Source organism: Coregonus clupeaformis, chromosome 39 (genome assembly GCF_020615455.1).
Source record: "Coregonus clupeaformis isolate EN_2021a chromosome 39, ASM2061545v1, whole genome shotgun sequence".
Lineage (NCBI taxonomy): Eukaryota > Metazoa > Chordata > Actinopteri > Salmoniformes > Salmonidae > Coregonus > Coregonus clupeaformis.
The window spans coordinates 6,420,111-6,484,258 of NC_059230.1; the positions used below are offsets into that span (position 1 = coordinate 6,420,111).

At 42.4% G+C, this 64,148-nt stretch overlaps 2 protein-coding genes, 3 long non-coding RNA genes and 4 other non-coding genes across 10 annotated transcripts in view; 2 read left to right on the forward strand and 7 right to left on the reverse strand.

Moving 5' to 3' along the window:
• Window positions 1-3,611: 3,611 nt before the first annotated feature.
• On the reverse strand, window positions 3,612-3,718 carry LOC121554804. Its single transcript, XR_005997813.1, has one exon. It is a non-coding gene; the product is annotated as a U6 spliceosomal RNA (small nuclear RNA).
• Window positions 3,719-8,661: 4,943 nt separating this feature from the next.
• LOC121554668 lies at window positions 8,662-12,805 on the forward strand. Its single transcript, XR_005997746.1, has 3 exons — window positions 8,662-8,853; window positions 12,045-12,238; window positions 12,519-12,805. It is a non-coding gene; the product is annotated as an uncharacterized LOC121554668 (long non-coding RNA).
• LOC121554758 lies at window positions 9,315-9,421 on the forward strand. The gene has a single exon (XR_005997771.1). It is a non-coding gene; the product is annotated as a U6 spliceosomal RNA (small nuclear RNA).
• Window positions 12,806-14,273: 1,468 nt separating the features above from the next.
• On the reverse strand, window positions 14,274-14,380 carry LOC121554792. Its single transcript, XR_005997802.1, has one exon. It is a non-coding gene; the product is annotated as a U6 spliceosomal RNA (small nuclear RNA).
• A 2,355-nt stretch (window positions 14,381-16,735) lies between these two features.
• LOC121554781 lies at window positions 16,736-16,842 on the reverse strand. Its single transcript, XR_005997791.1, has one exon. It is a non-coding gene; the product is annotated as a U6 spliceosomal RNA (small nuclear RNA).
• LOC121554685 lies at window positions 16,737-17,720 on the reverse strand. The gene is made up of 2 exons (XR_005997753.1): window positions 17,680-17,720; window positions 16,737-17,480 (listed from the first exon to the last, which is right to left on the reverse strand). It is a non-coding gene; the product is annotated as an uncharacterized LOC121554685 (long non-coding RNA).
• A 2,341-nt stretch (window positions 17,721-20,061) lies between these two features.
• LOC121554658 lies at window positions 20,062-21,325 on the reverse strand. The gene is made up of 2 exons (XR_005997743.1): window positions 21,007-21,325; window positions 20,062-20,968 (listed from the first exon to the last, which is right to left on the reverse strand). It is a non-coding gene; the product is annotated as an uncharacterized LOC121554658 (long non-coding RNA).
• A 5,559-nt stretch (window positions 21,326-26,884) lies between these two features.
• Window positions 26,885-57,794, reverse strand: LOC121554213 (transmembrane protein 151B). The gene is made up of 7 exons (XM_041867691.2): window positions 56,997-57,794; window positions 32,912-33,129; window positions 29,899-30,025; window positions 29,301-29,432; window positions 28,249-28,388; window positions 27,109-28,052; window positions 26,885-26,952 (listed from the first exon to the last, which is right to left on the reverse strand). Exons 1-7 carry the CDS (start codon window positions 57,069-57,071, stop codon window positions 26,885-26,887), a joined length of 1,704 nt encoding a protein of 567 aa, XP_041723625.2. The 5' UTR covers window positions 57,072-57,794.
• A 4,668-nt stretch (window positions 57,795-62,462) lies between these two features.
• The window catches only part of mus81 (MUS81 structure-specific endonuclease subunit), a 33,976-nt gene continuing 32,290 nt past the window's right edge, over window positions 62,463-64,148 (reverse strand). For both annotated transcript variants that reach the window (XM_045211768.1, XM_045211767.1), the window contains 2 exons: window positions 62,872-62,955; window positions 62,463-62,764 (listed from right to left, as the gene is read on the reverse strand). In XM_045211768.1, the coding sequence (XP_045067703.1) occupies window positions 62,698-62,764; window positions 62,872-62,955 (151 nt within the window). In that variant the 3' untranslated portion in view covers window positions 62,463-62,697. The remainder of the gene's footprint in view (window positions 62,765-62,871; window positions 62,956-64,148) is intronic.

Here is a 64,148-nt window from a genome sequence, read left to right on the forward strand (position 1 = left end):
AGACAGAATAACAACAAAAAAATCCAGAAAAACGCATGTCAAAAATGTTATTTACATTTCATTCATTTAGCAGACGCTCTTACCCAGAGCGACTTACATGAGCAATTAGGGTTAAGTGCCTTACTTAAGGGCACATCGACAGAGTCAGCTCAGGGATTAGAACCAGCAACCTTTCGGTTACTGGCACAACGCTCTTAACCACTAAGCTACCTGCCGCCCGTTATAAATTGATTTGCATTTTAATGAGGGAAATAAGTATTTGACCCCTCTGCAAAACATGACTTAGTACTTGGTGGCAAAATCAGAGGTCAGACGTTTCTTGTAGTTGGCCACCAGGTTTGCACACATCTCTGGAGGGATTTTGTCCCACTCCTCTTTGCAGATCTTCTCCAAGTCATTAAGGTTTCGAGGCTGACGTTTGGCAACTCGAACCTTCAGCTCCCTCCACAGATTTTCTATGGGATTAAGGTCTGGAGACTGGCTAGGCCACTCCAGGACCTTAATGTGCTTCTTCTTGAGCTACTCCTTTGTTGCCTTGGCCGTGTGTTTTGGGTCATTTTCATGCTGGAATACCCATCCACGACCCATTTTCAATGCCCTGGCTGAGGGAAGGAGGTTCTCACCCAAGATTTGACGGTACATGGCCCAGTCCATCATCCCTTTGATGCGGTGAAGTTGTCCTGTCCCCTTAGCAGAAAAACACCCCCAAAGCATAATGTTTCCACCTCCATGTTTGACGGTGGGGATGGTTTTTCTTGGGGTCATAGGCATCATTCGTCCTCCTCCAAACAGAGCGAGTTGAGTTGATGCCAAAGGTAGCTTAGTGGTTAAGAGTGTAGTGCCAGTAACCGAAAGGTTGCTGGTTCTAATCCCCGAGCTGACTAGGTGAAAAATCTGTCGATGTGCCCTTGAGTAAGGCACTTAACCGTAATTGCTATGGATAAGAGCGTCTGCTAAAACAACTTTTTTTTTTTATGAACGCATCAGTTGCCATCTTTAGTCTAAAAAAAACCTCCAAAAATTGTTTTCTACAATTGTCATTAACTGGCTCGCAAGTTCACCAATTCATGATTTTAAAAAATTACAAACTGTCTGGTTCATCACAATTGACAAATTGCTGACTTTACGATTAGTTAGTTTAGTTGTTCATCTCTTAACAGTTGATAAGCAGGACGACACGGAGAGAGAGAAAAACAAAAGGCGGCCATGACACTTTCGTGTATTTTATTATTTTCACAATTAAAATGAATAGTAGTTGTTGTTTTTATTCTTCTTCTTAGTAGTAGTAGTACAGTTGAGTACACTAAATGTCCCTCACCCTTTTCTCACTGCCCCTCTCTCCAGGCGTTCCTGTGACCTGGCACAGGTTCCTTTGCGCCTTCTGGAGCGCATTCTTCTCTGTCTCAATTGTCTCAATAAATAAACTTCCATTTCACAAAGTTATTCCCTATTCCTCTGGAACATTTTCTCCCAATTTGTCCGCAATTTATTCAGAAGATTTTATTTTATTTGCTTTGTCGCAAGGTGTTATGGGATAACCTCCCCAGCGAAGGATACATCGATGCAGCCTTCAAAATCAAACAAATGAAGGCACCTTAGAAGGCAGCATGTTAAGTTACATTGGGATTGAGACACGCCAATTTTGACATCTTGCCTTGAAATGCTGTCATCCTTGTCGATTGGGACACAATAGCTGTGTTCGAATACTCATCCTAACCGTACTATTTCTGACGTAAATTGAGTATATAGTATGCTTATTGGTCATAGTATGGATATAGTTAGTATGCCAAAAGTTCCCGGATGTCGTACTAAATTCGCCAAAATACGAAGTATACATGAAGTGGACACTATTTCCGTACTTTTAGGGCCCATGATGCAATTCTTCAGAAAATAGGAGGAAAATATGCAGCCGAAGTCCGACGAGAGCAGATACAAATTCATTGCTTTAACATGACAAATGTTAAGCAATGTAATAAAGTAATGACTTTTGTTGGGATCTATTTTCTTATAATTAGATGTGATGCCTAGCTTAAAAAGAATACATTAATGATTAAACATAATAGGTTTGTGCTGTGCTGATATAGATTGTTTAACATAACAAGCTGTGATTAATGTGAGGAACCGTTAGGGGGGTAGGCTGAGATAGACTTGTGACTCACACACACACACACACTGCCTCTTTGTTAAACCACTCAAGGACATGTGTACTGCAACAGAAAGAACTAACACCTGGCAACAGCGAAGCGCCAAGGGGTTGGGACCAGCCTGTGCGCCATCGATAGGTTGGGTAAGTTTAAACCACACCCAGCCTCTACTCTGACAGGCCCAGCAGGGAGCAGGAACTATCTCTGTCAGAGTATTAAAGAAGAACCTTGGGTTGAAAAAGTTAGTTCTCTGACTGCCCTGCGTGGTGTTTCAGTGGGCCCGTATATACGAACATCATATTTACCATTCAAGTGTTTGCATTAATTAAAATACTAGTCTATTTTAGAAGACATTTATTGACCTCTTTTTGTTCCTATACCAGATTTGAATTGACGCAACTTGACACTTTTCAAATAAGTTACTTTAAACGTTATGTTGGCTGACAATTTGTTAGCTACGCTATCCTTACAGCAGTATGTAACGGTATGTTAGCTAGTTACCTAACGTTAGTTGGCTACTAATACATCGAACTTGCCAGGCAGTAGATTAACTATCTGCTATCTAACTAACTACCCAACGTTTATTGACTTGATTATTCACATCATTCTTAGCTAAGGGGTATAGTCGTTGTGCGTTTCAATGGACATTGTTAATTCTGGCTATCTAGTCCGATTTCAGAGCACTTTTCGCGCAGAATAACTGATGAATTTACGAACACTCAACACCCGTTGAATATGGCCCGGTGTCAGTAAACGTCAGCAAAAAAATGCGTAATTAAATTGTTGCCAGCAGCACAGTTACAGTCACCAACCCTCTGGATAACATGAAAACAGCCTAACCAGCTCTGATAGGGCGAGTAAAATGGTCAGAGTGAGGTGTTCTCTCATTTGTGTCTGGAAGTAGCTAGCCAACGTTATCCAGTTAGCTTGGGTGCTTGACTGCCGTTGAACGCTCGGATCAACCCTACTCCTCGGCCAGAGCGTCCAGTGCCAGTGTACGCTCTGGATTTACGACCGGACAATCTGACAACGCGCTGGATTTACGAGCGCTCAGCTGGCACTCCAGATTGAATTTACGAACACACCCGAAATCGTAAAACGTCTAGCTAGTCATTTGTTATGCTAACAAGCTAGCAAGAGGTTGCATAGCAACAGCATCAACTTCCGGTAGACAGGCGAAGCGCTAGTACGCTCAACTGAAACGAAACCGTTCGTTTACAGTATACTAAAATGAACTTATAGTATGTAGTATATACTCATTAAGTATGTAGTATACAGTATGATAGTTTGGGTACTCGAACACCGCTATTGTCTGACTTGATTTGGGTTTTGTCCAGCCGTCTTGTGCACTTACCCAACATGACCACTAGAGGGTAGCGAACATCCACCACACAGTGAATACAGTAAACAAAGTTTTAGGTCTAAAAAAAGGCAAAATTACCCCCGGGGGGGAAGGGAAACAAGGGGCAAAATAAGGAACGCTTCACGAATTTGCGTGTCATCCTTGCGCAGGGGCCATGCTAATCTTCTCTGTATCGTTCCAATTTTAGTATATGTGCTGCCGAAGCGAGCACAAACAAACACACTTCACAGATATTACTTATAGGACCAGTCTAGATTAGCAGTCTCATTGACGGTTATTTTCTGGAAGCACCCTGATAAGACTCATATGCTTCAAACACACAGTCAACACACCTCTATACACACAGCGCTCTCTGAGGTACTATCTAAAAGCTTTAACAGTTGCCTTCTACCGAGCAGCAGGGCAGGCTGGGGTTTATGTAGAGTAGTAGGACCTTGCTGGGGCTGTGATTGGTGTCGTTTCCCCCCCTCCCTTCCCTCCCTCATAACAGTCTTTCCTAGGCTAGTAGAAACTAAACGGATCCTAAATCTATCTAGTAAAAGCTTTTACTCAGAGCTGAGAGGACTCAGTCTTAGTGTGTGCTTTGAACCCTTTCACATTTGTAAAGCAGCAGAAACTCTTACCAACAAGGAGAGGGGAAAATAAACAAAGACATTTGTGCTGAACACTCACAAGTAGCCAGCCGGTCCCCTTTCACGTCCGCTGGTGCAGTGCTGCTTTTGTCCTCCAGATGGAGCTCCATCCACAGCAAATAAGACTTGGGCGCGCAGAGAGCTGATGAGTGCTGTTCCACCAAACCTACGAAACACCTTGCCAGAAAGAAAGTCAACATCTGTGGCAACGGATAGAAATGTTATGCAGTTCTCACGTTTGGCATCAACACATTTCTGCAATTTAGAACAAATGACAAGCCATGTTCAAATACTGCAACAGAAGTGATAGGCCGTCTGCGCTCTTTAAATGTCCTTCATACCTAAATAGTGTCTGTTCCAAGTGTGTATGTATCAAAATGAGAATACTGGAAGAGATGGAGCGCACACTGTCGAAAAGGAAGAATACATGGTATAGTGCTATTTGGGATCCTTGGGATGTCCCTACCCTAAACCCAAACCTTAACCTCAGACATCAACATTGAAGAATCATACTTAAAATATTGATGTCAACCAATTTTCAACATAGATTACAAATATTGTAGAATATGCCTTTGGAGAGTGTTGAACTCCTTCGACTGTTGAAAAAACATTCCAGGTGAAGCTGGTTGAGAGAATGCCAAGAGTATGCAAAGCTGTCATCAAGGCAAGGGGTGGCTATGTGAAGAATCTCAAATATAAAATATATTTTGATTTGTTTAACACTTTTTTGGTTAATACATGATTCCATATGTGTTATTTCATAGTTGTGATGTCTTCACTATTATTCTACAATGTAGAAAATAGTAAAAATAAAGAAAAATCCTTGAATGAGTAGGTGTGTCCAAACTTTTGACTGGTATTGTATATGTATATTGCATAGTTATAACCCTTAAACTATTACTGTTTACATGTGCACCAAATCTGAACCAAACATAGACGTCTATAATTGGTTCAGATTTGGACCGGACCAAAAACCAATGTCCGTGGATGTGGAAATCAAGACCGGTCCGGAACTGCATCAAAAAAAGATTGCATTGGCTTTATTAGTCCTGATTTCTTGTGACAATTGTAATCAATTTGGCTAATTAAGCTCTGAATATCAGCTACCCAACTTTATCAGGAGTTATTGCGAGCCTATTTGCAATGTTTATTACACAGCGGGAAATGCAGAAGTATTTTATTTTTACTGTGATCAGCTTGTCAAAAAATTGGATACAAACTTGAAACCATTGATCATGACAGTGGGGTGAAACTCCTGGACAACAGTTGTGATTGTCCATTCCATATTGTCAATTTTACTTTGACCTGTCCTGTTTTTAGGATATGTTTGTTTACATGACAGCTCAGTTTCTATTGGATTGGGCGCCATTTAGGTTAGGCTATTTGATCGGAGAAACCTGCAGGATGTAAACAGTGTCCGTCTCATTACATCGTCATACATTTCATCTCCAGCCTGTAGACTACAGAAAAGGCCACATACTCTTTCTACCAAATCCTACATCTGCAACATGATTTATGTTAGATCTTTTTTTTTTGACGGAACGTTGGTGGAGCGCTCCAGAGATGCGTTTCTCCAACATCACCCTGGAGAGGTGCTGGGAATGGACAAGCAAAATATTTTGCGCCCCTTGCTTTTGACAAAGTGGGCACTGCTTATCAAAGGGCAGATTTAAGCTCTCACCTAAAAAGCACATATGCCACTGGTTAAGATAAATTGTCATAGTTTTTTGGGGCAGAATTATGTGAGGTTTTATGTGTTGTTGTTGGTCAGTTTAGCTCCAGAAATGCTTTCCCTAGTCAATCTGCTACCCTAGGCGGCCGCTTGATCCTGCCACAAGGGGGACACATTTTGGGTTTTGCCCTAACACTACACAGCTGATTCAAATGATCAAAGCTTGATGATTAGTTGATTATTTGAATCAGCTTTAGTTCTAGGGCCAAAACCTAAACGTGCACCCCTTGGGGTCCCGAGGACCGATGTAAAAACTATTTGGTCGCTAAATCCGGAGAAATTATGGAACATGTAAAAAAAACTGTCACTAAATCCATCTAGAAGGACCATGTAAAAACGGTTGGCTGGTATGCCCTCACCCATCGGCGGTGAATGCCCTCACCCTCTATATCATGGTTGCGCAACCCTGTTCCTGGAGAGCTACCCTCCTGTAGGTTTTCGCTCCAACCCCAAGTTCTCATCTTATCAACCTGCTAATTATTAGAATCAGGTGTGCTAGATTAGGGTTGGAGCAAAAACCTACAGGACGGTAGCTCTCCAGGAACAGGGTTGGGCAGTCCTGCTCTATATACTTATAACTGGTCGGTTTGGTTCTGTCCTCTATAGTGCTGTCCGGTCAGAACATGATGTCCAGGCCCATCACTGTACTCTTGATAGTCACCACCACACACACACACACACACACACACACACATACACATTCACATACACAGCTGTTTCCTTTTGAAGATGTTTATATGATTTTGGTCATCCCAATGACTTGGAATCTTATTGTGTGTGCTCAACTCACCAAATAAAAAATATCAGAGGGATAACACACAAACAAAAATAAAGCCTAGTACTCTCTAATGAGGAGACGGACACCGGACTGCACTCTGGTCATAGAGTGATAACAGACACAGAAGCCCAGTCTAGGAGTTTTAATGATGAACCAGAGTATCCATGTGGTCTGTGTACAGAGGACAACAGGACAACAGAAAGAGAAAATTACTACAATGTAAATCCAATAAACATTATTACATTAAATAATATTGTCAGCAATCTTTATACACAATTTACAATGATCGAAAAATAACACCATAATTCCTCTCAGGGGAATTAACGTTACAACAGCAACTAGACTAATCCCATAATAGTAATACATGGTAGGAGAACTGGTGAAGAAAGTTGCCCCTCTACATACAAATTACTTGTATTTACATATAACAATATTAACAGGAATATTATAAAAGTGAAATAAGTATTTGTTCTGACTTACATTTGGTCAAAAACTTACAAATATCGCTGCAAAGGAAAAACGGTCTGGTCTCCACAAAAGCCAACTGAAAACGGAGAAATAACCATTCTGTTTTTATACTAACAATTGGTTGCCATGATTAATAATCCAATAATAATTGGTAGGACACATGAAAGTAAACATAATTTACCCGAATCGCTCAATTCAAAATACTGGCAGATCAATAAAATGTCCTTGTAAATCTAATAAAATTTAGCAGGATTCTAAATTCACATTTTAGCAGACGCTCATATCCAGAGCGACTTACAGTTAGTGAGTGCATACATTTTATTTCTTAGATATATTTTTTTCATACTGCCCCCCCGTGGGAATTCGAACCCACAACCCTGGCGTTGCAAACGCCATGCTCTACCAACTGAGCTACAAATCTAAGACTTTTACACAAAATGGGTGCTAGAATATGTTGAATTTTACAAATTCAACATATTCTACAATATTTGTAATCTATGTTGAAAATTGGTTGACATCAATATTTTAAGAATGATTCTTCAATGTTGATGTCTGAGGTTAAGGTTAGGGTTTAGGGTAGGGACATCCCAAGGATCCCAGATAGCACTATACCGTTGTTTTTGCACGTTGCCACTGGAAAGTATGGGCGCACTGATATGAGAAACATGTCACTAGACCAATTACTGTGACTAGCTACTCAAAACTTTCTTCAAACCACATATATTGGTTCTCAAACATACCTGGAGTAACAACCACCTGATGTATTGTGTGTGTAGACCTACTATCTAGTGTGTTAGTACATGTATATCTGCATGAATACAGGCTCTATTTCTTTCAACCGTCAGGTGTATGTAGACAATGTGCGTTGATTAACTGTCGTTGAGCCGTTAGAAGAAAGCGCGTCTGGGTCCACTGTGACCTGGCGACTAAACGAGCTAGCAGCTTCCAGAACCAGACCCGGAAAGTTATATACTTGCTAAAGTTAAGTTATTCAGGCCTTATAACATACCTGTGTGTTATAGCTACTGCTGTCGAAAAAGCCATAATTAGTTATGCTATGGCCATGCATCTCCCTTCAGTGTGTGTGAGTTGCTAGCTTTAACTTGTTAGCTACCATATGTCATTACCACCACTTTATTCCGTGCTGCTGTAATGTAAAGTGCAACCTCTATTTTGGAGTTGGTTAGTTTGTCTGCTTTCAACTTTGTCTTCTAATATACTAGTCTGGGAAAACATTATTGTTTTATTTGTTGGAAAAGATGGAGAACCCCGCAGTGTCGAAAAAGAGTCAATCCAAAACGGAGGCTTAAATGTAAATCTCAGTTTGGGATTTGTTCCTCCTTTTCGACAGTGTGCGGGTCTCCATCTCTTCCAGTATTCTCATTTTGATACATACGCACTTGGAACAGACACTATTTAGGTATAAAGGATATTTAAAGAGCGCAGACGGCCTATCACTTCTGTTGCAGTATTTGAACATGGCTTGTCATTTGTTCTAAATTGCAGAAATGTGTTGATGCCAAACGTGAGAAATTCATAACATTTCTATCTGTTGTCCACAGATGTTGACTTTCGGGCAAGGTGTTTCGTAGGTTCGGTGGAACAGCACTTATCAGTTCTCTGCGCGCCCAAGTCTTATTTGCTGTGGATGGAGCTCCATCTGGAGGACAAAAGCAGTACTGCACCAGCGGACGTGAAAGGGGACCGGCTTTAAAAAAAATCAAAGATGGCTACTTGTGAGTGTTCAGCACAAATGTCTTTGTTTATTTTCCCCTCTCCTTGTTGGTAAGAGTTTCTGCTGCTTTACAAATGTGAAAGGGTTCAAAGCACACACTAAGCCTGAGTCCTCTCAGCTCTGGGTAAAAGCTTTTACTAGATAGATTTAGGATCCGTTTAGTTTCTACTAGCCTAGGAAAGACTGTTATGAGGGAGGGAAGGGAGGGGGGGAAACGACACCAATCACAGCCCCAGCACGGTCCTACTACTCTACATAAACCCCAGCCTGCCCTGCTGCTCGGTAGAAGGCAACTGTTAAAGCTTTTAGATAGTACCTCAGAGAGCGCTGTGTGTATAGAGGTGTGTTGACTGTGTGTTTGAAGAATATGAGTCTTATCAGGGTGCTTCCAGAGAATAACCGTCAATGAGACTGCTAATCTAGAGTGGTCCTATAAATGATGTCTGTGAAGGATGTATATTTGTGCTCGCTTCGGCAGCACATATACTAAAATTGGAACGATACAGAGAAGATTAGCATGGCCCCTGCGCAAGGATGACACGCAAATTCGTGAAGCGTTCCTTATTTTGCCTCCTTGGTGATAGTTTCCTTTCCCCCGGGGATAATTTGGGCTTTTTTAGACCTAAAACTTTGTATACTGTATTCACTGTGGTGGAGAAAGCAGGTACTCCTGTGGATGTTCGCTACACTCTAGTGGTCATGTTGGGTAAGTGCAATAGGACGGCTGGACAAAACCCAATTTAAGTCAGACAATAGCGGTGTTCGAGTACCCATCCTAACATACTGTATACTACATACTATTAGTGATAATAGTGTATATATAATGATAAATGTAGAACATTATCGAATTTTCGATAATTGAGACTGGCTAGATATCGGATTGGCCGACAGTCATTTCAGTCATTTCAGTTAATTGAGACAATTGAGACAGAGAAGAATGCGCTCAAAAAAAAAAAAAAGAGGACCCATGACGAACTTCTAGGTTGGCTCCTGGGGGCTCCACAGGGCCTGTGGAGCTCCTTACCAGATATTACAGGGCCCCCAAAGATGATTCAAATCAACTTTATGTAAAAATTTTAAGATATTTAATTAATTCTGTAATATTCATGTAAAAAACATCTTAAATAGGCACACTAGCCCTTTAAGAAACTTGTAACAGAGTAGGTGTGGCTACAGGTATATGTTAAGTAGCCATGCCCTCCCAAAATTGAAAAACTGAATAACTAATGAGCTATTAGACACGTCATAGTTTTAGGCTCTCAAGTTCTACTTTATTTATGCAACCAAGAAAACAGATAAAACAAATACTTAATTGAACTATTTACATTTTCAAACATATTAAACATAACTATTCAATTTCTCAAACATATTACACACTCCAAACAGCCTACCCGACTGCTCGGAGGCGTCCGCATGGTCCTAAAGCACACCTTTGCCTCCTTTTGTATCACATTTTAGTCATTTTAGCAGACGCTCTTATCCAGAGCGACTTACAGTTAGTGAGTGTATACATAATTTTTTTATTTTTCATACTGGCCCCCCGTGGGTTTTCGAACCCACAACCCTGGCGTTGCAAATGCCATGCTCTACCAACTGAGCTACATCCCTGCTGGCCATTCCCTCCCCAACCCTGGACGACGCTGGGCCAATTGTGCGCCGCCCCATGGGTATCACATTCCAATGATAAAACTGGGCGGGACAAAAATGCCATTTCAGAATGTGGGGAGGACATCCCCAGTGAAAGTTACACCCCTGACTATTTACGTCCCTCCAACTCCTTCCTGGCAGAGGCCCAGGCCCTCTCTTCTCATCCAGACACTCCACAGCAGTTTTTCTGCTGCCTCACAGAGGTACTGTCCCCTGTACTGGCTGTGGCCAAATTATTTTCTTTTATGCTTGCCACATATCCTGCAGGGGAAAGCAACATGTAACCTCCGCTTCCTCAAAGGTCCATGACCAGCCTTTGCAATTCTCCTCCTCAAATCTCTGTGGACCTGGTCAAAGGGAGGCCTTTTACAAGGGTGGAAGCAGCAGCAACTCTAGCGTTAGTGGGGTTTGCTTGTGGGCGGGCGCTCCTTAGCGGTCCTCCGGGCCCCCCCTCATTGCTTCTGGATGGAGCTTGGCTTCAGGTTCTTGTCTACAGAGGGACAAACAGGCATTAGTTTCTTATTGAACACACCACACAATATATTGCTATATTTAAATATGATTGTTTCATGTTATTTGAACTAACGCGTTTCTTTTGATTAACTTAAGTTGTATTGAAATTGTGGAATAACAAAATAAATTGACCTTTTTACATATAAGAACTCACCTTCGGGGAACCGCCTGTTCAGAACTGGAGGCCACCATGGACGGCTACATTTCAGGTGTGGAGGTCCTTGTATTTTCCAGCACACCACTGTGCTCTCGCCTCTCTTTCCCTCTCTCCTCTCTTTCCCTCGGCTGCATTTTTATTCTGTCACACTCCAGCTAGGCCTTTTGGGCCTCCCTCCTCTGCTGATCCTTTTTCCAAACATAGTGTTGGACAGCACGCATTCTTGTCCCAGGCAAGGTGTTGAGCTGCCTTATCCAGCCTATGTAGCTGTGATAACCAAAATAAAGAATTAGCCGTTACACAAAAAAAATGTGGATAACAAATATTCAGACACATAAAAATGTGTTAATATAAACAAATATTTTCAAACAAGTTACCTTCTTTGTTTACAGTCTGTACAGTTATAGACCGCATTGATCACAATCCCAAAGCCAGCCCTCTGTATAGCTCTATCTATCTTGAGTAGTAGATCTTGGGAAACTGAGACTATCCCCGAGACTGTCCCAAACGTCAACAAGTTAAGGTGTGCAGCAACCAATCAGAGATCAGTGGGCGTAACCTCTAGTATCTGCTGGTTCTCTTGAGTAGAAACTAACAAGTTTTTTTTTTTTTTCATTTAGCAGACGCTCTTATCCAGAGCGACTTACAGTTAGTGAGTGCATACATTTTTCATATTTGTGTTTTAACTCTGTAAAACAGTGTGTCTTTATTGACTGAGTAGAAAATTATGACTGATTTACATGTATTTTGTATTTGTTCAACTTTATAAAAGGGTGTATGAAAATAAATCAGAATGAATTTCAAGGGGGAAAAAGTGCTTTTATAAAAAAAAAAATGTATACAATTAACTTGCATTCGATTATTGATTGTCACAGGGAATGTCATGTGACCCCAACACAGAATGATGACCCCTACACAGAATGATGACCCCCAACACAGAATGATGACCCCTACACAGAATGATGACCCCTACACAGAATGATGACCCCCAACACAGAATGATGACCCCTACACAGAATGATGACCCCTACACAGAATGATGACCCCTACACCTACTGTACAAGTTAAGGTGATTGAAAATAATTGTAAAGTAGTTAAAAAAATAAAAATACATGTTATTTCTTGTAAAACATTTTTTAAATGACAAACACAATGTACACACCAGTCAGTCAGTCAGTGTTTACTGGCTCTGGCTAACACCATGCTGGGACCTCATCAGTGCCAGCCACTCCTCCACAGGTAGCAGCACAGAATCACACAGTTCCATACACACTGTGTCCAAATTCACAAGTTTTGTGCTTGCCACATTTAGAACATACGGCTTTTGTGCGCCCTGACTTTATTTCCAGACTTCCAGACCTTGGGTCCACCAGCAGGAGGGGGCAGAGGAGTGCAGGTCCAGGTCTTGGGAGACTGGGAAAAATAGGGAGGGAGATGGTAAGCAGACCGGCTGGCAGTGGGCTGATTAGTGGCTGCTCTGCCACACTGTGTAGCATGCCCTGTTCTGTCCTCTGGAAGCTGGTAGGTGTTGATGGGGCTGGCAGCGGTGGCGTGGAAGGGGCCTGAATCCTCCCTCTCTGCAGTCATGCTGTCCCGGGTCTGGTGAAGGGTCTCTCTCTCCTAAGAAGACATCCGATTGTTGCACCTGTGTGAAAAAATGTGAAATATGTCAATTGTTATCAGTAACACTGTGTCTTAGTAGTAGTAGTACAGTTGAGTACACTAAATGTCCCTCACCCTTTTCTCACTGCCCCTCTCTCCAGGCGTTCCTGTGACCTGGCACAGGTTCCTTTGCACCTTCTGGAGCGCATTCTTCTCTGTCTCAATTGTCTCAATAAATAAACTTGCATTTCACAAAGTTATTCCCTATTCCTCTGGAACATTTTCTCCCAAGCGGGGACTTCTGTCCGCAATTTATTCAGAAGATTTTATTTTATTTGCTTTGTCGCAAGGTGTTATGGGATAACCTCCCCAGCGAAGGATACATCGATGCAGCCTTCAAAATCAACCAAATGAAGGCACCTTAGAAGGCAACATTTTAAGTTTCATTGGGATTGAGACACGCCAATTTTGACATCAAAAGCCAGCATCCTTGTCGATTGGGACACAATAGCAAACGGGAATTGAGTATATAGCATGCTTATTGGTCATAGTATGGATATAGTTAGTATGCCAAAAGTTCCCGAAGGTCGTACTAAATTCGCCAAAATACGAAGTATACATGCAGTGGACACTATTTCCGTATTTTTAGGCCCCATAATGCAATTCTTCAGAAAATGTGCGTGGCTTCACAACGTTTTCAGATTTGAAGAAAATATGCAGCCGAAGTCCGACGAGAGCAGATACAAATTAATTGCTTTAACTAATTATGACAAATGTTAAGCAATGTAATAAATAATGACTTTTCAAATAAGTTACTTTAAACGTTATGTTGGCTGACAATTTGTTAGCTACGCTATCCTTACAGCAGTATGTACCGGTATGTTAGCTAGTTACTTAACATTAGTTGGCTACTAATACATTGAACTTGCCAGGCAGTATATTAACTATCTGCTATCTAACTAACTAGCTTGGATGCTTGACTGTCGTTGAACGCTCGGATCAACCCTACTCCTCGGCCAGAGCGTCCAGTGGCAGTGTACGCTCTGGATTTACGACCGGACAATCTGACAACGCGCTGGATTTACGAGCGCTCAGCTGGCACTCCAGATTGAATTTACGAACACACCCGAACTCGTAAAATGTCTAGCTAGTAATTTGTTACGCTAACAAGCTAGCAAGAGGTTGCATAGCAACAGCATCAACTTCTGGTAGACAGGCGAAGCTAGTACGCTCAACTGAAACGATACTGTTTGTTTACAGTATACTAAAATGAACTAATAGTATATAGTATATACTCATTAAGTATGTAGTATACAGTATGGGTACTCGAACACCGCTATTGTCTGACTTGATTTGGGTTTTGTACAGCCGTCCTATTGCACTTACCCAACATGACCACTAGAGGGTAGCTAGCGAACATCCACAGGAGTGCCTGCTTTCTCCACCACAGTGAATACAGTAAACAAAGTTTTAGGGGGGAAAGGAAACTATCCCCAGAGGGGTAAAATAAGGAACGCTTCACGAATTTGCGTGTCATCCTTGCGCAGGGGCCATGCTAATCTTCTCTGTATCGTTCCAATTTTAGTATATGTGCTGCCGAAGCGAGCACAAATAGTCACTCTTCACAGACATTACTTATAGGACCAGTCTAGATTAGCAGTCTCATTGACGGTTATTCTCTGGAAGCACCCTGATAAGACTCATATGCTTCAAACACACAGTCAACACACCTCTATACACACAGCGCTCTCTGAGGTACTATCTAAAAGCTTTAACAGTTGCCTTCTACCGAGCAGCAGGGCAGGCTGGGGTTTATGTAGAGTAGTAGGACCGTGCTGGGGCTGTGATTGGTGTCGTTTCCCCCCCTCCCTTCCCTCCCTCATAACATTCTTTGCTAGGCTAGTAGAAACTAAACGGATCCTAAATTACATTGGGATTGAGACACGCCAATTTTCACATCTTGCATTGAAATGCTGCCTCAAAAGCCAGCATCCTTGTCGATTGGGACACAATAGCTGTGTTCGAATACTCATACTAACCACACTAACCGTACTATTTGTGACGTAAATTGAGTTTATAGCATGCTTATTGGTCATAGTATGGATATGGTTAGTATGCTAAAAGTTCTTCAGAAAATAGGCGTGGCTTCACAATGTTTTCAGATTTGAAGAAAATGGCGGAAAATATGTAGCCGAAGTACGACGAGCAGATACAAATTCATTGCTTTAACTAATTATGACAAATGTTGAGCAATGTAATAATGTAATGACTTTTCAAATAAGTTACTTTAAACGTTATGTTGGCTGACAATTTGTTAGATACTGTTGATAAAACAAGTTTACTGGAGAACTGAGACCAAGTAGAGACTTTGGACAGGGTGGATATGGTATAATAAAGGCAGTTTATTCAGAGGTAAAGATATCTGGAATCGCGTGCACGGACCCGTTCGTCAATCTCGTAGGGAGATATCTGAGAGAGCCCCGAAACATTGTGTGCTGACATTTTATACAATAAAATGAAGTAGGTTGAATCTAGTAGTTCTGATCTTCTGATTGGTCCTGATGAGTTGGGCGAGGTCCCCTCCAGGTTAGTATCACTGTTGCATTGGCTCTGAGTCGGGTTCTCTGTCTTCAGATGTTCAGCCTAAGAGAAGGGGATTTTTGTGTGTGTGTGTGTGTGTGTGTGTGTTTAACAGTGATGATGTGTGTGTGTGTGTGTGTGTGTTATCAGTGATGATGTGTGTGTGTGTGTGTGTTTATCAGTGATGATGTGTGTGTGTGTGTGTGTGTGTGTGTGTATGTGTGTGGGTGTGTGTGTGTGTGTCCTCAGAGCAAGAACTCGTGAGTTGGAAGAACTGAGAGACCTATGGCGTGGGTGTTGTCCTTAGCCACCTGCTGACAAGGCTGACAAGATAGGACTCTTTTGTCCATTGTATTGAATACAAAGGCCCAACACAAAATGGGTCATGCACAAGATTTTAGTCAGACCAAGCTATAACATTATATATTTACTACGACAATACGCTATCCTTACAGCAGTATGTAACGGTATGTTAGCTAGTTACCTAACGTTAGTTGGCTACTAATACATCGAACTTGCCAGGCAGTAGATTAACTATCTGCTATCTAACTAACTACCCTACGTTTATTGACTTGATTATTCACATCATTCGTAGTTTCAATAGCCACGAGAAGGAATTCTGGCTATCTAGTCCGATTTCAGAGCACTTTTCGCGCAGAATAACTGATGAATTTACGAACGCTCAACACCCGTTGAATATGGCCGGTGTCAGTAAACGTCAGCAAAAAAATGCGTAATTAAATTGTTGCCAGCAGCACAGTTACATTCACCAATGCTCTGGATAACATGAAAACAGCCTAACCAGCTCTGCTAGGGCGAGTAAAATGGACAGAGTGAGGTGTTCTCTCAATTGTGTCTGGAAGTAGCTAGCCAACGTTATCCAGTTAGCTTGGGTGCTTGACTGCCGTTGAACGCTCGGATCAACCCTACTCCTCGGCCAGAGCGTCCAGTGGCAGTGTACGCTCTGAATTTACGAAAGGACAATCTGACAACGCGCTGGATTTACGAACGCTCAGCTGGCGCTCCAGATTGATTTTATGAACACACCCGAACTCGTAAAATGTCTAGCTAGTCATTTGTTATGCTAACAAGCTAGCAAGAGGTTGCATAGCAACAGCATCAACTTCTGGTAGACAGGCGAAGCTAGTACGCTCAACTGAAACGATACTGTTTGTTTACAGTATACTAGTATACAGTATGTTAGTATGGGTACTCGAACACCGCTATTGTCTGACTTGATTTGGGTTTTGTCCAGCCGTCCTATTGCACTTACCCAACACGACCACTAGAGGGTAGCGAACATCCACAGGAGTGCCTGCTTTCTCCACCACAGTGAATACAGTAAACAAAGTTTTAGGGGGGAAGGAAACTATCCCCAGAGGGGTAAAATAAGGAACGCTTCACGAATTTGCGTGTCATCCTTGCGCAGGGGCCATGCTAATCTTCTCTGTATCGTTCCAATTTTAGTATATGTGCTGCCGAAGCGAGCACAAACAAACACTCTTCACAGACATTACTTATAGGACCAGTCTAGATTAGCAGTCTCATTGACGGTTATTCTCTGGAAGCACCCTGATAAGACTCATATGCTTCAAACACACAGTCAACACACCTCTATACACACAGCTCTCTCGGAGGTACTATCTAAAAGCTTTAACAGTTGCCTTCTACCGAGCAGCAGGGCAGGCTGGGGTTTATGTAGAGTAGTAGGACCGTGCTGGGGCTGTGATTGGTGTAGTTTCCCCCCCTCCCTTCCCTCCCTCATAACAATCTTTGCTAGGCTAGTAGAAACTAAACGGATCCTAAATCTGTATCTAGTAAAAGCTTTTACTCAGAGCTGAGAGGACTCAGGCTTAGTGTGTGCTTTGAACCCTTTCACATTTGTAAAGCAGCAGAAACTCTTACCAACAAGGAGAGGGGAAAATAAACAAAGACATTTGTGCTGAACACTCACAAGTAGCCATCTTGGATTTTATTTTAAAGCCGGTCCCCTTTCACGTCCGCTGGTGCAGTACTGCTTTTGTCCTCCAGAAGGAGCTCCATCCACAGCAAATAAGACTTGGGCGCGCAGAGAACTGATAAGTGCTGTTCCACCGAACCTACGAAACACCTTGCCCGAAAGTCAACATCTGTGGACAACAGATAGAAATGTTATACATTTCTCACGTTTGGCAAAAACACATTTCTGCAATTTAGAACAAATGACAAGCCCTGTTCAAATACTGCAACAGAAGTGATAGGCCGTCTGCGCTCTTTAAATTTAAATGTACATTTACGTCATTTAGCAGGCGCTCTTATCCAGAGCGACTTACAAATTGGTGCATTCACCTTATAGCCAGTGGGACAACCACTTAACAATGTTGTTGTTTTTTGGGGGGGGGTTTCAAATGTCCCCGGAAGGTGGTGAGTGACTCCGCTGTCCTGGCGTCGTGAGGGAGCTTGTTCCACCATTGGGGTGCCAGAGCAGCGAACAGTTTTGACCGGGCTGAGCGGGAACTATGCTTCCGCAGAGGTAGGGGGGCCAGCAGGCCAGAGGTGGATGCCCTTTATACCTAAATAGTGTCTGTATCAAAATGAGAATACTGGAAGAGATGGAGACCCGCACACTGTCGAAAAGGAGGAACAAATCCAAAACTGAGATTTACATTTAAGCCTCCGTTTTGGATTAACTCTTTTTCGACACTGCGGGGTTCTCCCATCTTTTCCAACAAATAAAACAATAATGTTTTCCCAGACTAGTATATTAGAAGACAAAGTTGAAAGCAGACAAACTAACCAACTCCAAAATAGAGGTTGCACTTTACATTACAGCAGCACGGAATAAAGTGGTGGTAATGACATATGGTAGCTAACAAGTTAAAGCTAGCAACTCACACACACTGAAGGGAGATGCATGGCCATAGCATAACTAATTATGGCTTTTTCGACAGCAGTAGCTATAACACACAGGTATGTTATAAGGCCTGAATAACTTAACTTTAGCAAGTATATAACTTTCCGGGTCTGGTTCTGGAAGCTGCTAGCTCGTTTAGTCGCCAGGTCACAGTGGACCCAGACGCGCTTTCTTCTAACGGCTCAACGACAGTTAATCAACGCACATTGTCTACATACACCTGACGGTTGAAAGAAATAGAGCCTGTATTCATGCAGATATACATGTACTAACACACTAGATAGTAGGTCTACACACACAATACATCAGGTGGTTGTTACTCCAGGTATGTTTGAGAACCGATATATGTGGTTTGAAGAAAGTTTTGAGTAGCTAGTCACAGTAATTGGTCTAGTGACATGTTTCTCATATCAGTGCGCCGTACTATCTTCTACGATTTCCAGAATGGCATCGTGCAAAAAACAAATGGTTAGTGCTCTGTGGGATCCTTGGGACGTCCCTCCCAAACATGCTGACCAAACCGGCCGTGTTGCAAAAATAAATGGATCCTTGGGACGTCCCTCCCAAACATGCTGACCAAACCGGCCGTGTTGAAAAATAAATGGATCCTTGGGACGTCCCTCCCAAACATGCTGACCAAACCGGCCGTGTTGAAAAATAAATGGATCCTTGGGACGTCCCTCCCAAACATGCTGACCAAACCGGCCGTGTTGCAAAATAAATGTACACATACATGTTATTCCATAATTTCATCCAAACTGCTTGTGCGCGTCAACGAGCGTCTGTGTAGCCAGCCACTAAAATAGAACTTGGTTCTTTTTTTAAAGTTTGACACGCTGCAGGTCGTGCCTCTCCTATCTCCTCACTGGTTTTTAGGAGCATATATCCACATCAGTGATTGAAAGATGAACAAGGTCCACACTCCAGTCCAGTTGGTTCCAGTAATGCACTTTAAAAAGTTGGTTGCCAAAGCATATAAAATCCACAGAAGAAGAAGACTGAACTAGACGAGATTATTAGAAACTAACTATGTTTCCCATTTTATCTGTGGATTAGTTATCGGAAGTAGAGAACAAACGATTTTGTGTGACTCAAAATGGGTCGATATTCTACAGAGATCCAGCAAAAAAAAAGGACGTTGTACATTTCAGGTAAAATAACAACCCACTGTGCATTTCCCAGTAGTAATTAGCTAGCAACAGTAAACTAGCTAGCTAAATGTCCATGAATGTTTCATGTGTTTTGACCTGTTTCCAAATTAATATAGTTGGTTCAGAGTTATTTTTGATATTTCAACCAGCATGTCATGATCGCGTTTGGTGTGGATGGAGAAAATCAACATGCACGTGACCCTGATGTAGTCAGCATGTAAACCCTAACCTTAACTTCAGGGATCAACATCGAAGGATGTCATGATGTGAACAATATCATAGAACATGTTGAATTTGTACATCTGAAAAACGGCAGGTCTTCAGCTAACGTTTACTATCAGAAAAAGCAACACACTGTGCAGCAGCCCCTGTTGGCAAATTAATCTATAGTACAATCTAAACCCTATCCTGTCCTGCATATATAGAGAGGAGAGGACAGCGAGAAAGAGGTAGAGCGAAGAAAACATTTGCTTGCCTTCCTGTATTATGGACCATGGGCTAAAAATAAAAACATTTATAGAGTAGGATATACAAAAACTACTTAAATACATTTTGATCGTTGAGCCACAAGAAAATAACAAAGTTGTAGCACACACACACACACACACACACACACACACACTGAAGCCAGCAGGATGTGTGAATCACCACAAGGTAAAGCATTTATATCCTGGTATATCAAGCAGGTTGACTTTATTATTGGTAACATTCACCATCAGTACCACCAACACCGTCATCATCACCAGCAGAGGTATTGTAGCATATTCATTCAATTACATTAATTATCAGAAACACATAGAAGACCTTTCCTTTAGTTTGCGTGAATATAAAGCTGTGTTGATACCAGTGGCTAGTAAACTAAACACTGTGTTGCAGTTTTGGCTCATTCATTCATTCCATAGGAAAAGCTGCTGCTGGCGATTTTCATCTGAGATTCCAGTGATGTCAGCCATTTTATGTCACTTAGATGTTACCTAGTCACTTAGTAACCGGATGTCTCGTGAGTCGTGACAGACATTTACCCCAACCGACTAGCTGGCCAGCACACACGAGATTTGGTTCTTGGTTCGGAGATGAGTGGAAACCAACCAGGTCAAAAATAATCTGTGATTTTAAAATACAGATGATAATCCAGACTGTCTGTCTGTCCGCTGTATACCGTGATGGTACTGACCAGTAGTAGTAATAACAGTACAATCATTAATAGTATCCTATTTAAAGCAGAGCAGTATAATAACAGGTTGAAATATCAGGAGGACAGTTTTTGTTTTGGAGGTTTTTGGGGTCTGACACGGTGCCTGTTAAAAGCTTGAAAATCTTAAACCAAGTTGGCCAAACTCTTTAGGCTAACTCTGGCCCCTCATTCTCCCCTCAGAACTGAGACACCTATGTTTCATCCATTCTCCCCTCAGAACTGAGACACCTATGTTTCATCCATTCTTCCCTCAGGACTGAGACACCTATGTTTCATCCATTCTTCCCTCAGGACTGAGACACCTCATGTTTCAGCCATTCTCCCCTCAGAACTGAGACACCTCATGTTTCATCCATTCTCCCCTCAGAACTGAGACACCTCATGTTTCATCCATTCTCCCCTCAGAACTGAGACACCTCATGTGTAGTCAAATAGTAATGTGGACAGCACAGGACTGTTACAATGAATGGAGAGTGTTACTGGATACACTGTCATAGACCTTACAAAGGCTAGGTCTTAAATAATACCCTATTCCCTATGTAGTCCACTACTTTTGGCCCTAGATGAGGAATACAGATGTGTAGGATCTTAATTTGAGCCAGTTTCCTAAAGCAGGAAAATAATCCTGCAGCAATAGGAAATGTTAATTGTTATGTGGATTCTAATGAAGGGACATTTTTGTAGGGGTTTATATTTTTTGTAAGGGAAAAGTCTGAAAAAAAGTATTCAGAAGCCTTTTTAAACCTTAAATACACTACACGTTTTAAATTTCCTGCATTGCAGGAAAGTTCTCCTGCCATAGCGTGATCAAATTAAGATCCTACACCTGTAGAGAATAGGGTGTGATTCAAGATTGGCTTTATTGTAGTAATAATATAACGATCATTATCAGCCTGTAAACATTCGTGCCGCAACACAAAGACATTCCAACAGCTTAGCGATGACTTTACAGCGACAAAATGTAGCCAACGTCTACAGAACGTTGTTCCATAGCAGTTGGCTGTACACGCACGTGGCGACCAGTGTGCTCGGTCGTGTTGTGATCTCGTGGGAATGCACGTGTGTGTGTGTGTGTTTCTCTTGGCACTCTACGCGCTCAGAAAGAGACATAGGCTGCATGTGAACATAACGTTACGAAAAGTAACCAAAATCAGGTGAAGGCTCAGTCAGGAAAGTGTGTGTGAGAGCAAGGGCTACACAATCAAAACCAGGTCATCTGTTTTCTGGTCTAGATTCATTCTGGAAGGTTCTTGTCATTTAGTAGAATAAAATACTACCATCTCTCACTCCCTTTGTGTCTCTCGCTCTCTCTCGGCTGGATGTCCTTGGTCAACTGGCAAACCTATGTTTTCAGTGTGCAGTATGTTCTTGGAGACATAGATCCATAATGAGGAGGCCGTCCGTGAAAGCCAACCCAGGGGCTTGAATCGCAGCCTGTTCCCCCTGGACCACCTCAGACCTCCATAGAACCACGACAGGAGGTTGGAGAGAGAAGGGGGGCGCTGCTTTTAACTCAAGCCCCTCACCTCAAACCCTGGGTGGATGCAGACAGCGTAGAAGGCAGAAGTGACAGTAAAATAGGAATAAAATAAATATATATTTTTTGTTGTTGTTCAAAGGCAGTCAGTTGAGATCAGAGTGAGGATACTACGTCTGACCAGTCGCATACAGTATGAGGGGCTGTCCCATAAAAGTAGTGCACTACATAGGGAATAGGGTACAATGTGAGAGCAGGAAGCAGGCAGATAATGATAAGGAGCAGTGGAGGCTGGTGAGGGGGGAGGACGGCTCATAATAATGGCCGGAACGGAGCAAATGGAATGGCATCAAACACCTGGAAACCAATGTCTTTGATACCATTCCACTCCTTCCGCTCCAGTCATTACCGCAAGCCCGTTCTCTCCAATTAAGGTGCCACCAGCCTCCATTTTGTTTTGCTGTGCTGGGTCATTGGCTGTAGAGGTGACTGTGAACCCACACAAGTGCAGGCGCGTAGGCAAACATACCCACACACGCAGGGAGTTTTTGTCCACGATTTTTGGAAGAACTGGTTCATGATGGCACTCAGACGTTTGGATTCTCGGTGTCCATGTTTATCCATATAGCATGTTGACCTGCTTCTGAGTGTTAAATTCAGTTGAAACTACATTAATACAATGTTCCCACTAGTCCTCTCCTTCAGTTGAAGGAGAATAGAATGTTCCCACTAGTCCTCTCCTTCAGTTGAAGGAGAATAGAATGTTCCCTCTAGTCCTCTCCTTCAGTTGAAGGAGAATATAATGTTCCCTCTAGTCCTCTCCTTCAGTTGAAGGAGAATAGAATGTTCCCTCTAGTCCTCTCCTTCAGTTGAAGGAGAATATAATGTTCCCTCTAGTCCTCTCCTTCAGTTGAAGGAGAACAGAATGTTCCCTCTAGTCCTCTCCTTCAGTTGAAGGAGAATAGAATGTTCCCTCTAGTTCTCTCCTTCAGTTGAAGGAGAATAGAATGTTCCCACTAGTCCTCTCCTTCAGTTGAAGGAGAATATAATGTTCCCACTAGTCCTCTCCTTCAGTTGAAGGAGAATAGAATGTTCCCTCTAGTTCTCTCCTTCAGTTGAAGGAGAATAGAATGTTCCCACTAGTCCTCTCCTTCAGTTGAAGGAGAATAGAATGTTCCCTGTAGTCCTCTCCTTCAGTTGAAGGAGAATAGAATGTTCCCTGTAGTCCTCTCCTTCAGTTGAAGGAGAATAGAATGTTCCCTGTAGTCCTCTCCTTCAGTTGAAGGAGAATAGAATGTTCCCTGTAGTCCTCTCCTTCAGTTGAAGGAGAATAGAATGTTCCCTGTAGTCCTCTCCTTCAGTTGAAGGAGAATTGAATGTTCCCTGTAGTCCTCTCCTTCAGTTGAAGGAGAATAGAATGTTCCCTGTAGTCCTCTCCTTCAGTTGAAGGAGAATAGAATGTTCCCTCTAGTCCTCTCCTTCAGTTGAAGGAGAATATAATGTTCCCTCTAGTTCCCTCCTTCAGTTGAAGGAGAATAGAATGTTCCCTCTAGTCCTCTCCTTCAGTTGAAGGAGAATAGAATGTTCCCTCTAGTTCCCTCCTTCAGTTGAAGGAAAATAGAATGTTCCCTCTAGTCCTCTCCTTCAGTTGAAGGAGAATAGAATGTTCCCTCTAGTCCTCTCCTTCAGTTGAAGGAGAATAGAATGTTCCCTCTAGTCCTCACCTTCAGTTGAAGGAGAATATAATGTTCCCTCTAGTCCTCTCCTTCAGTTGAAGGAGAATAGAATGTTCCCTCTAGTCCTCTCCTTCAGTTGAAGGAGAATATAATGTTCCCTCTAGTCCTCTCCTTCAGTTGAAGGAGAATAGAACTCTCCTCCCTCTGTTGCATGGAAGACAAAATAAAAGGAGTGCAGATTCTCTGTTTTGTCTTTCATCTCCAGCATCTTATCTCCCCCCTCCTCTCATCCTTCTCTCCTCGGACTTAAAACAGCAGATCCTAAATGGTGGCGTCCAATGTCTGTGCTCGGCCGTCTCTCCTCTTCCCTTATTCCCACGCATCCGTTCTTCTAGGCTTTGTCCCAAATGGCACCCCTGTTCCCTATATATCCCTATATAGTGGTCAGCCTCTTCGCTCCGGGAGACCGGTAATGTTACACACTGATCTCCCGAACCCCGGAAAACAGATCCGGTAATGTTACACACTGATCTCCCGTACCCCGGAAAACAGATCCGGTAATGTTACACACTGATCTCCCGTACCCCGGAAAACAGATTTACCAGCCCTCTAGTTGACCTATGTAAAATGTGTGAAAAGAAACATTTATATCCAACTTTTCCTGAGTTGACCGAAATCACACCATATCTCCCTAAAAAGGTGCTCTGCTGCCATCTGGGATCACGTGGTAATCTATACTGAACTAAAATATTACAGTTCAGTTACAGTTCATATAAGGAAATCAGTCAATTGAATCAAATTCATTACGACCTAATCTATGGATTTCACGAACTGGGAAAACAGATCTGCATCTGTTGGTCACAGATGCCTTAAACAAAAGGTAGGGGCGTGGATCAGAAAACCAGTCAGTATCTGGTGTTACCGCCATTTGCCTCTCCTTCGCATAGAGTTGATCAGGCTGTTAATTGTGGACTGTGGAATGTTGTCCCACTCCTCTTCAATGGCAGTGTGAAGTTGCTGGATATTGGCGGGAACTGGAACATGCTGTCGTACACGTCGATCCAGAGCATTCCAAACATGCTCAATGGGTGACATGTCTGATGAGTATGCAGGCCATGTAATAACTGGGACTTTTTCAGCTTCCAGGAATTGTGTACAGATCCTTGTGACATGGGGCCGTGCATTATCATGCTGAAACATGAGGTGATGGCGGCGGATGAATGGCATGACAATGGGCCTCAAGATCTCGTCACGGTATCTCTGTGCATTCAAATTGTCATTGATAAAATGCAATTGTGTTCGTTGTCCGTATCTTATGCCTGCCCATACCATAACCCCACCGCCACCATGGGGCACTCTGTTCACAACGTTGACATCCGCAAACCGCTCACCCACACAACACCATACACGCTGTCTGCCATCTGCCCGGTACAGTTGAAACCGGAATTCATCCGTGAAGAGCACACTTCTCTAGCGTGCCAGTGGCCATCGAAGGTGAGCATTTGCCCACTGAAGTCGGTTACGACGCTGAACTGCAGTCAGGTCAAGACCCTGGTGAGGACGACGAGCACGCAGATGAGCTTCCCTGATAGTTTGTGCAGAAATTATTCGGTTGTACAAACCCACAGTTTTATCAGCTGTCCGGGTGGCTGGTCTCAGATGATCCCGCAGGTGAAGAAGCCGGATGTGGTTACACGTGGTCTGCGGTTGTGTGGCCGGTTGGACGTACTGCCAAACTTGAGGCATTTGTTTTTGTGGCATTGTGTTGTATGACAAAACTGCACATTTTAGAGTGGCCTTTTATTGTCCCCAGCACAAGGTGCACCTGTGTAATGATCATGCTGTTTAATCAGCTTCTTGATATGCCACACCTGTCAGGTGGATGGATTATCTTGGCAAAGAAGAATTGTTCACTAACAGGGATGTAACCACATTTGTGTACACCATTTGAGAGAAATACGTTTTTTTTTTGGCGTATGGAACATTACTGGGATCTTTTATTTCAGCTCATGAAACATGGGACCAACACTTTCCATGTTGCGTTTATATTTTTGTTCAGTGTAGCGTCGGAAAGTTTACATGTAAACGTTTATTTTGACCATAGCTCACACATTGTATAGCGACTGGTATTCCGGATTCTAGATTTGCCTTCGGTGACGGGAAAAGTTTCATGGAAATAGGTCAACCAGAGGTCTGGTAAATATGTTTTCGGGGTACGGGATGTCGCCTTCAGCAACGGGAGGTCTCCCGGAGAGAAGAGGCTATATAGTACTTTTGAGCAGAGCCCTATTAGTGCACTAAATAGGCAATAGGGTGAATCCATCCTTCTATCGAGCCTCCTACAGTATCCTACAGCATCCTTGCATAGATATCTGGAAAACAACATTGTGCAGTCTACTACCCTCCGTTTAAGACTACTCTCTCACTCCAAGCCGCTCTCTCTCTCTCTTTCACTCCAAGCCACACTCTCTCTCTCTCTCTCTCTCTCCAAGCCACTCTCTTTCTCTCTCTCTCTCTCACTCCAAGCTGCTCTCTCTCTCTCTCTCTCTCTCTCTCTCACTCCAAGCCTCTCTCTCTCTCTCTCTCTCTCTCTCTCACACCAAGCCACTCTCTCTTTCTCTCTCTCTCTCTCTCTCACTCCAAGCTGCTCCTCTCTCTCTCTCTCTCTCTCTCTCTCTCCAAGCTTCTCTCTCTCTCTCTCACTCCAAGCTTCTCTCTCTCTCTAAGCCACTCTCTCTTTCTCTCTCTCTCTCTCTCACTCCAAGCCGCTCTCTCTTTCTCTCTCTCTCTCTCTCTCTCTCTCACTCCAAGTCACTCTCTCTTTCTCTCTCTCTCTCTCACTCCAAGCTGCTCTCTCTCTCTCTCTCTCTCTCACTCACTCCAAGCCGCTCTCTTTCTCTCTCTCTCACTCTCACTCCAAGCTTCTCTCTCTCTCTCTCTCTCTCTCTCTCTCTCTCTCTCTCTCTCTCTCTCCAAGCCTCTCTCTCACTCCAAGCTTCTCTCTCTCTCTCTCTCCCTCCCTCCCTCCCTCCCTCGCCCCATCTTCCTACATCCCTATCTCTCTGTCGCTCCAACCGTCTTTTCCACTGTCTCTCAGACTATGGCAACCACTCTTCCTCCATTTAATTCCTTTATTTTCTGTTAGTTTATTATTCTGTCCATCACGTCATCTCCACCGTGGCAGCTCTCCTCTCCGTGTACGATTAACACTGGGAAGAAAAAGGCATCGTGATAAGACGGAGGTCTATCCCTCATCCCCTCATCCACCTCTCCTCCTCCCTCCTGTTCTGCTTCCTCATCCCTCTCTCCCTCCTCCTCCACCTCCACCTCTTCTTCATCCCCCTCTCCTTCCAGCACTCCTCTACTCTCCTCATCATCCTGACCCTGCCGGGACCCTAACCTCAGAAACCCCCCCCCTCCTCCGTCCTCCCCCCGTCCTCCTCCCCCCATACTACGAGAGTGAAATAGACTCGCCGGTCTCGGCCGTGTCCCTAGAGAGAACCCACTACGACTCAACACTAACCTCCCACCTCCTCCTCCCCCAACCCCTACGCCGTTCGCCCTCATCCCAGCCACGGTGCCGTTCAGCAGTGCTTGATTCCCCGTCGGGGCCCTTAGCCTGGCGGGCAGGCTGGAGCTTGACCTAGTTCTCCGGCACCGGGGACAGCTCTGGAGGAGGTAAGCCGTGGAGAAGGCCACTGGGTGGGCCATGCCGGCTGGGAAGCCCCCCTGGATGGGGTCTGAGCCTGGAGCTCCGGGTGTGGAGGAGGTGGTGGTGTTAGTTCCTCCTGTTCCACTAACTCCTCCATTACTCTCTCTCTCCAAGTCCATGAGAAGAGCTTCGGAATATGAAGGAACCATTTGTTGATTACAGTGAATATGCCACTCCAGCTCAGTCATGTCCACGGTGTTCACCCGCGATATCGCTCTGTAGCTCGACCCGCCGCTGACACTCCTCTCTCCTGTCATTCCTCCGTTCTCCGTCACTCCATCCCCTCCTCCGTCCTCTCGGATCGTCTCCTCTCCGAAGAGCTTCTCCACATGGTAGTGTACATACGCCGTGCGGTACTCAGACACGACCCGGAGCGGCCAGGATAGGAGGAACGCTGAGGCTAGCCAGAAGACCCGGTGTCGGGAATACCACGGTTGCCGGGTCTGGTCTGGGAACGCCAGAATATGCTCCTTGAAATCGACGTTCTTTAGGTGCATCCCCTCCCGTGCTTCCATGTAATCGTCCAGACCCTCGTTGTCTCCAAAGAAGCGTGCTCGCTGGGTGAGGTATGCAGCCTCCGCACGGGCACTGGCGAAACTGAAACCGAGGAACAATTGATTAATATTTTGATTAATTTACTGATTCGATTTATATATAGCGCTTTTACAGTAAAATATTTTTATTTCTGGATTTTCAACAATACTTTGTAACTGAACATCTAGAATTCCAAATGTGTGTGTGTGTGTGTGTGTGTGTGTGTGTGTGTGTGTGTGTGTGTGTGTGTGTGTGGAACCTGAAACACTTGGTGAAGCGTAGCCTGACAGCCGGGTGCTCTTGAAGTCCCTGGAGCAACTTGGAGATATCTTTAACCCCGTGGCGACCGTAGTCGAACTCGGAGCTGGAGGCGTGGGTGTTCACCCTCTCATGGTAGACCTGTGGGTGGGAGTGGGGGTGGGGGGGTTGTATTGTTTATTGTTTTATAGTAATGCTGTAGCATTTTAATACAGAGAAACTATAAGGACATTTTCTTTTTACAAATAAGGAATTTTTTACTTCGTGGCAATATGTAACATTTTGGACGACCCGACCAAATCCACATAGAAATGTGGTTATAGATCTGTCATCTACTTGAAAGCAAGTCTAAGAAGCGGTAGATCTGTTCTATGTGCGCTATTTCTATGCTTCCCGTTATTAAGTTTAATTTTTGCGTCTTTTACTTTCGGTTTTGTACACCAGCTTCAAACAGCTGAAAATATAATATTTTTGGTTATGGAAAATATATTTCACAGCAGTTTAGATGGTACAATGATTCTCTACACTATGCTAGCTTGTTTTGTCACATAAACTGAAATTAGGTAAACTATTAGAGTTTTTGCAACCAGGAAATGATTGATTTCTATATAGTGCAACTTAAAAATGTTAAGCTGAAATTGCAACTGAGTTGCAATATTGTCGTAACATTTTGCCCTCTACTTTTAGGGCCCTGCCTCAAGTTTCTTTCTTGCTCACCTGTGTGTGTGTGTGTGTGTGTGTCCTCACCTGTGTGTGTGTGTGTGTGTCCTCACCTGTGTGTGTGTGTGTGTCCTCACCTGTGTGTGTGTGTGTGTGTGTCCTCACCTGTGTGTGTGTGTGTGTGTGTCCTCACCTGTGTGTGTGTGTGTGTGTCCTCACCTGTGTGTGTGTGTGTCCTCACCTGTGTGTGTGTGTGTGTGTCCTCACCTGTGTGTGTGTGTGTGTGTGTCCTCACCTGTGTGTGTGTCCTCACCTGTGTGTGTGTGTGTGTGTGTCCTCACCTGTGTGTGTGTGTGTGTGTGTCCTCACCTGTGTGTGTGTGTGTGTCCTCACCTGTGTAGTGGTATAAGCGTCTCCGTTGCGATACCTGGTCACCTGTCTGGTCCGTCTGACGTAGTGATAACTGATGGCCTTCCACCAGATACAGGGGGTAGCCTGCTGGAGCCTTGTGACCCGTTCATACACCTGGACACACACGATCAAAGTCTACCCAACTCACTCTACTTGTTCTCTTCATCAAAGACAAGTAGATCCCCCCCAAATAAAGACAGATAGAACAACGACAGACAGAACAACGACAGACAGAACAACGACAGACAGAACAACGACAGACAGAACAACGACAGACAGAACAACGACAGACAGAACAATGACAGACAGAACAGCGACAGACAGAACAACGACAGACAGAACAACGACAGACAGAACAGCGACAGACAGAACAACGACAGACAGAACAACGACAGACAGAACAACGACAGACAGAACAGCGACAGACAGAACAACGACAGACAGAACAACGACAGACAGAACAGCGACAGACAGAACAACGACAGACAGAACAGCGACAGACAGAACAGCGACAGACAGAACAACGACAGACAGGGACTCACAATAAGAGTCCCAACCAAAACAGAAGTCAGTTGCATACCTCTGCCGTCTCTGCGTGAGCCAAAATGGCGGTCTTGGAGTAACAGTACCAGCATTCCACCAGATACACCATGTACAGCATAGATAGGAAGGCTAGAGGGATATACACAGAACCACTGGAACATGGGCTGTTAGGGGGGAGAGGAGAGAAGAGGAGGGGGGAGGAGAGAAGAGGAGGGGGGAGGGAGAGAGGAGGGGAGGAGGGAGAGAGAGGAGGGAGGAGGGGGAGAGAGGGAGGAGGAGGGAGAGGAGGGGAGGGAGGGGGAGGGAGAGGAGGGGGGGAGGGGGAGGGAGAGGAGGAGGGAGGGGGGGAGAGAAGAGGAGGGGGAGGGAGAGAGAAGGGGAAGAGAAGAGGGGAGAGGAGAGAGAGGGAGGGGAGGAGAGAAGGAGGAGGGGGAGGTGGGAGAGAGGAGGGGGGAGGGGGAGGAGAGAGAGGAGGGGGGGAGAGAGAGGAGGAGGAGGGAGAGAGAGGGGGGAGGAGGGGGAGAGGAGGGAGAGAGGGAGGGGAGAGGGGGGGGGAGGGGGAGGGAGAGGAGAGAAGAGGAGGGGGGAGGAGAGAAGAGGAGGGGGGGAGGGAGAGAGAGGAGGGGGAGGAGGGAGAGAGGAGGGGGAGAGGAGGGAGAGAGGGAGGGGGAGGAGGGGGAGAGGGAGGGGGAGGGGGAGGGAGAGGGGGAGGTGGGAGAGAGGAGGGGGGGAAGAGAGGAGGGGGGGAGATAGGAGAGAGGAGGGGGGGAGAGAGGGGAGGGAGAAGAAAGGAGGAGAAGAGAGAGAAAGGTGATGTTCATACAAACACAGTCAAACTTTATTTAAACACTTGGGTTAGGGATGTACAGAGCCACTGGAACACAAGCTGGCTGGGAGGGAGATACAAACACAGTCAAACTTTATTTAACCTTATTTAAAGTGCATGTAACCTTATTTAAAGTGCATTTAACCTTATTTAAAGTGCATGTAACCTTATTTAAAGTGCATGTAACCTTATTTAAAGTAAGTTCATTTAACCTTATTTAAAGTGCATTTAACCTTATTTAAAGTGCATTTAACCTTATTTAAAGTGCATGTAACCTTATTTAAAGTGCATGTAACCTTATTTAAAGTGCATGTAACCTTATTTAAAGTGCATTTAACCTTATTTAAAGTGCATGTAACCTTATTTAAAGTGCATGTAACCTTATTTAAAGTGCATTTAACCTTATTTAAAGTGCATTTAACCTTATTTAAAGTGCATGTAACCTTATTTAAAGTGCATGTAACCTTATTTAAAGTGCATGTAACCTTATTTAAAGTGCATGTAACCTTATTTAAAGTGCATGTAACTTTATTTAAAGTGCATGTAACCTTATTTAAAGTGCATGTAACCTTATTTAAAGTGCATGTAACCCGTGCATTTAACCTTATTTAAAGTGCATTTAACCTTATTTAAAGTGCATTTAAAATCCCATCAACACTTACTTACAGCAGTAGAAACAACAATAAAAGCTATCAAACAAACAAGAAGAATAAATGAACATAGAAAACCTAAAAGGAGGTGTAAAACTAGAAAAGGAAGATTCCCTGAAGAAATGTTGTGTGCTTAAGCTGTATGACAGTATGTTTAAGGTAGTGGGAGAGGTTAAGGGCAGTGGGAGAGGTTTAGGGTAGTGGGAGAGGTTTAGGGTAGTGGGAGAGGTTAAGGGTAGTGGGAGAGGTTAAGGGTAGTGGGAGAGGTTTAGGGTAGTGGGAGAGGTTAAGGGTAGTGGGAGAGGTTAAGGGTAGTGGGAGAGGTTTAGGGTAGTGGGAGAGGTTAAGGGTAGTGGGAGAGGTTAAGGGTAGTGGGAGAGGTTTAGGGTAGTGGGAGAGGTTAAGGGTAGTGGGAGAGGTAGTGGGAGAGGTTAAGGGTAGTGGGAGAGGTTAAGGGTAGTGGGAGAGGTTTAGGGTAGTGGGAGAGGTTAAGGGTAGTGGGAGAGGTTTAGGGTAGTGGGAGAGGTTAAGGGTAGTGGGAGAGGTTAAGGGTAGTGGGAGAGGTTTAGGGTAGTGGGAGAGGTTAAGGGTAGTGGGAGAGGTTTAGGGTAGTGGGAGAGGTTAAGGGTAGTGGGAGAGGTAGTGGGAGAGGTTAAGGGTAGTGGGAGAGGTTTAGGGTAGTGGGAGAGGTTTAGGGTAGTGGGAGAGGTTAAGGGTAGTGGGAGAGGTTAAGGGTAGTGGGAGAGGTAGTGGGAGAGGTTAAGGGTAGTGGGAGAGGTTAAGGGTAGTGGGAGAGGTTAAGGGTAGTGGGAGAGGTTTAGGGTAGTGGGAGAGGTTTAGGGTAGTGGGAGAGGTTAAGGGTAGTGGGAGAGGTTAAGGGTAGTGGGAGAGGTTAAGGGGTAGTGGGAGAGGTTAAGGGTAGTGGGAGAGGTTTAAGGTAGTGGGAGAGGTTAAGGGTAGTGGGAGAGGTAGTGGGAGAGGTTAAGGGTAGTGGGAGAGGTTTAAGGTAGTGGGAGAGGTTTAGGGTAGTGGGAGAGGTTAAGGGTAGTGGGAGAGGTTAAGGGTAGTGGGAGAGGTTAAGGGTAGTGGGAGAGGTTTATGGTAGTGGGAGAGGTTTAGGGTAGTGGGAGAGGTTTAGGGTAGTGGGAGAGGTTAAGGGTAGTGGGAGAGGTTTAGGGTAGTGGGAGAGGTTTAAGGTAGTGGGAGAGGTTAAGGGTAGTGGGAGAGGTTTAGGGTAGTGGGAGAGGTTTAGGGTAGTGGGAGAGGTTTAGGGTAGTGAGAGAGAGAGAGGTTTAGGGTAGTGGGAGAGGTTTAGGGTAGTGGGAGAGGTTTAGGGTAGTGGGAGAGGTTTAAGGTAGTGGGAGAGGTTAAGGGTAGTGGGAGAGGTTAAGGGTAGTGGGAGAGGTTAAGGGTAGTGGGAGAGGTTTAGGGTAGTGAGAGAGAGAGAGGTTTAGGGTAGTGGGAGAGGTTTAGGGTAGTGGGAGAGGTTAAGGGTAGTGGGAGAGGTTTAGGGTAGTGGGAGAGGTTTAGGGTAGCGGGAGAGAGAGGCCAATGTCATACACACACTAACTAACCTGTCGTGCTGGAGGTGCAGTTGAGGTAAGTCAGGGAAGGTGCCGGAGGACGTAGCCGAGAAAACAACGTGTTCCCCGGAGGCCAGAACTGGGATCCGGCAGACGGCACACCAACCCAGCGTGGTGAAACACCCGTACATGGGAAGAGTGAGGAGGAGGCACTTCCAGTAAGACTCACGACACAGAGAGGCAGCCAGGGACTGCTGCAGGGGACGTTGCTATTAGGATAGAGGGAGACACAGACAGACAGACAGACAGACAGACAGACAGACAGACAGACAGACAGACAGAGTTCATGTTGAGGAGAGTTATGAGCAGGCACTGTTGGAGGGAGAGAGGAAGGAAGGAGGATGAAGAAGCTACACAATGATAATGTTGTAATAATTGTATATACACACTACCATAGGGAATCATGTAGTAGCCAAAAAAAAAAGTGTTAAATGAAAATATATTTTATAATTCAGATTCTTCAAATAGCCTCTCTCCCTCTCTCCTCCTAGATGTGCCAGCAGCCCACAACATATAGTCACCGTGTGCAACACGTGCACGTTGTGTAGACAAAGTACAGTCACCACTAACTCACCTCTAGGAGGAGGGGAAGGGTATCTGGTGTGTTTTGCTGCAGGGGTGGAACAAAGTCCTGCACACCCATATCAAATTCCCACAGAAATGACAACATAGTCAGCCATGAGGGATACTTCGGCCCAAGTCCTCAGATCTGACATTTGCAGTGTGTGTGTGACATCATCCAGGTGTTGGGAATGTTCAGGTTGTCATGGGACGGTGATGCCGTCGCTAAGGGCCAGGTGGAAATACAGGTAATCTCTATCTGGCCGAATTTAGTGCAACATTTAGATTTTAACCACTTACTTGACCCTAACCAACTTGTGTCCTAATCTTAACCACAATCTTAACCCTAGATTAAGGTTCAATTACTCATGTACCGGCCCAACAGTTGTGATCATAAAGACATGTCCTCTCTGTCTCTCTCCCAACAGTTGTGATCATAAAGACATGTCCTCTCTGTCTCTCTCCCAACAGTTGTGATCATAAAGACATGTCCTCTCTGTCTCTCTCCCAACAGTTGTGATCATAAAGACATGTCATCTCTGTCTCTCTCCCAACAGTTCTGATCATAAACACATGTCCTCTCTGTCTCTCTCCCAACAGTTCTGATCATAAAGACATGTCCTCTCTGTCTCTCTCCCAACAGTTGTGATCATAAAGACATGTCCTCTCTGTCTCTCTCCCAACAGTTGTGATCATAAAGACATGTCCTCTCTGTCTCTCTCCCAATAGTTCTGATCATAAAGACATGTCATCTCTGTCTCTCTCCCAACAGTTCTGATCATAAAGACATGTCCTCTCTGTCTCTCTCCCAACAGTTCTGATCATAAAGACATGTCCTCTCTGTCTCTCTCCCAACAGTTCTGATCATAAAGACATGTCCTCTCTGTCTCTCTCCCAATAGTTGTGATCATAAAGACATGTCCTCTCTGTCTCTCTCCCAACAGTTCTGATCATAAAGACATGTCCTCTCTGTCTCTCTCCCAACAGTTGTGATCATAAAGACATGTCCTCTCTGTCTCTCTCCCAACAGTTGTGATCATAAAGACATGTCCTCTCTGTCTCTCTCCCAACAGTTGTGATCATAAAGACATGTCCTCTCTGTCTCTCTCCCAACAGTTCTGATCATAAAGACATGTCCTCTCTGTCTCTCTCCCAACAGTTCTGATCATAAAGACATGTCCTCTTGTAACTACCGCAAAACAGACACCTTCAATGACCTAAAAGCACATGGCTGCAGTGTGTGTAACGGAGAGAGAGAGAGTGTATGTGTGTGTAACAGAGAGTGTGTGTGTGTGTGTGTGTGTGTGTGTTTCTAAAAGAGAGTGTGTGTATGTGTAACAGAGTGAGTGTGTATGTGTGTGTAACAGTATGTGTGTGTAACAGTATGTGTGTGCTGAATACAGCACTGTATATGATTCTTCAATACCTATCCATCATGGGCTAAGTGCACTCACACACACTCTCTCTCTCTCTCTCTAAGTGCTAGCAGAGACGTCATAGCAGGGACAGACGTCATGTTTTCTAGGAGCAGACCTTTATTTGTTTTATCCTGATTGGAGTGCAGATGGGCAGGGTTTGCATTTTTGCAACTGTTCTATTGATTCTCCCTTGCTTCAGGCAAACTCAATCATCCACAGATCAAGTATTTAAAATTATTTCAAATAGTATTTAAACCCAGGTCTGGAATAGTGAATTATTTAAACCCAGAACTACACTTCCAGTCCTTCCAATCATATCGTCATTTGACTCGAACATCCCACAGTATAAATAATAACTACATAACACTAGGGCAAATGCTCCAACCATGTAACGTCCAGGAACGTCCACAGAAAGATGTGTTTGTTGTGTAATAAGACTACTAAGAGAGAGAGGAGAGATGGGAGAGAGGAGAGAAGAGGAGAGAGGCATCAAAGCCAAAGGAACTGAATAATATTAAGAAATGCTATAGATGGAAGGAAAGTAGTATCGAAACCTACCAAAAAACAATTACACAACAACAAATGCAATCTCTTTTGGACAACTTCCTGGACAAGACGTTCCACTGTAATAGTGAAGGTGTAAACTTGGCATTAGAAAACCTAAACAGTATATTTGACCTCTCAGCTTCCCTATCAAATCTAAAAATCTCTAACAGAAAACTGAAGAAAAGTAACAACAATGACAAATGGTTTGATGAAAAATGCAAAAACCTAAAAAAGAAATTGAGAAACCTATCCAACCAAAAACATAAAAGACCCAGAAAACCTGAGCCTACGCCTTCACTATGGTGAATCACTAAAACAATACAGAAATACACCATGGAAAAAGAAGGAACAGCATGTCAGAAATCAGCTCAATATAAATGAAGAATCCATAGACTCTAACCACTTCTGGGAAAATTGGAAAACACTAAACAAACAACAACACGAAGAGCTATCTATCCAAAACGGAGATGTATGGGTAAACCACTTCTCCAATCTTTTTGGCCCTATAACAAAGAACAAACAGCAAAAAAAATTACACGATCAAATGCAAATCTTAGAATCAACTATTAAAGACTACCAGAACCCACTGGATTCTCCAATTACATTGAATGAACTACAGGACAAAATACAAACCCTCCAACCCCAAAAGGCCTGTGGTGTTGATGGTATCCTCAATGAAATGATAAAATATACAGACTACAAATTCCAATTGGCTTTACTTAAACTCTTTAACATCATCCTTAGCAATGGCATCTTCCCCAATATTTGGAACCAAGGACTGATCACCCCAATCCACAAAAGTGGAGACAAAGTTGACCCCAATAACTACCGTGGGATATGCGTCAACCGCAACCTTGGGAGAATCCTCTGCATTATCATTAACAGCAGACTAGTTCATTTCCTCAGTGAAAACAATGTACTGAGCAAATGTCAAATTGGCTTTCTACCAAATTACCGTACGACAGACAACGTATTTACCCTGCACACCCTAACTGACAAACAAACAAACCAAAATAAAGGCAAAGTCTTCTCATACTTTGTTGATTTCAGAAAAGCTTTTGACTCAATTTGGCGTGAGGGTCTGCTATACAAATTGATGGAAAGTGGTGAAAAATATACGACATTATAAAATCCATGTACACAAACAACAAGTGTGCGGTTAAAATTGGCAAAAAACACATCGATTTCTTTCCACAGTGCCGTGGGGTGAGACAGGGATGCAGTTTAAGCCCCACCCTCTTCAACATACAGTGGGGGAAAAAAGTATTTAGTCAGCCACCAATTGTGCAAGTTCTCCCACTTAAAAAGATGAGAGAGGCCTGTAATTTTCATCATAGGTACACGTCAACTATGACAGACAAAATGAGGAAAGAAAATCCAGAAAATCACATTGTAGGATTTTTAATGAATTTATTTGCAAATTATGGTGGAAAATAAGTATTTGGTCAATAACAAAAGTTTCTCAATACTTTGTTATATACCCTTTGTTGGCAATGACACAGGTCAAACGTTTTCTGTAAGTCTTCACAAGGTTTTCACACACTGTTGCTGGTATTTTGGCCCATTCCTCCATGCAGATCTCCTCTAGAGCAGTGATGTTTTGGGGCTGTCGCTGGGCAACACGGACTTTCAACTCCCTCCAAAGATTTTCTATGGGGTTGAGATCTGGAGACTGGCTAGGCCACTCCAGGACCTTGAAATGCTTCTTGCGAAGCCATTCCTTCGTTGCCCGGGCGGTGTGTTTGGGATCATTGTCATGCTGAAAGACCCAGCCACGTTTCATCTTCAATGCCCTTGCTGATGGAAGGAGGTTTTCACTCAAAATCACACGATACATGGCCCCATTCATTCTTTCCTTTACACGGATCAGTCGTCCTGGTCCCTTTGCAGAAAAAACAGCCCCAAAGCATGATGTTTCCACCCCCATGCTTCACAGTAGGTATGGTGTTCTTTGGATGCAACTCAGCATTCTTTGTCCTCCAAACACGACAAGTTCTATTTTGGTTTCATCTGACCATATGACATATGACATTCTCCCAATCCTCTTCTGGATCATCCAAATGCACTCTAGTAAACTTCAGACGGGCCTGGACATGTACTGGCTTAAGCAGGGGGACACGTCTGGCACTGCAGGATTTGTGTCCCTGGCGGCGTAGTGTGTTACTGATGGTAGGCTTTGTTACTTTGGTCCCAGCTCTCTGCAGGTCATTCACTAGGTCCCCCCGTGTGGTTCTGGGATTTTTGCTCACCGTTCTTGTGATCATTTTGACCCCACGGGGTGAGATTTTTGCGTGGAGCCCCAGATCGAGGGAGATTATCAGTGGTCTTGTATGTCTTCCATTTCCTAATAATTGCTCCCACAGTTGATTTCTTCAAACCAAGCTGCTTACCTATTGCAGATTCAGTCTTCCCAGCCTGGTGCAGGTCTACAATTTTGTTTCTGGTGTCCTTTGACAGCTCTTTGGTCTTGGCCATAGTGGAGTTTGGAGTGTGACTGTTTGAGGTTGTGGACAGGTGTCTTTTATACTGATAACAAGTTCAAACAGGTGCCATTAATACAGGTAACGAGTGGAGGACAGAGGAGCCTCTTAAAGAAAAAGTTACAGGTCTGTGAGAGCCAGAAATCTTGCTTGTTTGTAGGTGACCAAATACTTATTTTCCACCATAATTTGCAAATAAATTCATAAAAAATCCTACAATGTGATTTTCTCAATGTTTTTTCCTCAATTTGTCTGTCATAGTTGACGTGTACCTATGATGAAAATTACAGGCCTCTCATCTTTTTAAGTGGGAGAACTTGCACAATTGGTGGCTGACTAAATACTTTTTTTCCCCACTGTATATGTCAACAAATTGGCGAGGGCACTAGAACAGTCTGCAGCACCCGGCCTCACCCTACTAGAATCTGAAGACAAATGTCTACTGTTTGCTGATTATCTGGTGCTTCTGTCACCAACCAAGGAGGGCCTACAGCAGCACCTAGATCTTCTGCACAGATTCTGTCAGACCTGGGCCCTGACAGTAAATCTCAGTAAGACAAAAATAATGGTGTTCCATAAAAGGTCCAGTTGCCAGGACCACAAATACAAATTCCATCTAGACACCGTTGCCCTAGAGCACACAAAAAACTATACATACCTCGGCCTAAACATCAGCGCCACAGGTAACTTCCTCAAAGCTGTGAACGATCTGAGAGACAAGGCAAGAAGGGCCTTCTATGCCATCAAAAGGAACATAAAATTCGACATACCAATTAGGATCTGGCTAAAAATACTTGAATCAGTTATAGAACCCATTGGCCTTTATGGTTGTGAGGTCTGGGGACCGCTCACCAAACAAGAATTCACAAAATGGGACAAACACCAAATTGAGACTGCATGCAGAATTCTGCAAAAATATCCTCAGTGTACAACGGAAAACATATAATAATGCATGCAGAGCAGAACTAATTATCGAAATCCAGAAAAGAGCCATTAAATTCTATAACCACTTAAAAGGAAGCGATTCCCAAACTTTCCATAACAAAGCCATCACCTACAGGGAGATTAACTTTGGAGAAGAATCCCCTAAGCGAGCTGGTCCTGGGGCTCTGTTCACAAACACAAACAGACCCCACAGAGCCCCAGGACAGCAACACAATTAGACCCAACCAAATCATGAGAAAACAAAAAGATAATTACTTGACACATTGGAAAGAATTAACAAAAAAAACTGAGCAAACTAGAATGTTATTTGGCCCTAAAAAGAGAGTACACAGTGGCAGAATACCTGACCACTGTGACTGACCCAAAATTAAGGAAAGCTTTGACTATGTACAGACTCAGTGAGCATAGCCTTGCTATTGAGAAAGGCCGCCGTAGGCAGACCTGGCTCTCAAGAGAAGACAGGCTATGTGCACACTGCCCACAAAATGAGGTGGAAACTGAGCTGCACTTCCTAACCTCCTGCCAAATGTACGACCATATTAGAGACACATATTTCCCTCAGATTACACAGATACACAAACAATTCGAAAACAAACCCATTTTTGATAAACTCCCTTATCTACTGGGTGAAATACCACAGTGTGCCATCACAGCAGTAAGATTTGTGACCTGTTGCCACAAGAAAAGGGCAACCAGTGAAGAACAAACACCATTGTAAATACAACCCATATTTATGTTTATTTATTTTCCCATTTGTACTTTAACTATTTGCACATTGTTACAACACTGTATATATACATAATATGACATTTGAAATGTCTTTATTCTTTTGGAACTTCTGAGTGTAATGTTTACTGTTAATATTTATTGTTTATTTCACTTTTGCTTACTATCTACTTCACTTGCTTTGGCAATGTTAACATACGTTTCCCATGCCAATAAAGCCCTTAAATTGAAATTGAATTGAAAGGGGAGAGAGAGACTTGTCTCGAAGCCACTCCTGCGTTGTCTTGGCTGTGTGCTTAGGGTCGTTGTCCTGTTGGAAGGTGAAACTTCGCCCCAGTCTGAGGGCCTGAGTGCTCTGGAGCAGGTTTTCATCAAAGATCTCTCTGTACTTTGCTCTGTTCATCTTTCCCTCGATCCTGACTAGTCTCCCAGGCCCTTCCGCTGAAAAACATCCCAACAGCATGATGCTGCCACCACCATGCTTCACCGTAGGGATGGTGCCAGGTTTCCTCCAGACGTGACGCTTGGCATTCAGGCCAAAGAGTTCAATCTTGGTTTCATCAGACCAGAGAATCTTGTTTCACATGGTCTGAGTCCTTTCACTGCCTTTTGGCAAACTCCAAGCGGACTGTCATGTTCCTTTTACTGAGGAGTGGCTTCCATCTGGCCACTCTACCATAAAGGCCTGATTGGTGGAGTGCTGCAGAGATGGTTGTCCTTCTGGAAGGTTCTCCCATCTCCATAGTGGAACTCTGGAGCTCTGTCAGAGTGACCATCGAGTTCTTGGTCACCTCCCCGATTGCCCAGTTTGGCCGGGCGGCCAGCTCTAGGAAGAGTCTTGGTGGTTCCATGATGGAGGTCACTGTGTTCTTGGGGACCTTCAATGCTGCAGAAATGTTTTGGTACCCTTCCCCAGATCTGTGCCTCGACACAATCCTGTCACGGAGCTCTACGGACAGTTCCTTCGACCTCATGGCTTGGTTTGTTCTCTGACATGCACTGTCAACTGTGGGACCTTATATAGACAGGTGTGTGCCTTTCCAAATCATGTCCAATCAATTGAATTTACCCCAGATGGACTCCAATCAAGTTGTAGAAACATCAAGGATGATCAATGGAAACAGGATGCACCTGAGCTCAATTTCGAGTCTCATAGCAAAGGGTCTGAATACTTTTTTAAATTTTCTAAAAACCTGTTTTCACTTTGTCATTATGGGGTATTGTGTGTAGATTGCTGTGGATGTTTATTTTTTTTAAATCAATTTTAGAATAAGGCTATAATGTACCAAAATGTGGGAAAAGTCAAGGGGTCTGAATACTTTCCGAAGGCACTGTATATCATGTTATTTCAAGTTATCCCTTTGGAGCACATGCAAAAGCGATTTAGAGTTGTTGAACGGGAGTGACAAAATGTATTACAATTGAATTTGAATTAACTGAATGATGAGGATGAAGAAGAAGAGTGTGATTGAATTTAGAACAATAGTGTACGAATGGCTTTTTTATTTTTTTATTTTCACATATTTTCAAGACCTGAGCTATTTCATGTAGGTGTTTTATTTATTACATTTACTTGTGGAATGTTGCCGAACAGATGACAACAATGGAGTATAGAATAGGACAGAATAATCTGGTGGCGAGTCATGTGGAGAATGGAGTGAGTCTATAGTCTAGTTATAGTCTAGTTATAACACCTATAGTTTAGTTATAATACCTATAGTCTAGTTATAACACCTATAGTCTAGTTATAACACCTATAGTCTACTTATAACGCCTATAGTCTAGTTATAATGCCTATAGTCTAGTTATAGTCTAGTTATAACGCCTATAGTCTAGTTATAACACCTATAGTTTAGTTATAACACCTATAGTCTAGTTATAACGCCGATAGTCTAGTTATAACGCCTATAGTCTAGTTATAGTCTAGTTATAACGCCTATAGTCTAGTTATAACGCCTATAGTCTAGTTATAACACCTATAGTCTAGTTATAACACCTATAGTCTAGTTATAGTCTAGTTATAACACCTATAGTCTATTTACAACGCCTATAGTCTAGTTACGCCGCCCATGAGTCTCCCGGTCGCGGCCGGCTGGGAGTCTAGTTATAACGCCTATAGTCTAGTTATAGTCTAGTTATAACGCCTATAGTCTAGTTATAGTCTAGTTATAACGCCTATAGTCTAGTTATAACGCCTATAGTCTAGTTATAGTCTAGTTATAACGCCTATAGTCTAGTTATAACGCCTATAGTCTAGTTATAACACCTATAGTCTAGTTATAACACCTATAGTCTAGTTATAACGCCTATAGTCTAGTTATAACGCCTATAGTCTAGTTATAACACCTATAGTCTAGTTATAACACCTATAGTCTAGTTATAATGCCTATAGTCTAGTTATAACGCCTATAGTCTAGCTATAGTCTAGTTATAACGCCTATAGTCTAGTTATAACACCTATAGTCTAGTTATAACGCCTATAGTCTAGTTATAACGCCTATAGTCTAGTTATAGTCTAGTTATAACGCCTATAGTCTAGTTATAACGCCTATAGTCTAGTTATAACACCTATAGTCTAGTTATAACGCCTATAGTCTAGTTATAACGCCTATAGTCTAGTTATAGTCTAGTTATAACGCCTATAGTCTAGTTATAACACCTATAGTCTAGTTATAACGCCTATAGTCTAGTTATAACGCCTATAGTCTAGTTATAACGCCTATAGTCTAGTTATAACACCTATAGTCTAGTTATAACACCTATAGTCTAGTTATAACACCTATAGTCTAGTTATAATGCCTATAGTCTAGTTATAACGCCTATAGTCTAGTTATAACGCCTATAGTCTAGTTATAACGCCTATAGTCTAGTTATAGTCTAGTTATAACGCCTATAGTCTAGTTATAACGCCTATAGTCTAGTTATAACGCCTATAGTCTAGTTATAGTCTAGTTATAACACCTATAGTCTAGTTATAGTCTAGTTATAACGCCTATAGTCTAGTTATAATGCCTATAGTCTAGTTATAACACCTATAGTCTAGTTAGTCTAGTTATAACGCCTATAGTCTAGTTATAACGCCTATAGTCTAGTTATAGTCTAGTTATAACGCCTATAGTCTAGTTATAACGCCTATAGTCTAGTTATAGTCTAGTTATAACGCCTATAGTCTAGTTATAACACCTATAGTCTAGTTAGTCTAGTTATAACACCTATAGTGTAGTTATAGTCTAGTTATAACACCTATAGTCTAGTTATAACGCCTATAGTCTAGTTATAACGCCTATAGTCTAGTTATAACGCCTATAGTCTAGTTATAGTCTAGTTATAACGCCTATAGTCTAGTTATAACGCCTATAGTCTAGTTATAACGCCTATAGTCTAGTTATAGTCTAGTTATAACACCTATAGTCTAGTTATAGTCTAGTTATAACGCCTATAGTCTAGTTATAACGCCTATAGTCTAGTTATAACACCTATAGTCTAGTTAGTCTAGTTATAACGCCTATAGTCTAGTTATAACGCCTATAGTCTAGTTATAGTCTAGTTATAACGCCTATAGTCTAGTTATAACGCCTATAGTCTAGTTATAGTCTAGTTATAACGCCTATAGTCTAGTTATAACACCTATAGTCTAGTTAGTCTAGTTATAACGCCTATAGTCTAGTTATAACACCTATAGTCTAGTTATAGTCTAGTTATAACGCCTATAGTCTAGTTATAACACCTATAGTCTAGTTAGTCTAGTTATAACGCCTATAGTCTAGTTATAACACCTATAGTCTAGTTAGTCTAGTTATAACACCTATAGTGTAGTTATAGTCTAGTTATAACACCTATAGTCTAGTTATAATGCATATAGTCTAGTTATACCACCTATAGTCTAGTTATAGTCTAGTTATAACACCTATAGTCTAGTTATAACGCCTATAGTCTAGTTATAACACCTATAGTCTAGTTATAACGCCTATAGTCTAGTTATAACACCTATAGTCTAGTTATAGTCTAGTTATAACGCCTATAGTCTAGTTATAACACCTATAGTCTAGTTATAACACCTATAGTCTAGTTATAACACCTGTAGTCTAGTTATAACGCCTATAGTCTAGTTATAACACCTATAGTCTAGTTATAACACCTATAGTCTAGTTATAATGCCTATAGTCTAGTTATAACGCCTATAGTCTAGTTATAACACCTATAGTCTAGTTATAGTCTAGTTATAACACCTATAGTCTAGTTATAACGCCTATAGTCTAGTTATAACACCTATAGTCTAGTTATAACACCTATAGTCTAGTTATAATGCCTATAGTCTAGTTATAACGCCTATAGTCTAGTTATAGTCTAGTTATAACACCTATAATCTAGTTATAACGCCTATAGTCTAGTTATAACACCTATAGTCTAGTTATAACACCTATAGTCTAGTTATAACACCTGTAGTCTAGTTATAACGCCTATAGTCTAGTTATAACGCCTATAGTCTAGTTATAACACCTATAGTCTAGTTATAACACCTATAATCTAGTTATAACACCTATAGTCTAGTTATAACGCCTATAGTCTAGTTATAACACCTATAGTCTAGTTATAACACCTATAGTCTAGTTATAATGCCTATAGTCTAGTTATAACGCCTATAGTCTAGTTATAGTCTAGTTATAACACCTATAGTCTAGTTATAACACCTATAATCTAGTTATAACGCCTATAGTCTAGTTATAACACCTATAGTCTAGTTATAACACCTATAGTCTAGTTATAACACCTATAGTCTAGTTATAGTCTAGTTATAACACCTATAGTCTAGTTATAACACCTATAGTCTAGTTATAACGCCTATAGTCTAGTTATAACACCTATAGTCTAGTTATAACACCTATAGTCTAGTTATAACACCTATAGTCTAGTTATAGTCTAGTTATAACGCCTATAGTCTAGTTATAATGCCTATAGTCTAGTTATAATAATAAATAATAATAATATGCCATTTAGCAGACGCTTTTATCCAAAGCGACTTACAGTCATGCGTGCATAATTTTTTTTGTGTACGGGTGGTCCCGGGGATCGAACCCACTACCTTGGCGTTACAAGCGCCATGCTCTACCAGCTGAGCTACAGAGGACCGCCTATAGTTATAACGCCTATAGTCTAGTTATAACGCCTATAGTCTAGTTATAGTCTAGTTATAACGCCTATAGTCTAGTTATAACACCTATAGTCTAGTTACAACGCCTATAGTCTAGTGATAGTCTAGTTATAACGCCTATAGTCTAGTTATAGTCTAGTTATAACGCCTATAGTCTAGTTATAACGCCTATAGTCTAGTTATAACGCCTATAGTCTAGTTATAACGCCTATAGTCTAGTTATAACGCCTATAGTCTAGTTATAACACCTATAGTCTAGTTATAGTCTAGTTATAACGCCTATAGTCTAGTTACAACACCTATAGTCTAGTTAGTCTAGTTATAACGCCTATAGTCTAGTTATAACACCTATAGTCTAGTTATAGTCTAGTTATAACACCTATAGTCTAGTTATAATGCCTATAGTCTAGTTATAACACCTATAGTCTAGTTATAACGCCTATAGTCTAGTTATAACGCCTATAGTCTAGTTATAACGCCTATAGTCTAGTTATAATGCCTATAGTCTAGTTATAACACCTATAGTCTAGTTATAACACCTATAGTCTAGTTATAGTCTAGTTACAACGCCTATAGTCTAGTTATAACGCCTATAGTCTAGTTATAACGCCTATAGTCTAGTTATAACGCCTATAGTCTAGTTATAACGCCTATAGTCTAGTTATAGTCTAGTTATAACGCCTATAGTCTAGTTATAACACCTATAGTCTAGTTATAGTCTAGTTATAACGCCTATAGTATAGTTATAACGCCTATAGTCTAGTTATAACGCCTATAGTCTAGTTATAACGCCTATAGTCTAGTTATAACACCTATAGTCTAGTTATAACACCTATAGTCTAGTTATAGTCTAGTTACAACGCCTATAGTCTAGTTATAACGCCTATAGTCTAGTTATAACGCCTATAGTCTAGTTATAACGCCTATAGTCTAGTTATAACGCCTATAGTCTAGTTATAACACCTATAGTCTAGTTATAGTCTAGTTATAACGCCTATAGTCTAGTTACAACACCTATAGTCTAGTTAGTCTAGTTATAACGCCTATAGTCTAGTTATAACACCTATAGTCTAGTTATAGTCTAGTTATAACACCTATAGTCTAGTTATAATGCCTATAGTCTAGTTATAACACCTATAGTCTAGTTATAACGCCTATAGTCTAGTTATAGTCTAGTTATAACGCCTATAGTCTAGTTATAACGCCTATAGTCTAGTTATAATGCCTATAGTCTAGTTATAACACCTATAGTCTAGTTATAACACCTATAGTCTAGTTATAGTCTAGTTACAACGCCTATAGTCTAGTTATAACGCCTATAGTCTAGTTATAACGCCTATAGTCTAGTTATAACGCCTATAGTCTAGTTATAACGCCTATAGTCTAGTTATAACACCTATAGTCTAGTTATAGTCTAGTTATAACGCCTATAGTCTAGTTACAACACCTATAGTCTAGTTAGTCTAGTTATAACGCCTATAGTCTAGTTATAACACCTATAGTCTAGTTATAGTCTAGTTATAACACCTATAGTCTAGTTATAATGCCTATAGTCTAGTTATAACACCTATAGTCTAGTTATAACGCCTATAGTCTAGTTATAGTCTAGTTATAACGCCTATAGTCTAGTTATAACGCCTATAGTCTAGTTATAATGCCTATAGTCTAGTTATAACACCTATAGTCTAGTTATAACACCTATAGTCTAGTTATAGTCTAGTTACAACGCCTATAGTCTAGTTATAACGCCTATAGTCTAGTTATAACGCCTATAGTCTAGTTATAACGCCTATAGTCTAGTTATAGTCTAGTTATAACGCCTATAGTCTAGTTATAACACCTATAGTCTAGTTAGTCTAGTTATAACGCCTATAGTCTAGTTATAACACCTATAGTCTAGTTATAACACCTATAATCTAGTTATAACACCTATAGTCTAGTTATAACGCCTATAGTCTAGTTATAACACCTATAGTCTAGTTATAACACCTATAGTCTAGTTATAATGCCTATAGTCTAGTTATAACGCCTATAGTCTAGTTATAGTCTAGTTATAACACCTATAGTCTAGTTATAACACCTATAATCTAGTTATAACGCCTATAGTCTAGTTATAACACCTATAGTCTAGTTATAACACCTATAGTCTAGTTATAACACCTATAGTCTAGTTATAGTCTAGTTATAACACCTATAGTCTAGTTATAACACCTATAGTCTAGTTATAACGCCTATAGTCTAGTTATAACACCTATAGTCTAGTTATAACACCTATAGTCTAGTTATAACACCTATAGTCTAGTTATAGTCTAGTTATAACGCCTATAGTCTAGTTATAATGCCTATAGTCTAGTTATAATAATAAATAATAATAATATGCCATTTAGCAGACGCTTTTATCCAAAGCGACTTACAGTCATGCGTGCATAATTTTTTTGTGTACGGGTGGTCCCGGGGATCGAACCCACTACCTTGGCGTTACAAGCGCCATGCTCTACCAGCTGAGCTACAGAGGACCGCCTATAGTTATAACGCCTATAGTCTAGTTATAACGCCTATAGTCTAGTTATAGTCTAGTTATAACGCCTATAGTCTAGTTATAACACCTATAGTCTATTTACAACGCCTATAGTCTAGTGATAGTCTAGTTATAACGCCTATAGTCTAGTTATAGTCTAGTTATAACGCCTATAGTCTAGTTATAACGCCTATAGTCTAGTTATAACGCCTATAGTCTAGTTATAACGCCTATAGTCTAGTTATAACGCCTATAGTCTAGTTATAACACCTATAGTCTAGTTATAGTCTAGTTATAACGCCTATAGTCTAGTTACAACACCTATAGTCTAGTTAGTCTAGTTATAACGCCTATAGTCTAGTTATAACACCTATAGTCTAGTTATAGTCTAGTTATAACACCTATAGTCTAGTTATAATGCCTATAGTCTAGTTATAACACCTATAGTCTAGTTATAACGCCTATAGTCTAGTTATAGTCTAGTTATAACGCCTATAGTCTAGTTATAACGCCTATAGTCTAGTTATAATGCCTATAGTCTAGTTATAACACCTATAGTCTAGTTATAACACCTATAGTCTAGTTATAGTCTAGTTACAACGCCTATAGTCTAGTTATAACGCCTATAGTCTAGTTATAACGCCTATAGTCTAGTTATAACGCCTATAGTCTAGTTATAACGCCTATAGTCTAGTTATAGTCTAGTTATAACGCCTATAGTCTAGTTATAACACCTATAGTCTAGTTATAGTCTAGTTATAACGCCTATAGTATAGTTATAACGCCTATAGTCTAGTTATAACGCCTATAGTCTAGTTATAACGCCTATAGTCTAGTTATAACACCTATAGTCTAGTTATAACACCTATAGTCTAGTTATAGTCTAGTTACAACGCCTATAGTCTAGTTATAACGCCTATAGTCTAGTTATAACGCCTATAGTCTAGTTATAACGCCTATAGTCTAGTTATAACACCTATAGTCTAGTTATAGTCTAGTTATAACGCCTATAGTCTAGTTACAACACCTATAGTCTAGTTAGTCTAGTTATAACGCCTATAGTCTAGTTATAACACCTATAGTCTAGTTATAGTCTAGTTATAACACCTATAGTCTAGTTATAATGCCTATAGTCTAGTTATAACACCTATAGTCTAGTTATAACGCCTATAGTCTAGTTATAGTCTAGTTATAACGCCTATAGTCTAGTTATAACGCCTATAGTCTAGTTATAATGCCTATAGTCTAGTTATAACACCTATAGTCTAGTTATAACACCTATAGTCTAGTTATAGTCTAGTTACAACGCCTATAGTCTAGTTATAACGCCTATAGTCTAGTTATAACGCCTATAGTCTAGTTATAACGCCTATAGTCTAGTTATAACGCCTATAGTCTAGTTATAACACCTATAGTCTAGTTATAGTCTAGTTATAACGCCTATAGTCTAGTTACAACACCTATAGTCTAGTTAGTCTAGTTATAACGCCTATAGTCTAGTTATAACACCTATAGTCTAGTTATAGTCTAGTTATAACACCTATAGTCTAGTTATAATGCCTATAGTCTAGTTATAACACCTATAGTCTAGTTATAACGCCTATAGTCTAGTTATAGTCTAGTTATAACGCCTATAGTCTAGTTATAACGCCTATAGTCTAGTTATAATGCCTATAGTCTAGTTATAACACCTATAGTCTAGTTATAACACCTATAGTCTAGTTATAGTCTAGTTACAACGCCTATAGTCTAGTTATAACGCCTATAGTCTAGTTATAACGCCTATAGTCTAGTTATAACGCCTATAGTCTAGTTATAGTCTAGTTATAACGCCTATAGTCTAGTTATAACACCTATAGTCTAGTTATAGTCTAGTTATAACGTCTATAGTCTAGTTATAACACCTATAGTCTAGTTAGTCTAGTTATAACGCCTATAGTCTAGTTATAACACCTATAGTCTAGTTATAGTCTAGTTATAACACCTATAGTGTAGTTATAGTCTAGTTATAACACCTATAGTCTAGTTATAATGCCTATAGTCTAGTTATAACACCTATAGTCTAGTTATAACACCTATAGTCTAGTTATAGTCTAGTTATAACACCTGTAGTCTAGTTATAACGCCTATAGTCTAGTTATAACGCCTATAGTCTAGTTATAACACCTATAGTCTAGTTATAACACCTATAGTCTAGTTATAACACCTATAGTCTAGTTATAACGCCCATAGTCTAGTTATAACACCTATAGTCTAGTTATAACACCTATAGTCTAGTTATAGTCTAGTTATAACACCTGTAGTCTAGTTATAACGCCTATAGTCTAGTTATAACGCCTATAGTCTAGTTATAACACCTATAGTCTAGTTATAACACCTATAGTCTAGTTATAACACCTATAGTCTAGTTATAACGCCCATAGTCTAGTTATAACACCTATAGTCTAGTTATAACACCTATAGTCTAGTTATAGTCTAGTTATAACACCTGTAGTCTAGTTATAACGCCTATAGTCTAGTTATAACGCCTATAGTCTAGTTATAACACCTATAGTCTAGTTATAACACCTATAGTCTAGTTATAATGCCTATAGTCTAGTCATAACACCTAGTTATGAGGATGGGAGACTGGGAACCTATCTGGGCTAAACCCAACTTAATAACATTGCTAGGTGGCTAGAAGTATTACAGAGAAACAACTACTATACTTTCTCTTTTGTTTTCTTATCCATTTATTGAAGAAGAAGAAAAACAGTTTTTACAACGTACTACTCTCCCTTATCTGACCATCCTGCGTGTTTGGGCTGTACCTACAGTATTAGATTGTAACGACAGCTGACAGATAATTGCCTGATTGAATGACAATGGTCTCTGGTTCATCTCACACACAGATTATCTGACTAACCTTTTAACCCCGAGCCTACTGAAGGGATGTAAAACACAAACTGTCTGTTGTTATACAGGGGCCACTCTGAATATACAGCACATGGTTGCATCTTAGACTTTTAGCCCTTCGGATGTAATGGTGGGGAGTATGGAGAGATTGGATATTAGCTGTGTGTGCACACAGAGAGAGAGAGAGAGAGAGAGAGAGACCGAGAGACAGAGAGAGACAGAGAAAGAGAAAGAGAGAGAGAGAGACAGAGAAAGAGAGAGGGAAAGAGAGAGACAGAGACAGAGAGAGAGACCGAGAGACAGAGAAAGAGACAGAGAGAGAAAGAGAGAGACAGAGACAGAGAGAGAAAGAGAGAGACAGAGAAAGAGAGACAGAGAAAGAGAGAGACAGAGAAAGAGAGACAGAGAGAGAGACAGAGAGAGAGAGAGAGAGAGAGACAGAGAAAGAGAGAGAGAGACAGAGAAAGAGAGAGAGAGAGAGAGAGAGATTACAGTAAAAAGACAGATTGTCCCTCCCAATTTAAAATCAGCTGGATTCTGATTGGATTGCTGAACGCTAACTGGCTATAATTAGTGGACTCGAAGTGCGTGGGTGGCGACACAGTGGGAAACACAGACGACTCGCGCATGGAATATGATAAATCAAGAAATGGTAAACGTACAAAACTGACAGTTGACAACAACGGTTTATTTCTTCAAAAATGTCAGTTTGCCTCTCTCTCCAGTAAGAAATGACTAACCTATACTAGCCTACATGTCTGCTGCTAAAGGCGCTCTTCAAACATGACTAGCGCTCCCATTAGAATTGATATAAGTCGAGACAGGGGGATCCCTTAAGAAATTAAATTTAGTGAGAGAGAGAGGGGAGAAGTAGATAGCAGTGGAGTGTATTCATGGATGCCAAGGGAAGCCAGGCTTTCCCCAAAAAAATTTACCAAAAAATAAAATACAAAATTGTATCCTCTCTGTGTTTCATAAATGTCCTTCAATTCGCAAGAGGCTGAATGTATCTCACTGGAGAAAGCATCAGAGTGAGCGAAACAGCGCCCCCTCTGTCTCTCTATGTGTAGCCCATCTATCTGATGCTGTCTGGTCAAAAAGAGTATGACACTGTTGCTGCCCGTAGCATTTAACGCAAGGGAAGGAAGCCAGCGAGCATTTGGCCTCCCTTGATAAAAAAAATTAATCATACAATAATAGCCTATGGGCATTATTATTATTATTAGTGTCAAAGGAATCCAGTTTGGATTTGGCTTCACACCAATCACATCAAGCCAAAAGTCATTAACAGAAAAAAACTTTAAATTGTTGCATCTCGTGTTGTCCTCCGATGACTAGCTAGCTAGCTAATATTGGCCCTTTCCCAAATTAGCCATGGACAGAAATAGGGATTTGGACTTGTGGTTTTACTTAATTCTCCGTACTGGCCAATGATTATAACGACGATTCTGATCCAAATCATAAATTCATATATTGTGCCTCTGGCCTGAGAGGATGTAAGTTCAATATGTAGCTAGATGTAGCAGGCTAATGTCAACTAGCTGGCTAATCGTTGCCCATGAACAGAAGTCAGGCTAGCTAGTGAGTATTTTAGCCAGGTTGCCTAGGACAACAAAAACTAAAAGTGTGTACTGTATGACATCATAGACCGTTCCCGGCAACATGAAAGAGAAGAGGATGGGCTTGGTGTTTCTCTACAAGTAGAGTCAGTCAACATGTTATTCCTACTTACACACACACAGAAATCAGAACCATGGACAGCCACATCATATTTAGCTTACGTTGGACTAAGTCGTTTTTTGGGTATCTTTTAGTTGTCCCTGTATTAGACTAAGCGTAGGTGATTTGATGATGTTGAAATGTCGAAGCTGAAATGGTGCTGGAATAGTGGAGGCAGCTCCTGTTTTCTTTGCGACTTGAGGTAACTAAATCAATAGTTGTTTAGTGGTCCGTGTGATGAGGTGTGAATGACGGAGTCAGGTAAAACACCGAAATCCAGAGTTTATTCAGTGTACATGAATAAAGCCCAGCAAGCGTCAAAACGAAACTAGCACAAGGGAAAAATCCACCTTGGCTAGATACAAGGAAAGAGTAGCTCAACCCAGCTACTCACTCTCACAATCACTCACAAAGGACAAGGGGGCAGAGGGAACACTTATACACAGACTAATGAGGGAATGAGTACCAGGTGTGTGTAATTGACAAGACAAGACAAATGGAGTGATGATAAATGGAGCGGTAGTGGCTAGTAAGCCGGTGACGACGAACGCCGAAACCTGCCGGAGCAAGGAGGAGGGGCAGCCTCAGCCTCGGCTGAATTCGTGACAGTCCGAAACAGTCGGAAACATTAAAAGGGGAATGGAAACACTTTAGGAAGTAAATCTAAGCAAAGAGATTAATTCAATCCACTAACACTAAAACATGTGCAATTAACATAAAAACATCTCTATATTTAGCATTTTGATCGTCGACAAGATTTATTTGAGCTATGGTCAGCGCCATTTTAAATTGCCATAGTAATGACTGACGCCAGTTCATCACTGGCAGGAATCAGCAAATTGTCTGTGGTATTGAGTTTTTTGTTACTGCTACGAGAACGAACTCTTTGATCTGGGGCAACGATCGGCTCAAACATGAACGGCTTCAGTAGGTATATTGGCTCCCTAAATAACATTATTTCATTCTCTGTAATAAACTAATTCTCAGACTCTGAGCTACTCGGTAAATTCGGCCATTTTGGGGAGTTACAAAATTGTCTCTCCTGCCAGTGACGCAACAATGCTAATATGGTGATTTACAGTTTCAGTCAGCAGGCGTTCTAAATCCTAGTGTTTCCAGTCCCCTTTAACTTGCTTGACCTTGACTGTAGGTCGTGTAACTGTTTGTTCCATGCAATATGTTTTGTGGACTTCACCGGTCAGATGTTGCTCTCCGGTTTTGTGATGAAACAAAAGCTGTGGTTGAATTTATTCTGCCACTGTGTCTTCTTATTGTCTCTGGCCTTTAGGCCTATATACAGTGGGGGGGGGAATTATTTAGTCAGCCACCAATTGTGCAAGTTCTCCCACTTAAAAAGATGAGAGATGCCTGTAATTTTCATCATAGGTACACGTCAACTATGACAGACAAAATGAGAAAAAAACATCCAGAAAATCACATTGTAGGATTTTTTATGAATTTATTTGCAAATTATGGTGGAAAATAAGTATTTGGTCAATAACAAAAGTTTCTCAATACTTTGTTATATACCCTTTGTTGGCAATGACACAGGTCAAACGTTTTCTGTAAGTCTTCACAAGGTTTTCACACACTGTTGCTGGTATTTTGGCCCATTCCTCCATGCAGATCTCCTCTAGAGCAGTGATGTTTTGGGGCTGTCGCTGGGCAACACGGACTTTCAACTCCCTCCAAAGATTTTCTATGGGGTTGAGATCTGGAGACTGGCTAGGCCACTCCAGGACCTTGAAATGCTTCTTACGAAGCCACTCCTTCGTTGCCCGGGCAGTGTGTTTGGGATCATTGTCATGCTGAAAAGACCCAGCCATGTTTCATCTTCAATGCCCTTGCTGATGGAAGGAGGTTTTCACTCAAAATCTCACGATACATGGCCCCATTCATTCTTTCCTTTACACGGATCAGTCGTCCTGGTCCATTTGCAGAAAAACAGCCCCAAAGCATGATGTTTCCACCCCCATGCTTCACAGTAGGTATGGTGTTCTTTGGATGCAACTCAGCATTCTTTGTCCTCCAAACACGACTAGTTGAGTTTTTACCAAAAAGTTATATTTTGGTTTCATCTGACCATATGACATTCTCCCAATCCTCTTCTGGATCATCCAAATGCACTCTAGCAAACTTCAGACGGGCCTGGACATGTACTGGCTTAAGCAGGGGGACACGTCTGGCACTGCAGGATTTGAGTCCCTGGCGGCGTAGTGTGTTACTGATGGTAGGCTTTGTTACTTTGGTCCCAGCTCTCTGCAGGTCATTCACTAGGTCCCCCCGTGTGGTTCTGGGATTTTTGCTCACCGTTCTTGTGATCATTTTGACCCCACGGGGTGAGATCTTGCATGGAGCCCCAGATCGAGGGAGATTATCAGTGGTCTTGTATGTCTTCCATTTCCTAATAATTGCTCCCACAGTTGATTTCTTCAAACCAAGCTGCTTACCTATTGCAGATTCAGTCTTCCCAGACTGGTGCAGGTCTACAATTTTGTTTCTGGTGTCCTTTGACAGCTCTTTGGTCTTGGCCATAGTGGAGTTTGGAGTGTGACTGTTTGAGGTTGTGGACAGGTGTCTTTTATACTGATAACAAGTTCAAACAGGTGCCATTAATACAGGTAACGAGTGGAGGACAGAGGAGCCTCTTAAATAAGAAGTTACAGGTCTGTGAGAGCCAGAAATCTTGCTTGTTTGTAGGTGACCAAATACTTATTTTCCACCATAATTTGCAAATAAATTCATTAAAAATCTTACAATGTGATTTTCTGGAAAAAAAAAATCTCAATTTGTCTGTCATAGTTGACGTGTACCTATGATGAAAATTACAGGCATCTCTCATCTTTTTAAGTGGGAGAACTTGCACAATTGGTGGCTGACTAAATACTTTTTTCCCCCACTGTATCACGGTCGCAAGACATATGAACTAACAGGTTATAGAGCAAACAACGCAATTATCACAACACATAGGTTGTAATATGGCTTTTTGGGGGGGCTTTTCCCAGTGATTTTCACCGCTACTGGTAGAGGTCCGGATATGAAAGGGATGTAGGGATAACAAGATGCGCTCGGAGACTGACAGAGAGATATAAAGGGATGTAGGGATAACAAGATGCGCTCGGAGACTGACAGAGAGATATAAAGGGATGTAGGGATAACAAGATGCGCTCGGAGACTGACAGAGAGATATAAAGGGATGTAGGGATAACAAGATGCGCTCGGAGACTGACAGAGAGATATAAAGGGATGTAGGGATAACAAGATGCGCTCGGAGACTGACAGAGAGATATAAAGGGATGTAGGGATAACAAGATGCGCTCGGAGACTGACAGAGAGATATAAAGAGAGAGAGTAGATGAGGACAGAGAGTGAGATAGTGAGGACAGATAGTGAGGACAGATAGTGAGATAGTGAGGACAGATAGCGAGATAGTGAGGACAGATAGCGAGATAGTGAGGACAGATAGCGAGATAGTGAGGACAGATAGCGAGATAGTGAGGACAGATAGCGAGATAGTGAGGACAGATAGCGTGATAGTGAGGACAGATAGCGAGATAGTGAGAGAGAGAGAGCGATGGAGAGGTAGGTAGATGAGGCAGGGAGCAGCGGTCAGACTGCATTGCAGCCTGCCCGACCGAACAAATTCTTATTTACAATGACGGCCTACCCCGGACGACGACGGGCCAATTGCGCGCCGCCCTATGGGACTCCCAGTCACGGACAGATTGTGATACAGCCTGGAATCGAACCAGGGTCTGCAGTGACGCTTCTAGCACTGAGATACAGTGCCTTATACCACTGCGCCACTCGGGAGACCCAAGGTGGAGAAGGAATAATGGTCTGGGGCTGTTTTTCATGGTTCGGGCTAGGCCCCTTAGTTCCAGTGAAGGGGAATCTTAATGCTACAGCATAGAATGCCATTCTAGATGATTCTATGCTTCCAACTTTGTGGCAACAGTTTGGGGAAGGCCCTTTCCTGTTTCTGTATGACAATGCCCCAGTGCACAAAGCGAGGTCCATACAGCTATGGTTTGTCGAGATCGGTGTGGAAGAACTTGACTGGCCTGCACAGAGCCCTGACCTCAACCCCATCGAACACCTTTGGGATGAGTTTGAACGCCGACTGCGAAACCAGGCCTAATCACCCAACATCAGTGCCCAACCTCACTAATGCTCGTGGTTGAATGGAAGCAAGTCCCCGCTGCAATGTTCCAACATCTAGTGGAAAGCCTTCCCAGAAGAGTGGAGGCTGTTATAGCAGCAAAGGGGGGGGGACCAACTCCACATGAATGCCCATGATTTTGGAATGAGATGTTCGACGAGCAGGTGTCCACATACCTTTGGTCATGTAGTGTATTATATGCCCATGGGAAGCAGTTATGGTGCCTGTAAGACTATTTAGACTTAGCCTACTTAAAACAATTTGTTTCGTTTAGTTTCACATTTTTCACCCTTTTTAGTTAATTTAAATCTTGCTTATTGACAACATTTGTCATGTCCATGCTCAGCCATGATGTAATTTACAGTAGGCCTAGCCCCTATATCAGTGTGAATGCTATGTCCACATACTTTTGGTCATGTAGTAGTGTATACAGGGTGAGTAAAATAGGGCACCTTGTTTTTTAATGCACTTTTTCTGCACCATGGTAATGTTTTGGCCCCATCTGGATGTGCTATAGGCTACATTAGCTTTCCCTTTGACAAAACACATCTTGTGGAAAATGTAAAAAAAAAAAAAAATGCTAGTAGGCTACAGTCCTACTATGTTAAGGACTATAGGCCTACCATCCCTGTAAACTGGCAATTCATTTCTAGGCTAAATGTGTTGAGTAGGCCTGGGCATGCGTCTTTAGTCACGTTTCATCATCTACAGTAAAACTTGCAGCATCACCCATAACAACAAGGCCATGGGAAGCAACGCTCTCTCTGTCCTTTGAGTGTCAAGGGAAGAAAATATGTAAACTCTATTAAAACGAAGGATAAACTAAAAGACGCATCTGATCTATTGATGGACCTTAAAGACGATTAGGCTAAGCCCGCGTGCCCAAAGATGACCCACTCCCGCTGTAGCCTGTACACACATCCAGTCAGTCACACGCCAGTGTCCCCCCCCTACCTCCTCTCGCCCTGCTCCGTCTTCTTCTAGGGTCTCCTCTCCTGTCTCCGGTGGTACTGGCACCTCCGTCTGCATTTTTTTCTCTTTCGTCTTCCCCCCTGACACGTGCCCTCCCGTTAACGGTACCAGGGATGCGGACCCACCCCAGGAGTGGCGGCCCTGGCCGGAGGCTGGGACCACCTCCTCGGCACGGCGGGAGTCACCCCATCCGTCGCCGGTCGAGATCCGGTTACACTGTAGTGATGACAGTAGAGCCTGCGGCAAATGCGCATAATCCACGCCGATTGAACGTCGCCTCTGTCGGAATCAGAGGAGTTCATTCACCCGGTTCCTCTCGGTTCTTCTTCACTCCTTCCATGGTTGGATTAATTCACATTTCCCATGCAAACATAGCATAGATTAGACAAAGCCCAGGTTTCTTCCGTTAACGATTAGATTAACGTCCGTTCGTTAGTCCTCTGCGATTCAGTGCCTTGAAGCTTCTAGGCTTCGTTCTAGGCGCAGGTGGGGCGGTGTGTGCAGAAGCTCGAGATGACTAATGCTTCGTTCATGTGCTAGTTGGAATTAGAAAACTCTGAAATGTCAAATTTGCTAACCGGTGCCGCGTTCAACCGGTTAGCAAGTCGAAAATGTCAGTTTCCTAGTCCCGACTAGCACATGAACGCGGCATGAGCCAAAGGGTTACGGTTTCGTTCAGAGTGAGCACGAGGGGCAGGCACGAGAGCGCTGATGTGAAAGATGGATGGGTAGGAGGGGGATGTTTTCCAAAGGCAGACCGCGATCTCGGTTAATCCTACTAGTAAAAGGTAAGCCAGGATCAACCGATTCCTTTTCTATGGTAAATAGTTTATTCTCAGGAAAGAAAATAACGGTAAAACCGTCTCTGGTGGTTATTTTATTTATATTTGTCTCCTTTGAACTGGAAGGTTTGACCCTACACATCCTTCTGTATGCCCACTGACGTCACCCACCACCTGAGCATATAGGCTACATACATTAGTGATGCGCAGGTCAGCTGTTTGTTCACCTGGTCACCAGCAATTGCAAATAACCCATTCGCAATCGCCCAACTATATGTCATTAAGTGAAGATTTGAGGCCAGCACTCAACCCTAACCTGCAAATAGCCTACCAAAATAATGAGCCAACCCGTGCATCACTAATATACATCAACAAAATATACAGTAGGCTAGATCTATAGACAATATACACTGAGCATACCAAACATTAAGAACACCTTGCTAATATTTACACCTTGCTATATATAAGTAAGCATTTCACTGTAATGTCTGCACCTGTTGTATTCGGCGCATGTGACCAATAAAATTTGATTTGATTTGATTTGATTACCAACAATGACGAGACAGCCTACAGGGAGGAGGTGAGGGCTCTGGGAGTGTGGTGCCAGGAAAATAACCTCTCACTCAACGTCAACAAAACAAAGGAGATGATCGTGAACTTCAGGAAACAGCAGAGGGTGCACCCCCTCCCCTCCCCCCTCCCCCTATCCACATCGAGAAGGTGGAAAGCTTCAAGTTCCTTGGCGTACACGTCACTGACAAACTGAAATGGTCCACCCACGCAGACAGTGTGGTGAAGAAGGCGCAACAGAGCCTCTTCAACCTCAGGAGGCTAAAGAAAATTGTCTTGGCACCTAAAACCCTCACAAACTTTTACAGATGCACAATTGAGAGCATCCTGTTGGGCTGTATCACCGCCTGGTATGGCAACTGCACCGCCCGCAACTGCAGGGTTCTCCAGAGGGTGGTGCGGTCTGCCCAACACATCACCGGGGGGAAACTTCCTGCCCTCCAGGACACCTACAGCACCCGATGTCACAGGAAGGCCAAAAAGATCATCAAGGACATCAACCACCCGAGCGACTGCCTGTTCACCCCGCTATCATCCAGAAGGCGAGGTCAGTACAGGTGCATCAAAGCTGTGACCGAGAGACTGAAAAACAGCTTCTATCTCAAGGCCATCAGACTGTTAAACAGTCATCACTAGCACATTAGAGGCTGCTGTTGCCTATTGAAATCACTGGCCACATTAAGAAATGGAACACTAGCCACATTAATAATGTTTACTTATCTGCATTACTCATCTCATATGTATATACTGTATTCTATAATATTCTACTGTATCTTAGTCCATGCCTCTCTGATATCGCTCGTCCATATATGTATATATTCTTAATTCATTCCTTACTTAGATTTGTGTGTATTGGGTTTTACAGTGAGGGAAAAAAGTATTTGATCCCCTGCTGATTTTGTACGTTTGCCCACTGACAAAGAAATGATCAGTCTATAATTTTAATGGTAGGTATATTTGAACAGTGAGAGAGAGAAAAACAACAAAATAATCTAGAAAAACGCATGTCAAAAATGTTATAAATTGATTTGCATTTTAATGAGGGAAATAAGTATTTGACCCCCTCTCAATCAGAAAGATTTCTGGCTCCCAGGTGTCTTTTATACAGGTAACGAGCTGAGATTAGGAGCACACTCTTAAAGGGAGCGCTCCTAATCGCAGCTTGTTACCTGTATAAAAGACACCTGTCCACAAAAGCAATCAATCAATCAGATTCCAAACTCTCCACCATGGCCAAGACCAAAGAGCTCTCCAAGGATGTCAGGGACAAGATTGTAGACCTACACAAGGCTGGAATGGGCTACAAGACCATCGCCAAGCAGCTTGGTGAGAAGGTGACAACAGTTGGTGCGATTATTCGCAAATGGAAGAAACACAAAATAACTGTCAATCTCCCTCGGCCTGGGGCTCCATGCAAGATCTCACCTCGTGGAGATGCAATGATCATGAGAACGGTTAGGAATCAGCCCAGAACTACACGGGAGGATCTTGTCAATGATCTCAAGGCAGCTGGGACCATAGTCACCAAGAAAACAATTGGTAACACACTACGCCGTGAAGGACTGAAATCCTGCAGCGCCCGCCAGGTCGCCCTGCTCAAGAAAGCACATATACAGGGCCGTCTGAAGTTTGCCAATGAACATCTGAATGATTCAGAGGAGAACTGGGTGACAGTGTTGTGGTCAGATGAGACCAAAATTGAGCTCTTTGGAGGAATGCTGCCTATGACCCCAAGAACACCATCCCCACCGTCAAACATGGAGGTGGAAACATTATGCTTTGGGGGTGTTTTTCTGCTAAGGGGACAGGACAACTTCACCGCATCAAAGGGACGATGGACAGGGCCATGTACCGTCAAATCTTGGGTGAGAACCTCCTTCCCTCAGCCAGGGCATTGAAAATGGGTCGTGGATGGGTATTCCAGCATGACAATGAACCAAAACACACGGCCAAGGCAACAAAGGAGTGGCTCAAGAAGAAGCACATTAAGGTCCTGGAGTGGCCTAGCCAGTCTCCAGACCTTAATCCCATAGAAAATCTGTGGAGGGAGCTGAACGTTCGAGTTGCCAAACGTCAGCCTCGAAACCTTAAAGACTTGGAGAAGATCTGCAAAGAGGAGTGGAACAAAATCCCTCCTGAGATGTGTGCAAACCTGGTGGCCAACTACAAGAAACGTCTGACCTCTGTGATTGCTAACAAGGGTTTTGCCACCAAGTACTAAGTCATGTTTTGCAGAGGGGTCAAATACTTATTTCCCTCATTAAAATGCAAATCAATTTATAACATCTTTGACATGCGTTTTTCTGGATTTTGTTGTTGTTATTCTGTCTCTCACTGTTCAAATAAACCTACCATTAAAATTATAGACTGATTTAATGTCTTTGTCAGTGGGCAAACGTACAAAATCAGCAGGGGATCAAATACTTTTTTCCATCACTGTATGTGAAATTGTTAGATATTACTGCACTGTTGGAGCTAGAAGCACAAGCATTTCGCTACACCTGCAATAACATCTGCTAAACACGTGTATGTGACCAATAAAACTTGATTTGATTTGATTACACACAAACATACACATTTCCCTCACAGTCCTTTGGGTGGTGGACCATTCTAGATACACACTGGAAACTGTTGAGCGAGAAAAACCCAGCAGTGTTGCAGTTCTTGACACAAACCGGTGCGCCTGGCACCTACTATCATACCCCATTCAAAGGCACTTAAATATTTTGTCTTGCCCATTCATTTACATTACATTTACGTCATTTAGCAGACGCTCTTATCCAGAGCGACTTACAAATTGGTGCATTCACCTTATAGCCAGTGGGATAACCACCTTACAATATGTTTTATTTTAACAATGTTTTTTCTTTTTTATGTTATTTCTTTTATATATATATATATATATATATATATAATTATTATTTTTTCTTGGGGGGGGTAGAAGGATTACTTTATCCTATCCCAGGTATTCCTTAAAGAGGTGGGGTTTCAAATGTCTCCGGAAGGTGGTGAGTGACTTCGCTGTCCTGGCGTCGTGAGGGAGCTTGTTCCACCATTGGGGTGCCAGAGCAGCGAACAGTTTTGACTGGGCTGAGCGGGAACTATGCTTCCGCAGAGGTAGGGGAGCCAGCAGGCCAGAGGTGGATGAACGCAATGCCCTCGTTTGGGTGTAGGGACTGATCAGAGCCTGAAGGTACGGAGGTGCCGTTCCCCTCACAGCTCCGTAGGCAAGCACCATGGTCTTGTAGCAGATGCGAGCTTCAACTGGAAGCCAGTGGAGTGTGCGGAGGAGCGGGGGTGACGTGGAGAGAACTTGGGAAGGTTGAACACCAGACGGGCTGCGGCATTCTGGATGAGTTGTAGGGGTTTAATGGCACAGGCAGGGGAGCCCAGCCAACTGTGAGTTGCAGTAATCCAGACGGGGAGATGACAAGTGCCTGGATTAGGACCTGTGCCGCTTCCTGTGTAAGGCAGGGGTCGTACTCTCTGAATGTTGTAGAGCATGAACCTACAGGATCGGGTCACCGCTTTGATGTTAGCGGAGAACGACAGGGTGTTGTCCAGGGTCACGCCAAGGCTCTTCGCACTCTGGGAGGAGGACACAACGGAGTTGTCAACCGTGATGGCGAGATCATGGAACAGGCAGTCCTTCCCCGGGAGGAAGAGCAGCTCCGTCTTGCCAAGGTTCAGCTTGAGGTGGTGATCCGTCATCCATACTGATATGTCTGCCAGACATGCAGAGATGCGATTCGCCACCTGGTTATCAGAAGGTGCCATTCACCCTCTGAATGGCACACATACACAATCCATGTCTCAAGGCTTAAAAATCCTTCTTTAACCTGTCTCCTTCACTTCATCTACACTGATTGAAGAGGATTTAACAGGTGACATCAATAAGGGATCATAGCTTTCACCTGGATTCACCTGTTCAGTCTGTCATGTGAAGAGCAGGTGTTCTTAATGTTTTGTATACTCAGTGTATTACGGCTGTTTTAACCAGAAAATGTTTTAAATTTGATAAACTGGAACATCTTTATTCTCTGAGTGTGATGGGTAGCCAATAAATCCATTTATAAACAGTGACAATAACAAATAATATTCTCCAAACTATACCCTACACTTTATTCATTCTTCAACATAATTTCTGGAACTCATTCAAACAATACTTCACTAGAAAATTGTCGAAAATCACAACAATAGCAGCATTTACATACAGGTCTACAGGGAATGACATAAAACAATGTATTTTAAAAGTCTACATTGGCAGGGAATGACTAAAGGAACAAAGTATTTTAAACACTACGTTGTAGAGGTGTGTGTGTAATCCTAATCTATGACAGTGCTCCTTTCGTACAGTAGAGCTGGTAGACTGTGCGACTCAAAGCTGGACCCAAGTTCCTGAAAGCAAACAGAGCCAACAATTAAGCGGTAAATGAATCAATACCTGCAGTTATTTTCGTTATTTTCATAATCTCTCTCTCTCTCTCTCTCTCTCTCTCTCTCACCTTTTCAGTTTTCCATATCGGATAGAGGAGAGTAGTTTCTCTCTTTCCGTGTCGCTGGGGCACTGCTCATACGCTTTCAACAGACTGGAGGGATGAGATGAGAGAGATAAAAGACTGGTATCTCTAGTCAACAAGATCACAAGTAGCCAGCCCTATCACCTATGTCATAATATAATAATAATAATAATATATAATAATAATGTCAAACCTATGTCAATGGAGAAACCACTCAGATGTAATGTAAATAATCATTCTATGTAAATAATCATTCTATGTAAATAATCATTCTATGTAAATAATCATTCAATCACGTGAAAGTCAACGACGGAGTAAAGCTATTTTTTTTAAGGTAGTTTCTTCTTGAAAAGACAAACGCTTATAGAAAGAAACCACCTAAAAAAAAATAGCTTTACTCCGTCGTTGACTTTCACGTGATTGAATGATTATTTACATAGAATGATTATTTACATAGAATGATTATTTACATAGAATGATTATTTACATAGAATGATTATTTACATAGAATGATTATTTACATAGAATGATTATTTACATAGAATGATGGGGGGGGCAGTAAGAAAAATATATGCACTCACTAACTGTAAGTGGCTCTGGATAAGAGCGTCTGCTAAATGACTAAAAATGTAAACATGTATAGTTCACTACTTTTGACCAGGGTGTAGGGAATAATGTGTCCTGTGACTCTTAACTGCATGACTGGAAGGGAAACTATGGTTCAATGAATCATGTTTTAGCCTGAGATACTACATCATCAGCATTAAGGTGGGCACCAAATGGAACCCTATTCCCCATAGGGGGTCCTGGTCTAAAGTAGTGCACTTTATAGGGTGGCCACCAAATGGAACCCTATTCCCCATAGGGGGTCCTGGTCTAAAGTAGTGCACTTTATAGGGTGGGCACCAAATGGAACCCTATTCCCCATAGGGGGTCCTGGTCAAAAGTAGTGCACTTTATAGGGTGGGCACCAAATGGAACCCTATTCCCCATAGGGGGTCCTGGTCTAAAGTAGTGCACTTTATAGGGTGGGCACCAAATGGAACCCTATTCCCCATAGGGGGTCCTGGTCTAAAGTAGTGCACTTTATAGGGTGGGCACCAAATGGAACCCTATTCCCCATAGGGGGTCCTGGTCTAAAGTAGTGCACTTTATAGGGTGGGCACCAAATGGAACCCTATTCCCCATAGGGGGTCCTGGTCAAAAGTAGTGCACTTTATAGGGTGGGCACCAAATGGAACCCTATTCCCCATAGGGGGGTC

Bases quoted from the DNA above. Each gene is read 5' to 3' on its own strand.
- LOC121554213 (XM_041867691.2), bottom strand. From the start codon at position 57,071: ATGCAGACGGAGGTGCCAGTACCACCGGAGACAGGAGAGGAGACCCTA. The intron at 30,026-32,911 runs GTTAGTTAGTGT...CCCCCCTAACAG, and splicing joins CTGCACCTCCAGCACGACAG to CCCATGTTCCAGTGGTTCTG. The intron at 28,389-29,300 runs GTGAGGACACAC...TCCCACCCACAG, and splicing joins ACGCTTATACCACTACACAG to GTCTACCATGAGAGGGTGAA.